Source organism: Eschscholzia californica, unplaced genomic scaffold (assembly GCF_041429995.1).
Source record: "Eschscholzia californica isolate CP2 unplaced genomic scaffold, dmEscCali1.0.p SCAF_1, whole genome shotgun sequence".
NCBI lineage: Eukaryota > Viridiplantae > Streptophyta > Magnoliopsida > Ranunculales > Papaveraceae > Eschscholzia > Eschscholzia californica.
In genome coordinates, this window is record NW_028238198.1 from 50,163,347 (window position 1) to 50,219,058 (window position 55,712).

The window sequence follows — 55,712 nt, forward strand, 5'->3', positions numbered from 1 at the left end:
TCGAAGAATTCGACCAACGGTGCGTTCCAGTTTTATCTTTTATGATTTCTAAAATCAACTTGAAGAAAAACTCCATTTTTTGGTTTATAAAGCCCGGGTCTATTTCGGAAAAATATTGGTTCGATTCATAATGATTTCATAAATCAATATAAAGAGAAATCCGTTTTTGGCCTTCTGGATGGCCCCAATTTATTTTGGAATTATTTGGTTGGAATCGGAAGAAAATTTGGCAAAAACTCCCACTCGAATGATGGTCCCTATTCGTGGTCCGAAAAGCCTCGAAAAAAGCCCGGGACAAGTCCTAGACAAGTCCCGGCCCAAGCCCACAAAAGGGCTCGGACAAGGTCCGGACATAGCACGACCCATAGGGCCGGCATGTCTTGGCCGAGGCCTATCAAGGCCTGGTCTCGTCCTGGCCGGAGCCAGGACGCTAGTCCATGTACCAGACGCGTCTGGTGCTGGACCGGACCAGCACTAGGTGTCTCGGACCTAGTCCGAGATACCCAGAACCTCCCAGACGCATCTCCAAGACGCGTCTGGTCGAGAGCTCTGGACGCGTCCTAGACGCGTCCAGGAAGCTACCAGTGCAGCTTCTGGTCGAGTCCTAGACGCGTCCAGATGCTTCATCACAGCTGGTGGTCGAGTCCTAGACTCGACCTGGACGCGTCTCCAAGACGCGTCCCAGCTGCTCTAAGACGCGTCCAGTAGCATTCTGGTCGCAGTTGCTGGACGCGTCTCAGCAACTGCTCTGGACGCGACCAGCAGCTTCTGTCCGGCCAGGAAGCTTCCTGATCGGACACTAGGGTTTCCAAAACCCTAGTTTCCATTTTCCTTTTTTTTTTTTTTGCAAATCTCTATTTGCTAACTTCCAAATTTTAAACTCTTTCTAAATTTTGAAATCCTTTTAGAACACTTCCAAAAATTTTCAAAACTTTTAGAAATTTTTAAAATTTCCAAACTTTGTTTTTGGGAGTTTCTTAAAACTCAAAAACAATTCTTTTAGAATACTTCTAAATTCCAAATTTTTGTTTTTGGGAGTTTCCTAAAACTCAAAAACAGCTCTTTTAATCAAACAATTCTGGATTAAAATTCTAGGTTTTTGAAACTTTTTCAAGAACAATTTTGAAAACCAATTCAAAATCAATGAAATTCAATGTTTTGAAATACTTTCAATCATCAATTTTGATTTTAATTTGAAAAACTAGTTGAATCATATTCATTGTAATCAAATTATGAGTTTGAAGTACTTTTAAAACACTTTTAAAATACTTTATAAACTCAATCTATCAAACTATCAAGCATATCAAATATCAATTAGTTCGATTCTTAGCAAAAACTAGTTAATTGCAAGAGGCTCTGATACCACTGTAAGGAATTATACCCTTATACTAGTGTTTATAGCGGATAACGACATCTAATGTCTAACACTAGTATCCCCAAGATCATCATGCAAAACTAGTAATTAACCAATAAGAAGATAGTAGATTACCTTAATCGCTATTTCCCTCGAACTAGTTGTATAGATTAAAGAAGACCAAGAGCTTCAAACGTAGTTCCTCTACTTTGGACACCGAATAGTGTATTTAATCTCCCTCCTTGAAAGCTCGCTAGCACTCCAATGGTGGTTTGATAATAAGAAGACCTTCTTCTTGCTTGACTAGAAGATAGCTTGGGAATTAGCTCACTTTCTCCTCTCTACTTGATGTGGTAGAGTAAGAAAGCTTAGAGAGAAATTCCACACCTTATTCTCTGCCCTAAGAGTGTTTATATATAGGCCTGTAAACGGTAGCTTATCGGATCGGATATAGGCATATCCGTATCCGATAAGCTATCTGAATATCCGAATCCGATAATTATCCGACGGATATTAGAAATCAATATCCGAATCCGATAATATTAACGGATATCGGATATCCGATATCCGAAACTTTAACAAAATGTCAAAAATATTAACCATTAGATCTAAATAATAAATCTCATCCATACATTATATATATTATTATGAATAAATTTAAATTTTTATTAATTTTTTATATTTTTATCGGATACGGATATTTATCGGATCGAATATGAGTGTATCCGTATCCGATATCCGATAAGCAGATATCCGATAAGAAATATCCGAATCCGAATCCGAAATTTCTGATATTTTTTTTAAATTCGAATACGGATGCGAATCGGATGTCGAATATTCGGATATCCATTGACAGGCTGATTTATATAGAACCCTAATAAGAATCCACCTAATTTTAGGTTTCCTAAAACACCCTTTAGAATAAGATTTAGGAAAATAGTCGAAAATAACAACTAGTTGATATTTTCTCAATCCCCTAAGGAGATGACGTCCAAACCCAGCCAAAATTGGCAGATTTAATGTTCATAACATAAAGAAAAGTCCCTCCAAAAATCAGCCCAATCCGAGCCCTAAAAGTGCCCGAATCGGCCTAGGCCCAAAACCCTTATTTCGGGCCTTAGAACAAGTACAATGCTCGATTCTCATGTCACTTAGTATCCCATCTGATACGTCACGTCATCCTGACTTTCTTGATCTCGAGTACAATTGGCAAAACAAATGATTAACTTTAATCCATTTGAGCACGACCATGCATTTTCAGTTGTTGCTCGTCAAGTGGCCCGAGGACACTGCATCCTAACATGGTTAGGAGGATATAATCCATTCTTGCGCTCCCACTCAACTTCATGTCTATCATGTCCTTCCCAATATCCTTTTTTATAACCTCCTTTTACGGCGCGGCGTTTAACGCAACCAAAGTCGGACATTCCTGACATAAGATGAGCTGAGCACTCATGTTTTGAGGAATCTCTTCAATCTTGTCTTTATGAGAAGTTTGATGATTAATCATTCTTTGGATGAACTTCTCATGTTGAGGGTTATTCCAGCGTATAATCCCTATTATGCACTCACGTAGTCGAATCGAATACACTATTCCTATAGCCCATGAAACTGCGCTATCCCATCGACTCCCGTACTAGTCTTCGTGAGTCATTGTTGTCCATGCAATGACCTGGACTAGGGAATTGATAATGAATCACTCCAAGTTCACTTAGTAGGGTTTCATTCATCAGATCACGTATCTGACAAACCTACTCGGAGTGCTTTCTTTATCGTGTGGACTGTCGTTTAAATACTAAACCAAATTTAGACGACTTGCAAAATAATTCTATTATTTCTGATAACGAGAGTTGTAAATCTGAGCCTCTTCCGTAAAACTCTTTTTACCCACTCAGTTTTACTTGTCGAGGTTTATTCCAAATTTACCTCATGCCTTAGACTGTGTATGAATCTCATACTATGTCTTAGGTGACAGTTTAGTTTGACTACCGTGGTAGTCAGTTTTTACTTTGACTATTATCAATTAATTTGAAGATTGCTATCTTCAATCTTGATAATTTCTAGTAATCTTTACTAGAGTTAAGGCTTTTAATTTCTTATGTAGAATTTGCAACAGTTACGGCTTAAACACTTTTAAGCCTACTTTCCTTCCATGTCTGGTAGTTTGCTATGATGACTTGTTCAACTATTTGTACTACTTTCATCCTTTAGCCTTCTAGGATGTTTGAGTAGTGTCTCGGGTTTTCAAACCGAATTGGATGTCTAAATGCTAATCATGTCCGACATGATTGACTTTATGTTTACTAACATAGATGTCTCTCTCACACGTGCTTGCTCATCAGTGTCTTTCAAACTCCAAGTGTTGCAACGCTCTTCGTCATGAGTTTTTGGGTCAAAATTCTTTTAGACTTTTCCGAGTCTTAGATTTTCGGTTTCGGATCTCAAGCATCTCAGCGTACTGAGTCTCTCTAATCCTATCATCTTCTTGATTTATGCTTATAGATCTTCAGATGCCCAAAATGGCATTTTATCCTTGTGTGTGGTCCTTTTATTGATTCAGTTTGTTACTGTTATATAACATCCTATGTCGCACTCAATATTTTGTATGTACTCTGCATACGGACCCGGAAGGTTTGTTTCTCTCACTTACCTTCTTGAAACTCGTGATTCAAGATTTTCTTCATTCCTCAGGAATCAAACTTCTTTGATTGCCTTTATGAATCGAAGGTTCTAACTCTTGCGTGCTTTTAATCCGTCGATGTATTTCTGAAGCATGCTAACGGAAGCAACTGGACTAGAGGAATCTTATTCGTCTTGTCTGGTTTTGGGAAACATGAATGTTTCCATCCTTCTCAGTTTTCAATTCCGGAAAGCTAATTTAGGTCTTCTGTTGACTTAAATTATCAAGCTACATGTCTTGATGAGATATGGATTCCATGATGATTTTTGGTTTCTAGCCAAAATCTAGAGTCAGTTTCCGTCTCTGCGCAGGTTTTTTATCTCTTCAGAAATAACCTTTATCTTCTGAATCATTGAGATTTTTCTTTTGACCTTAAGGGCTTTTGAACAACAATTTGGAATGTTCTCAACAGCTTTGAGATATTCCTTTAGAGACACTTTCAACTACTTTGAGAGTTCTCCTGCGAATTGCATTCGCTTTTGTGCGGTAGATTTTTAAGATCCAATCTTTACCTTTTCCTTTTCCGAGGAAACGCGGTTTTGCTATCTTTCAAAAGTTTTGTTGCTCTTGGTCGAACTTAATCGGCTTGTACATTTTTCATGATTGTTCTTCATGACCCTTCATGATTTTTCTCATGGTCGAATTAATTCGACTTGTACTTTTCTCCCACTTATTCTTGTAATAATTAGTACTTTTCTCCCAGATTACTAGGTGTGCTAATTATTATAAGAATACTATCATGAGCAGCAAACACTTTGTTCTCTTGATTGCTTGTAGAAAAAGCTCAAATTTCTTCTAAAGAAATTGTGTCAGACTTTTAAGCTAATTTTGTATCCCTGTAGATGTTTTTACACGAGATTTTAGCTTTCAGACGGATGTTGGTAAATGTGTGAAACAATTGTTTATAGAATATGTCCCAAAATATTCGGAAGACTGGCTTAAACCCATCATTGATCGAATCATGCATAACATTGTTCGATTTCTCCCACTGAATCCACCATCCCTCAGATGTGTTCCATGGAGTGAGTTGGGAAACGGTTTCTCAACTCCTTTGATGGTTATCAAGTGTTTGACTCAAGTTTTCACCAGTCCAATCTAACCGGATGGCTTAAACTCTCTTGTCAAAGTGATTCTTTACTTTGGTTTGTACTTTGTTTGAACCTTTCAAACATTCCGACTTCACACTTGATGACTTGCACGTTTCCGTACTTCATTTAAGTTTGCCAGTGTACGTATTGAAGTTTCTCACGTTAGCTTCTGCAAGTAAACTTATAGGTCTGCATAACACCGTATGAGTCCTAATAGATTACTAGTCTCTATGCCCTTTTAAAAGGGGTGACTTTGTCAATTAATCCTTAAGACTTAATCGACAATGCTGAAGTTAATGAGTTTGAATCTCTTGATATCAGCCATTATCAATGTTAACCTTTATTTATTTACCACTAGTTTAAAACATCAAATGTTTCTAGAAGAACAAAATAATTACTATTAAGTTCTAAGCTAGATCAGTGTCTAAAAGAAGTCTTTGATCCCTTTCAGCATCCCTAGCATTACTGCTTCTGCTCCCTCTTGGATCTTTACTTCTTTTAGTCAAGTATGTGATTTCCTTGAGCTTTACCGAGCCGCACATCTGGTTTAAAATACCTGATGAAGGAATTTTACGATACTTGTTTTTAACTTTGTTAACAAGGATACGGAACCGAAATTCATAATTCCATTCCATTTGTCCTCCAGGTGATAAAGGTAGTTTCCTTTTAAATGGTCTTGCCATTGTTTGGAAACATTCACAGTAATGAGGAATACTCTTTATCATGTACTCGACAACTGCTTTTCTTTGATCATATATTGGTCTCACTTGACTGATCCTTTGCCCTTTTGAATCTCAAGAACTCTTTCTTAGATTCCTTGTACCAAATCTCAAGAACCTTTCTTAGACTGGATATTCCCGTATGTTCTGCTCAGTTTGTTCGTAACAACCTGAGTGACTCATCTAAGGTCTTATCTATCTTTGTCCAATCGATATTGAATTGGGTGATAGATGTATTCTGTTGTCTTCCCTTAGGATGACTTTCAGATTGCCTTGGAGGTCTCGTACCTCCCCATTTATGACTTCTGTAGGAATTTCTTCCTAAGTTTATCTTAATGGTTATTGATGAGACATAAAAATGTCCCATCTGAATCTCTTAACTTGGGTTAGTTAGTCTATTTCGAGCAGTTACTCTGATAAATTGGTTGTTTCTCTTACTCAGGTGTCTTTTAAGGAGTTGAGCGTGAATTCGGATAAAATCGGGAGATAGACACACAAAAGGGCATTTTGGTCATTTAGAGATTCTGGTATTTGGGCCAATATTGATGATCGGGTGAAATGTAGATTCAAATACGGATCCGTGGGTGAAAACGGGAGTCAAATTGGAGTCCGAATGCGAAAAATAGACAATGCCAAAGTTTTGGTTAAAATCAAAACTTGGTTGACCAACTTACAATTTTGAGCAACACGTGGCGCACAGATATGAAATAGTTGACGGTGCAGATCGAAAGCGGGATTTATTCTGGCTGGTTGGGATAGTGCTTAGTAATCTGAATGGGACATGATTTGGTGTGTTGCTGGCCAGAGCTTCAATGCTCCTCGCAGGAATCTGTGGGTCTATCTTGTTAAAATGACACATGGCCTCATCCTGGTTCGTGTCGCAGTTTCCTTAAATACTTCCTGAAGCACGTTAACACCCTCCCATTGACAGCACGTCTATGGTTGATTGGCGTCCAAAATTTAGGGAGATTTTCTTACCCTCATTTTTTCCATCTCGTCTTTATCTTCTAAGAACAAAGATAGAAAGCATCATTGAGAGAGAAACAAAACTGGACATTGAGAAGGAAATAAAAAACCCAACCCGGAAAAATAATGCAAAAAAAACCCAAAATTTGAAATTACAAAACATTTATGAAAATTTCTGAACAAAACACAATTTGCTCTCAACAATTTTGTATTTGCTCTCAACAATTTTGTAAATGTATGAACAAATTTGTTTTTGTTCACACATAATTATATATGTTGTCACAGTTTCAAAAGTGTTGTAATAGTTTCAAAAGTGTTGCCAACAGTTTAAAAATTGGGCTTTTTTTACATTATTATTCCCGAGTGGGTTTTTTTTCGTATTTGGGCCCAAATCTTGGGCTTTTCTTACATAGTTTCCAAAATCAAACCGAGATGGAAAGAGAAAGTATTCTCTGGATTCAATGGAGATATTCAAAGAGATGAAGGTGAAACTCGATTATAACCGAGTTGGAATGTATCTTCTCTGAAGATAGAAAAATTTAGAGAGAGAGAGAGAGCACGGGAAAGAAGTGAAAGAAATTTAGAGAGAGATATGGTTCGATTGGGATGCTTATTGGTGATAGAAAATCTATAAAGAGAGAGAGAGAGATTATATTTCTTTCTATCATAACCAGAGAATGAAAATCAAGAATAAAGGAAAGATAGAAGATGAAGTTGTTGAGTTTCCTTTCTTAATATATTTAGAGAAATTCGATCATAGGAGTTGGGGTTGTTATCTTATTCTTCTACTTCTATATACAAAATGGAAATCGAGAAGGAGGACAGAGAGAGAGAGAGGTAATCTTCTCTTCTGGAAAGATTTACTCAGAGAAGGTAAGAAAGATTAATGGAAGGAAGGGATTTGGTTGGATAGTGATTAACAGAGAAGATCTCATCTTTGGGCTTTAATAAAACAGGGAGCTTTCTCCTTTAACCATTTTGGGGTCCTCTCAGAGCTTCATTGAACAAATAGAATAAAGAGAGAGAGAGAGAGAGAGATAAAGTCTGTTTTTCATATTCTTTTCTGTATTTTCTATTTTGTTCTTTTTGTGAGAGAAAGTAACTAAAAGAATAAAGAGAGAGAGAGAATTGTAACAGAGAGAAAGAGAAGGTTGTAACAGAGAGTTATATAAGAGAAAGAGTTTTGATGGTGATAATCTTCTATTCACTATGGTCTCTTAATCTTTTCGGCTACAGTAGAAAGAGAGTGTTTGAAGAAGAGAGAAACAGTAGAGAAAAAGAGAAAACAGAAAGTTAGAGAGAGAAAAAGAGTTGGGGAAGATGAGAAAATTGCTAGGAAAATAATTTTCCCAGAAAGAAAATGCTTCCGAGAAGATGAGAAAACTGCTCCTTTAGGGCGCGTTTGGTTAAATCAGTGAGAAAAACTTTATCCTTCTTCCATTTTCTCTCTTATATTTCATGTTTAGTTTAATCTTGTTTTATAGGTAGCTAAAACTCTCTGACTAGGGTTTATGATGAAGTTCTAACATATTATTTTTGATGATATCCCTTTCATGTTCTAATATTTTGAAGTGTTTTGATTTTTATAAAAGAATTCTTAGTTTCAATGGACGAATATTTCTTCATTAGCTATACTTTTAGTTTGACACATCATACTTAGGTTAGGTCCTTTGATGGTGTGTGCTTATAGATTGATAGTTAATAGTTGCGAGTTCGATATTTTGATACTTTGAGTTTTGACTTTAGGATTATTCAGCTTTAATTCGAATATTTTTCGGGGTTTGGTACATTCGGTTACCAAAACTTGAGTGATAAAAAAAGATATGAGTGATTGGGTCGTCGTTAATACTTGTTAAAACAGATTTTAAAACCATAGGTCGTCTCCCCCCATTTGAGTTCACCTTTTTAATCGTTTTAATGTTTTTATTTTATTTTAAAACCAAAACCAAAATCAAAACAAAAAAAACCGTGATACTTCTAAGTCTTAGAATAGGTTTAAATAGTCTCTGAGGAACGAACCGGTCTTACCGGAAATTATTACAACTTGACACCCGTGCACTTGCGGGTGTAGACCTATTTAGGGTAACCTTTTAGGCCCATCAAGTTTTTGGCGCCGCTGTCGGGGACTATGTTTTAAATTTATTCAAATTTTGGAAAGTTTTTATTTTTGGTAAGTTTTGAACTTTGGAAACTTTGACTTGCTTCTCTGTTTTTGGTGTGCAGAACACTAAGGAGCTGAAGAGGAGGCGCAACAAGGAGGAGAACCTCAAAAGAAGAAATTTACTGTTTTTATTTTTTTGTATTTATTTTGGTGAGAGAGAGACTTAGACTTTTTAGTACTTTCTTTTGTTTTGACCCTAAATTAGAGGGCTTTTAAATTGTAACCGAAAATCAAACGAAGCCTCGGGTTCGAATACTCGCGGGGAGAGTGGCCCGGGTCGTCTGCAAAGGTCGTCGCCCGTCTCGAACGGGAGGTAACTTTCTCTAATCACCCACGAATCCCCTGTTAGTGGGTACTTTTCATAAGATCTTCGTAGTGCTTCCTCGATTTTCGTGTTAAAAAAATTACCAAAAGAAAGGAGTCAAGTTTAGTTACATAAGTGTCAATTCTCGTCTCGTGATCGTGCCTGACCATCATGGCACATTTTTCTAATGGTTGGACGTACCCTGTTGATGATGATGACCTTGATCTAAAGGGACCCGTCATCAACCGAACTGATATAACCTTAAAAGAATACCAACAGTTGCGTAAAGACTGGCTTAACCGACCTGGTACGACTCTAAGAGATTATCAACGAATTAACGAGGGGAATAGGCTAGTTGAGCCTAACCGAACTGGTATGACCCTAGGAGAGTACCAACAAATGTGTAGAAACGAGCCTAACCGACCTGGTATCACATTTGAAGATTATCAACAAATGTCTAGAAACGGTCCGACTAGTGAGTGGAGTAGACCAGAACTTGATCGATCTCGTATGGCATTAGGAGAACACCGACAAATGTATAGAGATGGTCCGATTAGTGATGGATATGGTCCAACATCAAATATATATGAGAGACCTTATAGTCCACACTATTCTGAGACCAACGGCTTTAGAGGCAGGTATGATCCTAATATATACGGTGGGAGTTATGATCAAGAGTCTTCGTTTAATTACAATAGTTATGAGGAGACTCTTGAAGATAGATCAAAGTCCGAGAGTCGTCTTATTAAGATGATGTCACAATTTGCGACTCAAACGACGCAGGAGATTGAGTCCTTGACTCAACAGGTAAAAATGCTTAAGTCACAGTTGTTCGCCGACGAGGAAGGGGTTTCACCACCCCAAACTCAGGAAGGTACTAGGTACGATGACGAGGTTAATACGTCTAACCCTAGTACTAAGTTAAATGTCGATGAATTTACTGATAATATCCTAGAGCCTGAAAGGTCTGATGACCTTGTTGTCTTGCTTCCTCCACCTATATCATCTCACCATGATAGGACTGCATTAGACGTTGATATCCAGGATGATGGCTCAATGAGCAAGTTTGAGGATGACACAATTCTGAACTTTCCGACATTTGAGATTTGTAAGGAGTCAGTCTTAGATGAAAAGCTAAGAAGGCATGATATTATGAATAACTGCGAGGCCGCAGATGTCTTTGAGGACATTGATGACGCTAGAGACATGTTGGATAGTTTGTCAGACTGTTTACCTAAGGAAACCATGGACCTTGACGTGGTCCCCGAGCATATTGCCTTACCCTTAGAGTCTAGTTTGACCTTGCACATGGCCTCAGACTCGGTTGTTGATCCCTTTTGGGACACTTCAGATGTCTCCTCGAGAACGTCTATGGAAATAGTGGATATTCTATCCACTAAGCTTGCAGATGACTTTCTGCCTTCGACAGATATATTGGCCCTTCATTATTATGTCGATCCTTTCGATAACTTTCTAGACATTGGTCCTAGTATTTATAGTTACTTAGTGGACTGTGCATCCACTAAGTTTGGGGATTGCCCTTCTTCTCTGATAGTCTCACATGCACTCTCTGCAATTCACAAAAATGTGAGACTATCGTTCACTGAAAACTTTGTGTTTTGGGTGGACCCACAGATGTATCGAATATTGGTTTACAGTTAATCACGTATCTGTAATCCAGTAGGTATAATTCTTCTATTTTTTTCGAATCATCTGTTTCGTCTGGCTGAAGACATTAAACTTAGCGCTTTCTGGGAGGCAACCCATGCAGAGGACTTCCGAATCAGGTAATATCTTTCCCTTCACCCTGTTATTTTTTGCATAGTCTTCAGAACATTGAGGACAATGTTCGGTTTAAGTTTGGGGATAGGGGAATGAATTTTTTTGCTAACTCCTTATTTCAAAAGTTCAAAAGGGTCAAAAGTTTTCAAAATTTTAAATTTTCGGATGGAAAGTGTGAGTCTAGTTATTTTTGCTTGTTAATAGTTATAGAGTCTAGTTGGTTGTACTACACTTTTGCTAAAGGTTTTTTCACAAATTTCTAGTCTTGAGGTTGTCTGTGCACTAGCCATGTGAGTATTAGATAGGTGAAGAGTTGACTTTTCTGAGAGAACTTAATCGATCATTAGTGGAGACTTAACCTATGTGAGATTCTGAGCATTTCTTGTTGCTTTGAATGATCTCTTCTGAGCTAATTCTGAGTAGAATGAAGAGCTACTCAACCTCGTAATATTAAACGAACTCATTTGATCTCCTGAGTTCAAATTTTACAACCACTAGGAATGCCATCAGGAAGTGAACCTTTCTCTTGTAGTCTGGAAACTTGAAAACAGTGTCAACCAGAGGAAGATAGAAATCCATTTGTTAGAACCCTGAGAATAAGGCATGAAGCAAAATGAAGAGAATATTACCAAGGAAAGAATAATATCAAGAAAGTAGTATTTGTATTTCGAGTATAGTACCAGTGTACTAAAAAAAAAAAAAAAAAAATCAAAGAAGAAGGAAGAAATAGAAAAAAAAATGTTTGTTTGTGTTTAAGTGTTTATCCCAAAGTAGTTCTTGAAGATTTGAAGACGTCGAGTTCTCAGGAATTCTAGTTCATCCTTAGTCTATCGACCTCTAGGAAGCATTGTTAGAAAGTAGATCAGGTGAGAAGAGTTGGTTAGCTTCCCCATTCCGTATTAGTGGTTGTTTCCTTCTTTGAGATCAGTCGTTTACCAAAAATTTAGTCTGTCTTTTTCATGTGTTGAGTTTTCCTTCATATTCATACTAACACATAGAGTGAACCATTCTTGAGTGACTTTAATTTTTGAGTGTATGACCGTGAGGCAGTAGTCGAGGCGAAATGTATCGAGACGGTAATTAAGGTCTTGTCTTTTCAGAACCAAGATGATACTCATATTGGCTGGTCACGTGCACTTCGGATCTTGATTACTAGTGAAGGGATTTTTAGCGTCTGTATGGTTTGGTCGACTTGGATTTCATTTCTATTAACTTTCGGAAGTAAACCGCATGAACATTTTCAGTCCATGTCTTATTTAGACCCTTCGAGATTTTTGAGATTTTCGAATTTTGTGGGTATATTCACTGGAAACCCTCACGAGACAAAACTCGTCCTCTAGGGCAACCTAGAGGTTTAACGGCTTGTTGCACGTGCTAAGTGCAATCGTGATTCCCTACGAAAGTGGTGAAAGTGGTTTAGTTCTATTTTTCTGTTTTGCTCGAGGACTAGCAAAATCTAAATTTGGGGATGTTTGATGAGACATAAAAATGTCCCATCTGAATCTCTTAACTTGGGTTAGTTAGTCTATTTCGAGCAGTTACTCTGATAAATTGGTTGTTTCTCTTACTCAGGTGTCTTTTAAGGAGTTGAGCGTGAATTCAGATAAAATCGGGAGATAGACACACAAAAGGGCATTTTGGTCATTTAGAGATTCTGGTATTTGGGCCAATATTGATGATCGGGTGAAATGTAGATTCAAATACGGATCCGTGGGTGAAAATGGGAGTCAAATTGGAGTCCGGATGCGAAAAATAGACAATGCCAAAGTTTTGGTTAAAATCAAAACTTGGTTGACCAACTTACAATTTTGAGCAACACGTGGCGCATAGATATGAAATAGTTGACGGTGCAGATCGAAAGCGGGATTTATTCTGGCTGGTCGGGATAGTGCTTAGTAATCTGAATGGGATATGATTTGGTGTGTTGCTGGCCAGAGCTTCAATGCTCCTCGCAGGAATCTGTGGGTCTATCTTGTTAAAATGACACATGGCCTCATCCTGGTTCGTGTCGTAGTTTCCTTAAATACTTCCTGAAGCACGTTAACACCCTCCCATTGACAGCACGTCTATGGTTGATTGGCGTCCAAAATTTAGGGAGATTTTCTTACCCTCATTTTTTCCATCTCGTCTTTATCTTCTAAGAACAAAGATAGAAAGCATCATTGAGAGAGAAACAAAACTGGAGATTGAGAAGGAAATAAAATCGCTAATGGAAGGTTGAAGACAAAATCAAACCGAGATGGAAAGAGAAAGTATTCTCTGGATTCAATGGAGATATTCAAAGAGATGAAGGTGAAACTCGATTATAACCGAGTTGGAATGTATCTTCTCTGAAGATAGAAAAATATAGAGAGAGAGAGAGCACGGGAAAGAAGTGAAAGAAATTTAGAGAGAGATATGGTTCGGTTGGGATGCTTATTGGTGATAGAAAATCTATAAAGAGAGAGAGAGAGAGATTATATTTCTTTCTCTCATAACCAGAGAATGAAAATCAAGATTAAAGGAAAGATAGAAGATGATGTTGTTGAGTTTCCATTCTTAATATATTTAGAGAAATTCGATCATAGGAGTTGGGGTTGTTATCTTATTATTCTACTTCTATATACACAGGGGCGTGTTTGAGGGGGTGCGACCGGTGCCGTCGCACCGGGCCCCCCTCAAACCACATAATTTTCTTATAGAGATAGGGGCCCCTAAATTCCGATTAGTTATATTAATTTAGCAGTACACAATGAAACAAGATGGTGATGTAGCTGAATTGGTAAACCTCTTGAGTGTTAACAAAGAGGTCTCAAGTTCAATCCACCCAACAGTCACTTTTTTTGTTTATTTTATGAACTCGTTATTATCTCTAACTGTTTCTAACAACAACTATTTTCTTCACAAAAAAATAACAACTATTAGTTATGGTATTAAGTTATGGATAAAGTGATAAACTATTAGTTTAGTTTGTATGTTTATGAAGTCGAATACTTATTGTTCTATCTTTTCGTGGAAGGAGTGTTGTCAAATGTGTATGGTTTTTGCATAGAAGTATTTGGGATAAAAAAATACACAACTTAGAATAAGTATTCAACTTCACGGAAGGAGTTAAACTTTTTTTCTTATCGAACTTAGTTTCTTAAGAGATAATTACTAAACGTATAATGTGTGAAAAGAGTTTACGTTTTGATATCAGTGGAGAAAGGGCCCCAAATATTTTTTTCGCACCGGGCCCCCAAATTCTCGGCCACGCCACTGTATATACAAAATGGAAACCGAGAAGGAGGACAGAGAGAGAGAGGTAATCTTCTCTTCTGGAAAGATTTACTCAGAGAAGGTAAGAAAGATTAATGGAAGGAAGGGATTTGGTTGGATAGTGATTAACAGAGAAGATCTCATCTTTGGGCTTTAATAAAACAGGGAGCTTTCTACTTGAACCATTTTTGGGTCCTCTCAGAACTTCCTTGAACAAATAGAATAAAGAGAGAGAGAGAAAGTCTGTTTTTCATATTCTTTTCTGTATTTTCTATTTTGTTCTTTTTGTGAGAGAAAGTAACTAAAAGAATAAAGAGAGAGAGAGAATTGTAACAGAGAGAAAGAAAAGGTTGTAACAGAGAGTTATATAAGAGAAAGAGTTTTGATGGTGATAATCTTCTATTCACTATGGTCTCTTAATCTTTTCGGCTACAGTAGAGAGAGAGTGTTTGAAGAAGAGAGAAACAGTAGAGAAAAGGAGAAAATAGAAAGTTAGAGAGAGAAAAAGAGTTGGGGAAGATGAGAAAATTGCTAGGAAAATAATTTTCCCAGAAAGAAAATGCTTCCGAGAATATGAGAAAACTGCTCCTTTAGGGCGCGTTTGGTTAAATCAGTGAGAAAAACTTTATCCTTCTTCCATTTTCTCTCTTATATTTCATGTTTAGTTTAATCTTGTTTTATAGGTAGCGAAAACTCTCTGACTAGGGTTTATGATGAAGTTCTAACATATTATTTTTGATGATATCCCTTTCATGTTCTAATATTTTGAAGTGTTTTGATTTTTATAAAAGAATTCTTAGTTTCAATGGACGAATATTTCTTCATTAGCTATACTTTTAGTTTGACACATCATACTTAGGTTAGGTCCTTTGATGGTGTGTGCTTATAGATTGATAGTTAATAGTTGCGAGTTCGATATTTTGATACTTTGAGTTTTGACTTTAGGATTATTCAGCTTTAATTCGAATATTTTCCGGGGTTTGGTACATTCGGTTACCAAAACTTGAGTGATAAAAAAAGATATGAGTGATTGGGTCGTCGTTAATACTTGTTAAAACAGATTTTAAAACCATAGGTCGTCTCCCCCCATTTGAGTTCACCTTTTTAATCGTTTTAATGTTTTTATTTTATTTTAAAACCAAAACCAAAATCAAAACCAAAAAAACCGTGATACTTCTAAGTCTTAGAATAGGTTTAACTAGTCTCTGAGGAACTAACCGGTCTTACCGGAAATTATTACAACTTGACACCCGTGCACTTGCGGGTGTAGACCTATTTAGGGTAACCTTTTAGGCCCATCAAGTTTTTGGCGCCGCTGCCAAGGACTATGTTTTAAATTTATTCCAATTTTGGAAAGTTTTTATTTTTGGTAAGTTTTGAATTTTGGAAACTTTGACTTGCTTCTCTATTTTTGGTGTGCAGAACACTAAGGAGCTGAAGAAGATGCGCAACAAGGAGGAGAACCTCAAAAGAAGAAATTTACTGTTTTTATTTTTATTTTTTTGTATTTATTTTGGTGAGAGAGAGACTTAGACTTTTTAGTACTTTCTTTTGTTTTGACCCTAAATTAGAGGGCTTTTAAATTGTAACCGAAAATCAAACGAAGCCTCGGGTTCGAACACTCGCGGGGAGAGTGGCCAGGGTCGTCTGCAAAGGTCGTCGCCCGTCTCGAACGGGAGGTAACTTTCTCTAATCACCCACGAATCCCCTGTTAGTGGGTACTTTTCATAAGATCTTCGTAGTGCTTCCTCGATTTTCGTGTTAAAAAAAAAAATTACCAAAAGAAAGGAGTCAAGTTTAGTTACATAAGTGTCAATTCTCATCTCGTGATCGTGCCTGACCATCATGGCACATTTTTCTAATGGTTGGACGTACCCTGTTGATGATGATGACCTTGTTCTAAAGGGACCCGTCATCAACCGAACTGATATAACCTTAAGAGAATACCAACAGTTGCGTAAAGACTGGCTTAACCGACCTGGTACGACTCTAAGAGATTATCAACGAATTAACGAGGGGAATAGGCTAGTTGAGCCTAACCGAACTGGTATGACCCTAGGAGAATACCAACAAATGTGTAGAAACGAGCCTAACCGACCTGGTATCACATTTGAAGATTATCAACAAATGTCTAGAAACAGTCCGACTAGTGAGTGGAGTAGACCAGAACCTGATCGATCTCGTATGACATTAGGAGAACACCGACAAATGTATATAGATGGTCCGATTAGTGATGGATATGGTCCAACATCAAATATATATGGGAGACCTTATAGTCCACACTATTCTGAGACCAACGGCTTTAGAGGCAGGTATGATCCTAATATGTACGGTGGGAGTTATGATCAAGAGTCTTCGTTTAATTACAATAGTTATGAGGAGACTCTTGAAGATAGATCAAAGTCCGAGAGTCGTCTTATTAAGATGATGTCACAATTTGCGACTCAAACGACGCAGGAGATTGACTCCTTGACTGAACAGGTAAAAATGCTTAAGTCACAGTTGTTTGCCAACGAGGAAGGGGTTTCACCACCCCAAACTCAGGAAGGTACTAGGTACGATGACGAGGTTAATACGTCTAACCCTAGTACTAAGTTAAATGTCGATGAATTTACTGATAATATCCTAGAGCCTGAAAGGTCTGATGACCTTGTTGTCTTGCTTCCTCCACCTATATCATCTCACCATGATAGGACTGCATTAGACGTTGATATCCAGGATGATGGCTCAATGAGCAAGTTTGAGGATGACACAATTCTGAACTTTCCGACATTTGAGATTTGTAAGGAGTCAGTCTTAGATGAAAAGCTAAGAAGGCATGATATTATGAATAACTGCGAGGCCGCAGATGTCTTTGAGGACATTGATGACGCTAGAGACATGTTGGATAGTTTGTCAGACTGTTTACCTAAGGAAACCATGGACCTTGACGTGGTCCCCGAGCATATTGCCTTACCCTTAGAGTCTAGTTTGACCTTTCACATGGCCTCAGACTCGGTTGTTGATCCCTTTTGGGACACTTCAGATGTCTCCTCGAGAACGTCTATGGAAATAGTGGATATTCTATCCACTAAGCTTGCAGATGACTTTCTGCCTTCGACAGATATATTGGCCCTTCATTATTATGTCGATCCCTTCGATAACATTCTAGACATTGGTCCTAGTATTTATAGTTACTTAGTGGACTGTGCATCCACTAAGTTTGGGGATTGCCCTTCTTCTCTGATAGTCTTACATGCACTCTCTGCAATTCACAAAAATGTGAGACTATCGTTCACTGAAAACTTTGTGTTTTGGGTGGACCCACAGATGTATCGAATATTGGTTTACAGTTAATCACGTATCTGTAATCCAGTAGGTATAATTCTTCTATTTTTTTCGAATCATCTATTTCGTCTGCCTGAAGACGTTAAACTTAGCGCTTTCTGGGAGGCAACCCATGCAGAGGACTTCCGAATCAGGTAATATCTTTCCCTTCACCTTGTTATTTTTTGCATAGTCTTCAGAACATTGAGGACAATGTTCGGTTTAAGTTTGGGGATAAGGGAATGAATTTTTTTGCTAACTCCTTATTTCAAAAGTTCAAAAGGGTCAAAAGTTTTCAAAATTTTAAATTTTCGGATGGAAAGTGTGAGTCTAGTTATTTTTGCTTGTTAATACTTATAGAGTCTAGTTGGTGTTACTACACTTTTGCTAAAGGTTTTTTCACGAATTTCTAGTCTTGAGGTTGTCTGTGCACTAGCCATGTGAGTATTAGATAGGTGAAGAGTTGACTTTTCTGAGAGAACTTAATCGATCATTAGTGGAGACTTAACCTATGTGAGATTCTGAGCGTTTCTTGTTGCTTTGAGTGATCTCTTCTGAGCTAATTCTGAGTAGAATGAAGAGCTACTCAACCTCGTAATATTAAACGAACTCATTTGATATCCTGAGTTCAAATTTTACAACCACTAGGGATGTCATCAGGAAGTGAACCTTTCTCTTGTAGTCTGGAAACTTGAAAACAGTGTCAACCAGAGGAAGATAGAAATCCATTTGTTAGAACCCTGAGAATAAGGCATGAAGCAAAATGAAGAGAAATGGCAAAGTTTTAAAACTCGTTATCGTTTTTGAAAAACTTTAGTTTTCCCACATTATTCAATAAAATCGTCCCCGATTGAATAAGTGATTCCAAGACCCCAGTTCTTCGGAGTAGAACCATTTAGACGTGTAGGCCTCTTCTATAGACCTACCCGCATTGTCCCAAGGTAGAGGAGGTACTCTGCGAAGGCCGACCCATCTTACTCGAACAAGGGCGCAACGAGTGTCTTAATCTGGATAGGCGATTACCCAAGATTACGTTTTGGAGACTTTTACGCTAGTCTAGCGTTTGTTATAGTGAACTATTTAGCCTAACTAATATCCACGACATGAAGCGAAAATAAGTAAGTAAATACGCGCGAGAAAGTAAATCAAGCAGACATGGATCCTAGTATGACCCCTAACCTAGAAGATCTAATCTCCTTTGGTTTGCTTCTTGTTTCGCCTTTTGGTTCGTCTAGATCTCCATCTTTGAACCTCCAATGATTTCTTACACTCGCCTTTGGATTCCATCCTTGAGTTTCTTCAATGGACTCATAGACCCTAAACTCTAATTACAAGACTCTAACGATTCGCAGATTGTATAACTTGAAATTAAAATTAATTACAAATATGCACCCATCTGTGCGTAAAACAAGAATATAGAAACAAATCTATGGTCATACTAGTTTCCCGCATTTACATCACATCCAATCATATAATATATCAAGGCTAAGAATTACATATGCATGTTAATCCGGGAGATACTTTTGTCGACATCCCATGTCACATTACGGACCTTAAGTCTAAATTCGAAGATTTCGACTAATGGTGCGTTCTCGTTTTATATCTTATGATTTCTAAAATCAACTTTAAGAAAAACTCCGTTTTGGGCTCGAGAAAGCCTGGGTCAATTTCGGAAAAAAACTTGGTTCGATTCTTAATGATTTCATAAATCAATTTAAAGAGAAATCCGTTTTGGCCTTCCGGATGGCCCGGATTAACTTTGGATTTATTTGGTTGGAATCAGAAGAAAATTTCCCTTTTCGTGGTCCGAAAAGCCTCGAAAAAGCCCGGGACAAGTCCTAGACAAGTCCCGGCCCAAACCCACAAAAGGGCTCGGAATGGTCCGGACATGGCACGGCCCATAGGGCCGGCATGTCCTGGCCGAGGCCTACCAAGGCCAGGTCTCGTTCTGGCCGGAGCCAAGACGCTAGTCCATGCACCGGACGCGTCCTAGACGCATCTGGTGCTGGACTTGGACCAGCACTAGGTGTCTCGGACCTAGTCCGAGACACCTAGAACCTCCCAGACGCGTCTGATCGAGTGCTCTGGACGCGTCTCAGACGCGTCCAGGAAGCCCCCTTGCAGCTGTTACAACTGCTGGTCGCGTCCAGGAGCTTCTGGTCCGGCCTGGAAGCTTCCTGGCTGGACACTAGGGATTTCCAAAAACCTTAGTTTCCAAAATTTTTTTTCCTTTTGCAACTCTAAGTTGCTAAATTTCCAATTTTAAAACTCTTTCTAAATTTTTGAAATCTTTTTAGAATACTTCTAAAATTTTTCAAAACTTTTAGAAACTTTTAAAATTTTCCAAAACTTTTAGAAACTTTTAAAATTTTCCAAAACTTTTAGAAACTTTTAAAATTTTCCAAATTTTGTTTCTGGGAGTTTCCTAAACTCAAAACAACTCCTTTTAGGACACTTCTAAAATTCCAAATTTTTTGTTTTTGAGAGTTTCTTAAACTCAAAACAACTCCTTTTAGAATACTTCTAAATTTCCAAACTTTGTTTTTCAAAAGTTTCCAAAAACATAAAACAACTCTTTTAATCAAACCAATTTGGATCAAAATTTTAGGTTTTGAAACTCTTTCAAGAACAAAATTTGAAATCTTTTGACAAATACTTGAATCCTATTCAAAATTAATCAGAATTTTGTGTTCAAAACACTTTTAAACACAATAACCTATCTAGAAAAACATGGAATTGGTCCAAAACTTGGATAAGATAGGCTAATTGAAAGAGGCTCTGATACCACTGTTGGGTTTTACACCCTTCTACTAGTGTTTATAGCGGAAATAAGACATCTAATGTCTACACTAGTATTCCCAGGATCACATGCATAAGCCTATAATAGTACTAAGTAAAACTAGAAAGATAATTACCTTATTCGCTAGTTTTCCCTCGAACCTTTCCAATTGCTTATGAGGAGACCAAGAGCTTCAAGCGTAGCTCCTCTACTTGGGACACGAGCAATCAACTTGATCTCCCACCTTGTTGTTTAGCTAGCACACCAATAGTGGTTGGAAGATGAACTCCTTTCTTCTTGACTAGATAGATAGTTAATGGGAATTAACTCACTTTCTCCTCTCTACTTGATATGGTAGAGTAAGAAAGCTTAGAGAGAAATTATACACCTTATTCTCTGCCCAAGAGTGTTTATATAGAACTCTAATGAGAATACACCTCCTCAAAGGTTTCCTAAAACACCCTTTGTAATAAGATTTAGGGAAATAGTCGAAAATAACAACTATTGATATTTTCTCAATTGCCTAAGGAGATGACGTCCAAACCCAGCCAAAATTGATAGATTTAATGTTCATAACATAAGAAAACGTCCCTCCAAAAATCAGCCCAATCCGAGCCCTAAAGTGCCCAAATCGGCCTAGGCCCAAAAACCCTGTTTTTGGCCTTTTTATACTATCTTTGCCTAATTCCTTTTTAGGCCTATGAGATATGTTTATAGGACATTCCCATTGTTATATCTCACTCCCACTAGTCATATCCTAGATCAATTTGACACTCTTGTGTGTAACCTGTTGTAGGATCCGATCGAAGTTAGCCGCGAATTACTTCGTAATTCGACGATGGTCTCTAGCTACAACTCTACGATCCCTAAATCAATCGGACTTGATGATCTTCCACATCAATTGTCCTATCCGAAAAATTGTTCGCATTGTCACCTTGGTCGAAGGACATCTCCTTCAACTCCTTCAAAAGAGATTGAAGAAGAGAGAAACAGATTGATATGAGAGATAGAGAGAAAGAGACAGATTCGGGTTTACCAATCAAATCAAAAGTGAAACTGAATCAGAGCAACAAAAAGTATTTTGAGCCGCTTCAACTACGACCTCAGAACTGGAGAAATTATGGAAAATAGAAATTGTTAGAACGATAACAACAAAAGAAATATAATGAACACAACGAAATAAGATTGAACATCAAGATTTTCATTCACAACTAGGGGTGGGAATCGGTTCGGACGGGCGGGAAACGGACACTAAGTCAACCGGTCCGGGCGGAACGAGCATAAGTCTTAAGTGTCCATTCGGACATCCGGACAAAACGGGCTGGCATTTCAGATTTTTCTCTAACAAATTGCCCGTCCGTGACCGTTTTGATAGTCGGGCAAACCGGGTATCCGTCGGTCGGTCACCGGTTACTAATGAACACATAAAAAAAAAATTATTCAAGATTAAAATTGTTTAGTAACTAAACACAACTTTCTAAACTCCCACTTTACAATTCCAAAAAGTACATGAATACAAAATTAAAAGATAATCATTGAGATTTCTCATAGATTACGATCGGTTCTATTCTTCTTCACATGGATTACGGTCGGTGTATTGTTGGTTCTACGGTGTATTGTGGGTTCAAGGGTTACTGGTGAGATATTGAGATTTTTGAGGAGAGAGACTAGAGAAGTAGAGAGGTGAAGATAAGATTAAGAAAAGTGATTTCTAGGGTTATATATTTTTACTCTTGAAATCTAACGGTTGTAGCTAACCCTACAAATCTAAAGGCTTAAAACCAATCATATAGGCGGGCGGGTATAACTGGTAGGATAAATGAACGGGTATGGACGGATTCGGTCGGGCAGACAATATAAGCGGGCGGATTCGGTCGGACCACCGGGTAAGGACCTATGCCCGCGTCCGTCCGCTTAAACTCTTTCGGTCGGGCGGGTACGGACCGATTCGGACAACGGACGGTCACGAACGCTTCGGACTTGAGCGGTCGTGGGCGGATTCCGGGTTTTCGGACCAAAATCTCACCCCTATTCACAACAAAAGAAGTAGAGTTATAAACTCGGTTAAAACAAAATTAATTACCCAGGAAGCAAACCAAACTAAGAAACTACAGACAAAAATTGAGAACCTAGGGCAAATGAAAAATACTCTTCAGACACCTTAAACACTATTCTCTGCCATAAAACTAAAACAAAGCAAAAAAATCAATCAGACATTTCTTCAAACACCTTAAACAGAATTTAAAAGACAGCAAGAAGAAAAATTAACCTAAAGAGAAAGAAGTCAGAGATTACTTCTTTCTGTCTCAGCTCTATAGACTTAAGAAGATAAAACTACAATAAGCAAAAAAACTGAACTGAAATAGACTTGAATTTAGTTTCAGCAGACAAAAGCTATACTGTAGAAGTTAAAACTATTTAAGTAAATGATAAAACAATTTAGTGAGGAATTTAATACTAAACATAAGTTACTTAAAAGATGAAAGTGCAGACCTATAAAATCCAAAACATTTACTCAAAAGTCAACCCTAAATTGATTTGGTACAAAATGAGTTAGGGGGAAATCTGATAGAAGCCCTAAATAGTACCAGATATCCAAGCCTTGAGACATCCTGAAATAAGCTCAACATATCTCGATTTATCTAATGTTCCAACGATTCTTGTCATTGCATAGTAAAAGTTCAGCCAAATTCATTATCGCAATCTTAAAATCAACAACAAAGAAAAATCAAAATAGACTTGGTAAAGCAACCTATATCCAAAACCATATCAATTTTAACAGACATTTCAACAGAAAAACCATATCAATCTCCATAATGAGAAAAGAGATAAAGAGAATGCTTACAGTTTTGGAGGGCTTAAGGATGGAAGCCAGTGGAAGAAGATGCACCCGGAAGCCAATCGAAGAAATGCAGTTCAGACTTGATTCGCAGTTCAGAGATACCCTAAGTTTCTTTTTTTGTTGCAAGAAGAAACCCTAAGTTTCTTTTTTTGTTGCAAAGAGAAACCCTAAGTTTCTTTTTCTGTTGCAAGGAGAAACCCTAAGAAAAAAAAACACTTGTTACAAAACCATTGTGATAGAAACTCAGAAAAAGAAAAGAAGAAAAATTACCTTAAAGCTATCTAAGAGAGGAGGGGGAGTGAGAGGGAATAGATTGAGCGTGAAGATGAGATGGTGAGAGGGGGGAGTGCGTGAGAGAGAAAGGCACGGAGAAGAGCGGGAGGGAGATGAGAACAGATTTGGGGGAAAGAGTAATGTTTAAAATGTATCTTCCAAAAAGATTCTTTTCACTTTCCATCTTCATTTTTGTCCCTTGGATGGTTTCTTCTTTAAATCTCTATCGTTAAACTTTCAGATAGTAAATCTAAACCGCCTGATATAAATTTTTGAGGGTAAATCTAGGTCGTTGGGAGGAGAGAAAAAGATACCCTCCTCCCTTATTATATAGATAATAGATCTCATTTTCCTCATCCTTTATTAGTGCAATATGTATATGTTAGTAATTACCTGTATAAAAAAAATAAAGAGAGAAAACCAATTAGTTTTTTGAGATCATCGTTTCCTCCGGCGAAGGGTTGTCCCTTCGCCGGAATCCCTTGCAACCAGTTAATTTAATTTTTTTTGGTCTTTAGGGCCTGTTTTTATTGATCTATAGGATCTATTTTTTTTAACGAGGATCTATTTTTGTTGCTTTCGTGTTTCTTCAGATTCGAGTGTTTGGTTATGGACAACGATGTGGAGTTTCTTCAACAACTCACAACTCTCACAACCGATGAACCGGAATCAGTCATAGCCCAAAGTTCATTCCAAGAAGTTTAATCGGTAAACTATATACATAGTTGTGTGGTCAAAATCCTAAGTTACAAACAATTCAAGGTGGAGCTCCTTCACAAGAAATTGAAGGGCGTGTGGAATCTCCCATATCCATATACATTTACAGAAGTCGCTTATCATCAATTACTTGCAAAATTAAAAACCTCAGGAGAAGTGGACTTAGTCACCCGCAAAGCCCCATGGATCACAAGGGAGGATAATCTTGATCGAAAGATGCGAAGCAGACAAATATCCAATCTTGAGAGAAGGATTCCTACCGACGGCCGATGGAAGTTCTCCGATCACTTCAGTTCGTGGTGGGGAAACAGTTACAATCTTAGACTCTCGTGCACGTGGGGAGGAACCCCCACTCAAAGTTAGTTACTCTACCCACTTCCCAATTAAGATTGCCTTCAGAGACTCAACAAATGGTGGATATGGGTCATGTTAGTGGGGGACCCACTAAAGACACAAAGAAATTAATGTTTTTTTTCTTCAGAGGCAGTGGCCATAATAGTGGAATATACCACTTGAAGCTAATGGTGAAGTCCACAATTTGGCCCACGAAATACTGGGTAGTAGTGCCACGATTGTCCGTCTATAGGCAGCCTATTGTTACTTCTTTGTGCTTTATTTTTGTTTTAACTTCTTATTGTAATCCATCTTGGCTTTGCCTAATCAATGAAGTTATCAGATTCCAAAAAAAAAGGAATTACCTGTTTAAGGATGTATGTGTAACTTGTAATCCTTCTATTTCATTACAACAATATCCTACTCTTGAGGGTATCAAGAGCAACCCTCTAGATATATTATACTTAGTTTTTTGTGTCTCACTCTCCTTTTTTCCCTTCAAACCCCGAATCCCTTTTCTCCAACTATTATTACCTCTACCTTTTTTTAATGAAAGACGTGATATTTTCACTGTGCTTTACATGACATCCCAACTAAGTTACACCTCATGAAACATCTATCATTAGATATCATCACCTGATATTATTAATAAATCAAAAATAATTACAAATATAAAAGAGGGGCTCAAAGCCTGGCCCTAACATCAAGAGATCTCTTTACGAATTCAAAAATCAAAGTCATCTGAACCTATATGAAGACATGTCATTTACATCTTTATGAACATAAGGTAAAATAAGTTAGGTTCGATGTTCCACCAAATACAATTTGTTAATGAGCATCCTTCCTTTGTCAGCCGATCAGCAACAACGTTTCCTTCTCTGTAAATATTTGAGATTCGAACCATTGACGAACCTATATATATATATATATATATATATATTATATATATATATATTATAAATACAATATCATAATCATGACTTGTTGAAGCATCCTTTTTTGTCATTTCTGTATTTTTACGAGACTACTCTTTGTCATATCCTGTAAAACATATGGTACAAGTGTTCTAGATGGGAAGATAGTTTACATTAACTTGAAGCTAAAAGGAGAAGCTCACATGTTATATCAATTAAGGAACCTAGGTTACCTAGGTACTACTACTGTGACCATCTATGTCCAAGACTCGTATCACATAAGATCTTTAAAAAGGGTCTAATAGGCAGTGGTTGTGCGCCTAACTTTTGATTGATGTGCACTAATCAAGAAGGTGAAACATGAGAAATCTAATTAGAATTATTGGGTTACGGTATGAGGGGCAACATATAGTGTATAGTACAACTTTAAGTTGTCTAGGTTATCTGTTTCAGACATTTTTGTCAAAACTACTAAGGACATTTTTGACATGTGATAATAAAACCATATATAAACAAAGTCAATCTTTACTAATCATATTCCCGATCAAATTAAACAATAAAGTAAGGTGGAATCTATACTAGGATGTAAGAGATTGTTAGTTTCCAATACTATTGCCATTGTAAGAGTGGATTTAACATCTGGGGTAGCTGGGGAGTTCTTAAGACTCATTAACATGTTAACATGGGGTGTCGTACTGGTACATCTTTGGTCCAGATTTATATGAGTTCTAATTTGTGCAAGATGATAGTGGGAATTAGGAAATAGAATGATCTATGTATCAGAAAATCAATGTAGACAGTAGCCCGAAAGGTAACCTTGTCTTGCAATACCACTTGTTGAGCAATTCTACATTTTGCTTGGTCTCATAAAATCAATAGGAATCAACTTCTAGTTTTTACGTTATTTTTTTTCAACTTGGTGAATCAACAACATTTAGGCCATTACAAAACAAAGAAAGAAGAGTTCGGAAAGAATTTCTATTATGTTTATGTCGTTTCTATTATACATTAATTTGGATGAAATTATATGTAATAGCAATGCCAGGTTACCACGAAAGGACTAAGGGGGTACTTAATATTAGTTAAAGAACCATGAACTAAAACACAAACCTTCCACCACAGAAGATACATGTAAATAGAATTATAGAAATCTCAATATATAAAACCCAAGAAGCAACTACAATGCATTGAGAGATACCATACGTTCTTACCAAATAATGACGCGCTGAGAGATATCATACGTTCTTCCAATTCCTCCTGATAGCTTTCTTTTTTACTTTTCTTGCTCAAAGGAATCTAATTATCAAAACAAACCCCAATTAGATGAAACTATAAAAAGAAAATAAGGTGTTGAAAAGAAGTTCTAACCCTTCACAAATTAGTCAAAATAGTAAACTTTGAATATATATTACAAGCTACTAAAGGTAAAGCTCGCTCAAAGTCTAATAATTTAGAAAAGAAGTTCTATAATTATGTCATTATGTGATTCTTGGCTTCCGCTTACTTTACATATCATCATTTTAAGAAAGGTTCCCGAATAAGGTTATCAGAGGCGAATGGCGCCACGCCCAATCTGAGCAATTATATTTAGTAGTGCTTTAGTCATGTACACAACCACTTAATTTAATTATTAATCAACCATTGGATAATGAAGAAAGTTAATTGAAGTGACACCAAATTGATTATCATGTCAATGCAAAAAAAATTGATTATCATATAAAAAATGATGACTTTTGGTCTAATGAAACAATATGAACAAAGTCATCATTCTGGAAAAGCTATTACTCAAACTAAACATACAATGCGACAAAATGTATTGTGGTTAATTGGAGATGGGACTTCTGTTAAGATTAAGTCTGATCCCTAGATTCCGGATATTACTAATCATGTTCCTAACATAATAGGTGAACTTCCACCAAACATTTTTTGGGTTTCTGATCTAATTTTACAGGAAACAAGAAGCTGGAATGTTGATCTTATATCCACTTATTTCGATGAAAACACCAAACAAGCGATCTATAACATTCCTATACCTCACTGCAATCAGAAGGACAAATTGGTGTGGAAGCCAACACCAACAGGAAGATTTACCACTAAATCACATTACAAGGAAATTAAATCAGACCAAGCTCTAACAGATCAAGCGTATAACTTTCCTTGGACAAAATTTTGGAAGAAAACACATATGATACCTCAGGTTCAGAATTTTTAATGGAAAATGATTCATGATGGCATACCAACATTAGGAAAAATAGGATCTATTCTACCACATTTACCTCAGAACTGTATAATGTGTGATGATGGAGAGATAGAGACAACAGTCCACCTATTTTCGAGCTGCAAAAATTCAAAGAGTTGGTTAGCCTCACTGATCCACAACACCTAACCATAGAACCTATAAATTATTTGAAGCAAATCCTTACACAGGAGGTAAATAATGACAAGATATGGTATAGTGTTACTCAACTTTTCTGGGAATGGTGACGATCATCATTTCCATAACAAAATGTTGGATCTACCAAGATGTTGGTGGACAACAAAACATAACTTAAGGTATGCTACTATTCCTTCAATTAACTTGGATTCTAACGAAGCTTTTCAGGTAGAACAATGACGTCCATCACCAAGGGGTTCGGTGAAAATTAACTTTGATGGCGTCTTCAAGCTAGACAAGGCAGCATGCGCAGCCATTGCAAGAGACTCAGAAGTAGGGGTGGGAATTGGTCTGGATGGCGGAAAACGGACACTAACTCAACCGGTCCGAGGCGGAACGGGCACAAGTCATAAGTGTCCACTCGGACATCCGGACAAAACGTGCGGATATTTCGGATTTTTCTCTAATAAAGTGCCCGTCCGTGACCGTTTTGATAGTCAGACAAACCGGGTATCGGTCGGGCGGACGTTGGTCACTAGTGAACAAATAAAGCAAATTTTATTCAAAATTAAATATTTTTAGTAGATAAATATATACAACTTTTTAAACTCCCACTTTACAATTCCAAAAAGTAATGAATACAAAAGGGTTATTTCCCAAATGGCCCCCAACTTTGTGACCAGCTTCCTGCCAGGCCCCCTAGATTAGCAATAATTCCCGTATGGCCCCCTTTTTCAGTTATCTTTAACATTTCGTTACTCTCTCTCCTCCATCTCATTTTCTCTCTCTGCCACATCATTTCAGCACGTGACATCATCATCTTCACCGGCAAGGATCGACGGCCGGCGACCTTCCATTTTTTTTCTCTCTCTCTAAATAATTTTTTTTTTATAATTCTCTCTCTCTAAACTCCGACGAAGGGGGTTTCCCTTCGCCGGAGTAGGTCGAAGTCGACCTTGAACAGAGTTGTTCAAGGTCTGTTTGAGACCTTGAACAGATCTGTTCAAGGTCGACTTCGACCTACTCTGGCGAAGGGAAACTCCCTTCGCCGGAGTTTAGAGAGAGAGGAGAGAATTTAAAAAAAAATGTTTTTTTTAGAGAAAGAAAAAAAAATTTGGAGGTCGCCGGCTGAAAATTTGGCCGGCCAGCGACCCCTGTCGGAGAAGATGATGATATGGCGTGATAGGTGACTTGGCAGAGAGAGAAAATGAGATGGAGGAGAGAGAGTAACGGAATGTTAAACATAACGGAAAAAGTGGGTCATAAGGGAATTATTGCTAATCTAGGGGGCCTGGCAGGAAGCTGGTCACAAAGTTGGGGGCCATTTGGGAAATAACCCAATACAAAATCAAAAGATAATCATTGAGATTACTTATGGATTATGATCAGTTTTGTTCTTTTTTCTTATGGATTACAGACGGTTTATTGTGAATTTTAGGATTACGGGTAGGATAAACAGACAGGTATGGAAGGGTTCGGTCGAGCGGACTATATAAGCGGGCGGACTCGGTCGGATCACCGGTTAAGGACCTATGCCCGCGTCCGTCCGCTTAAGCTCTTTCGGTCGGGCGGGTACGGACCGCTTCGGACATCGGACGGTCACGTACCCTTCGGACTCGGGCGATCATGGGCGGGTTCCGGGTTTCCAGGCCAAAATCCCACCCCTACTCAGAAGGCAACATTTTGGGTTCAAGAAGTAAAAGAATAAACCCTAAGTCGGCTATTCACAGTGAACTGATGGGATTTAGAGAAGGAATGGAGCTAGCGGCTCAGTTAGGGTTTCATTCCTATTATATAGAGGGTGATGCAAAGGTAGCCCTAGATCTCATCTCCACCGTCGATTTGGAGGTCCCCTGGAGAATCTCCACTGAAATCAACGAGCTACGACGTCTCACGTGTCACGCTAATATCGTCCTCTATTTCTGTCCGAGAGAATGCAACTTCGAGGCTCATAACCTCGCGGCGTTGGCATTAATCCCTGAGTAAATTGGCTTTAGTTGTTGCCTCCTTAATCTGTTAACTTTGGTTACAATTTAGTCCTTTCTTTGTATTCTAGTCTTTCTGGGTACTAAAAGTGCTAAAACATTGTAACCTTTTTTTTTTTTTTGTTGAATAAAAACATTGTAACCTTATTGTTTTAATGTTATGCTTTTCTCCAGAAAAAAAAAAAAAGCAGATGTGAACCCCAGACCTCACTGGCGCAAGGGATATGATTGAACCAGTCAGAGTGATGATAAATTGGTCTGAAAATATTAGGACTAACCCAGACTACCACAATTAACAAGTTAGTTAGTCCCTAAATCTGTTATTATAACAGATTTAGTTGAGAAATCTGCTTAGTATAAGAGCATCTCCAATGGGACACTCAATCTCTGACACTAAGAGTGTCACATAGACTTTTTGGAGTTTTTGTTAAAAAATCATCTCCAATGGAACACTTTATTAGACACTCTAATATGAGGTGGACACATTTATTATAGAGTGTCTAGAGAGAGAAACTCTAAAATGAGAGTGTCTACTTGAGACTCTCTAAGTGTTACTTTTAAATTTCAACCAATAGATTTCAACTACTTTTTATCTATTGAAGAAGGACAAGTGTATTAAGTACATACACTTTAGAGACTTCCATTGGAGACCAACAAAAATCCATTGGAGACCAACAAAAATTAGAGTGTCTCTACATTGACATTTAGGAAAGAGAATCTCTATTGACCCTTGTTAGACTGTCCCATTGGAGATGCTCTGAATACAAAGTTGAGAAATTCTTACAATACCAGCTCCTTCTCTCTTAGGCATTAAAATTTTACTTTCTCTGCTAAGTATTCATTCTTTTTAGTTTCAGACGATAGGTTAGTAGATTTGTATGCCATTAGATTAATTTTAAACCATATTTTATTATTACATTTTCATCGTTCTTGGCAAATCTTTTGATAAAAATTCTAAAACCCTAAAATAGTTTATGTTTTTTGCTTCTCATGGCGACTTATGTGCTTTCTCAGATCTTGAAGCCAGTCAATCTTCATATGTTTTTGATGTTTATGTTCTTCTCTCTTCATTACATAGTTCTAATCCCTCATGATTTATTAGATCTTCTTAGACAATACATGGTAATCTGAGCTGGTGCTTTGATTTGAACTTTCTGTATTTTAGGGTTTTCATTTTGTTTGATATATTGCCTCAAATGTGATTATCTATTGTCTGATTCCATTTTTGGACGTTTTATATTTGGTGGTTTATGATATGTGTCTTTCAAAATGTATGGTGATTCTCTGTTTTGAACTTGGGAATTGTGATACCGGATGGTGGTTTTCTGAATAAGCTAAGATGGTGTATGTTAATTTTTATTAGATTGCTTCTGTCAGAGAGTTGCATTATTCATTTTGTTATTCCTGAGTAGTTTGGTTACATTGTCCCAACTTGATTCTGTTAATTCTTGCTTAAGATGGTGGTCTTCTGAATAAGCTAAGATGTTGTATCTTTTTTACCCTCAGTTTGTTATATCTTTTCTCTGAATTAATCTGATTATTTTCTAGGGTTTTCTATTCGAACAATTTCTGTTAATTCTTGCTTAAGATCATCCTCATCCGTTAGTGTTCGATAAGAGTTCTGCCTAAATTTCTATCTTATATTGTGGTCAACTACTTCGTTTTCCATTTTTTTGTTAATATCTATCTCATGGGCGTCTTCAAGTGCCTTTGTAGTCAATAGTACACTCGCACTCTCTAAGTCCAAGAGTAGAAAGAATAAAAGGTTTTAATGGGAAAAACCTGTCGTGGTCATATAAATAAGGCAATGGTAATTTTGTAGGGTCGATTTCCGGTTGACTAAGTACGCTAAGCAACTGACCTGGTTTACTTCTTTTGTGGTTAAAGGCATCACAGTAGATTAGTCAAATGAGATATCCATGAATTCTCATGGACTCATGCAACATTTCGCCTTTCTGGCTAAACAAGTTTTGCCAATAAACTAATTTTGAGTCTTGACATGCACCTGATTCATAACTCATAAGAGAACCACAACAGTTATTCAGCATGATCTGTCCATAACTTGTAAGGTAGAATAATAAATGAACCACTTGGAAGGCTTGGCTTGTATTTCCCTGGATGTGGAAATTTGCTTTTGAGGTTATGCTGTGTGTGAAGTGTATCATTACTGTCAAGGGCGGAGCCACAAGCAGACTACCCCTGGCTGGTAGTTCCGTTATATTTCCAAAGAGGTAGGGTTATTTTGTATTTGTAGCCAGGGTTTTTTTTTTTTTACCAGAGGAAAAAGGCTTGGAAGGAAAACCGATTAGAGAAAGAGAGCCTTGATCGACAGGAAGATTCAAAGTGAAGATTCAAACTATTATTTCTGTATCATCTCGTTCTTTATCTCTCTCTAATCTCTAATTTCTGTATCATCTCGTTCTTCTATCTCACTTTCTCAGCTTCTCTAACCCTTATTAGGGTTTAAAGTGAAGATTCAAACTAAAATTTATGGTTCTTCAAGTGATTCAAAACTTTGTTATTTAGGTAAGTGATATTTCTCCCCTCTTCTTTTTGATTCTTTCTAAAGCTTCTAAAACTTCTATATTGTTTATTTTGGGCATTTGGGTACTGATTTTGATGTTAGGGTTTCCCTTTTTCTATTCATTAAGAGTCCAAATACTTCTAAAATCCTTTTTCTCTTTAGGGTTTATTATGCTTGGGAAATTGCTGAGCATGTATGATGTCAGCTATTGGGGTTGATTTTTCTTAAAACTGGTTTGGGTAGAAACTAGTTTTAAACCCTAATATTGTAGATTCAAACAGAAAGAACGAGAATAAACTCTATTTGTTTAGTGCATTTTATATAGTGTTTATTGTTCCCCTTTTCTTTATTTTTTTTTCTTTTTTGCTGTAATCTTGCTTTAACTAGTTGATTAATTTGGTAATCTTGATGTTTTTGTGTAAATCCCTTTCTCAATTTCAATTTAGCATACCATTTTTATATCTAGATGGAAGTTCATATAGTCAAATAACTTCTCTTATGATCTTTGAAATGGAGAAAATACGGAAGAATTGTTGGTTTACACTTTTACTTCGCCATCTCTAAATTACAGTTTCGTGATTACATATAGATTGTATAGTAATTTTGGCTAGCCAGGTATAGATACAAATCTTGGCTCCGCCCTTGATTACTGTCTCAGATTCCTTTGTTAGTTATTGAAATTTCAGTGTTTGTCTGTTCTTTTGATCATGGTACAACGTCAAATGTTTACTTAATTTCACTGTTTGTCTGCTGTTGTGATCATGGTACAATGTCAAATGTTTACTTGATTGTGTTTGTTAGTAGAAAGAATAAAAGGTTTTAGCCTTGAAGCACCGATTGGTAGTTGCTGTTAAATGGATAAGTGGGAAAGCCTTCTCCCAGGTTTCACAGATTCAAAATGGAAGGTAGTTTTTTTTAAAAGTTTATTCATTATTGTATTTCTCTTTAACCTAGACATTGTTCCATCAACGCACTAATTTGTTTCTATTTATGGAGATAATTTGCTGCCCCAGGAGTACATTTATTGCTGGAAGGTCTGGGTCAGGCAAAACAGATCTAGTAATTGTCAAACTCCTTGAAAAGGAGCAGCTGTGCTTGTCTCAAGCTAGCAATGATGAAGAACTCGAAGAGGTTAAAATAAAGCAGTTGTTCGTAACCAGCAGTCCAGAATCGGTAAAAAATAAAATTTCGTACTTCAAAAGGTAAGTGGTTTAGTTACTTCAATGATTTGAAGACTACATTGATTCGTTTAGTTATGTAGCACCTTAATTACCAAATCTGAAGCTAGATGCCTAAAATCCATGATTTGAGACATTGAATTAGATCACGCACAACACCTACCACAGATGAACGTACCCAACCTAATATAGCCACTGATCAAGTAAACCCCACCATTAATAATGAAACAAACATCTAATATTAGCTTATGCTATTTTCCTAGTTCTTTGTTGTGACAAGTTATGACTTGATTGCTTTTATTATCTTTTGCAGTCTACTTGAGGGAAACTCTTCTATTCCAATCAATTCGGTTGTGATGCATGATGATGTAACTGAATCTGGTGATATACCTGACCGTTTTAGAGACATCCCACCCAGTAACTTCCCAATGGTTATAAACTTTCAAAAATTCTTAGAGATGCTCGATAGAAGTGTCGAAGATTCTTTCTTCGACAGATTTATCAGGACCAAGGAGGTGACCTATGATAGGTTTTGTTCCTATTATTGGCATCGTTTCAATAAAAAATGGACGAGGAAGGTTAGTTGTTGGACAACATTCACTCAAATAACTTCTCATATTAAAGGTGGATTATTGAAAGGTCAAATTCCTGACGATAAGCTCTCTCGAGAGGAATATACATCAGCACATGAGAAAAAGGGATCCAGCTTAGACAACCCAAAAAGAATTATAATATCTTCCTTGAGTATGAGGCGATGAAGCAAGAATCTAATGAATTTGATCAGGGAGATATAGTCATCGATCTTCAACGTAGGTTGAGACATCAACCCCTTGCACGTGATGAAATGGATTTTGTGTATATTGGCGATATACAGGATTTAACAATGAGAGAGATTTCCCTGTTTAAATACGTATGCCGAAACGTTCAACAAGGGTTTGTTTTCTCGGGTGATACTGCCCAAACCATTGCTAAGGGAGTTGATTTTTTATTTCAAGACGTAAAATCTCTGTTTAACAGTGAATTCATCTTGGGATTAGACCCTCAGGGTAGGACAGTAAAAGATCAGTGTCCTGTATCTGAATTTTTCAACCTAGAACATAATTTCCGCACGCATAGCGGTGTTCTCAATCTGTCTCAGAGTGTGATTGACCTTATGCACCACTTCTTTCCACAATCCATTGAAAATGTAAGTCCAGAGAGAAGCCTTGTGCACGGAGAGGCTCCAGTTTTACTCGAATGCGGAGAAAAAACTGAGGATGCAATAATGGCTATCTTTGGCAATATTGGAAGTAAGGGTAAGTCTAAAGTTGGGTTTGGAGCGGAGCAGGTCGTTTTAGTCCGCGATGATATAGTTAAGAAAGAGCTTGTTGATCAAATAGGAACGCAAGTCCTTGTCTTGACGATTCTTGAGTGCAAGGGCCTAGAATTTCAGGTGACTGATTCGCTTTTACTCTTAACCTTTCCTTTCTTTAATTAGTAGTGATATATTTGGAAACTTAACACTAGAAGCAGTTCACATATTACCCGATATCAATTTCTTAATACTTGACAGCTAACTATCGTCACATATAAGATTTAGTTTAAATTTGAGATAGTTTCTTTTAGTGTTTACATTCTTACTTTGATGCTGCATATGCAGGATGTTCTTTTATATAATTTTTTCGGGACATCCCCGTTAAAAAGCCAGTGGAGAGTTATTTATTCATATATGGAGGGAAAAGGCATGACCGATTCAACTCATCAAAAGTTTGGAAAGAAGTGGATTTTGTGAAAAACGGGAGAGTTATTTATTGCATCCTTAGTTTTCTCTCCGCATTCGAGTAAAACTGGAGCCTCTCCGTGCACAAGGCTTCTCTCTGGACTTACATTTTCAATGGATTGTGGAAAGAAGTGGTGCATAAGGTCAATCACACTCTGAGACAGATTGAGAACACCGCTATGCGTGCGGAAATTATGTTCTAGGTTGAAAAATTCAGATACAGGACACTGATCTTTTACTGTCCCACCCTGAGGGTCTAATCCCAAGATGAATTCACTGTTAAACAGAGATTTTACGTCTTGAAATAAAAAATCAACTCCCTTAGCAATGGTTTGGGCAGTATCACCCGAGAAAACAAACCCTTGTTGAACGTTTCGGCATACGTATTTAAACAGGCAAATCTCTCTCATTGTTAAATCCTGTATATCGTCAATATACACAAAATCCATTTCATCACGTGCAAGGGGTTGATGTCTCAACCTACGTTGAAGATCGATGACTATATCTCCCTGATCAAATTCTTTGGAGAGGCATTATAGATGAGAAATATGGTAGTAGTAAGGGACGGTGGAAACAGCATCGGATCAAAGTAGCGTATGGCTGTGGAGTTTGGAAAGGGATAGTGGCTAGAGCTAAAATTTTGATTCTATTACTAAGTGGAAGTTAGGAGATGGAGCTCTTACTAGCTTTTGGGAGGATGTTTGGTGTTGTCAGACTCCCCTAAAGGATAGATTCCCGGTAATATACTCCATTTCCTTGTTCAGAGACGGGTCGGTTTTTGATCATTTCAACTGGATCCTCGGTGTGTGGAACGTTAGGCTCCGGAGAAACCTTAACGACTGGGAGGTGGGTGTATTTTCGGACCTCCTTCTGATTTTGGAAAAGTATAAACCAGTTCAAGGTGTTGAAGATATGAAGATATGGTCCAGAAGAGAGGAGGAGGCTTTCTCGGTGAAGAATTGTTACTCTAGAATTCACCTGCAAGCAGATCGCCCAAGCTTTCAGTTCGAATTCAGAGCTTTATGGTCGAAGTTTATACCTCCCAGGGTCAGCTTTGTGGTGTGGGCTGCTGTGTTGGGAAAATTGCCTACCACGGATAATCTTCGGAAGAGAGGGATGATGATTCCCAACAGATGTAGTAGATGTAATCAAAGTGAGGAGTCGATCAGCCACCTATTCATTCACTGTGGGAAAGCGTCTATATTGTGGAATTTCTTTACCGGAGAACGAGGGCTCTCTTGGTGCGCTCCAAGATCCATCGACCTAGTCCTAGAGCAATGGGGCACGGTTCCTATTAAGAAAGAGAAGAGGGAACTTTGGCACCTCGTCCCATACGCTGTGTGCTGGTCTATATGGAAGGCTAGAAACGATGGGATTTTTAAGGACTCGATTAAGAGTATGGAAGTGGAGAAGGAAGACGTCCTAGGAATTCTATTTTCCTGGAGTAGACATATTGGATGGGCTAAACCCTACTCCTATTTTGATTTTGTTTCGAATTTGGGGGGTATAGTTAGCTAATATGCTACGTTAATACTCCCCCGGTCTGTTGTTTTGTTTTTTTTATCATTCTTTTTTCCTGTTCTTTCCCTTGTATATTTTTTCCTCCATGAATTCAATCAAGTTTCAAAAAAAAAAAAAAAAAATTCAACTCATCAAAATGGTCCAGATTTTAGTTTGGAGAAACATAACAAACTTTGCGCTGAGCTCAAACACTTGTACGTGGCAATAACACGTACAAGACAAAAACTATGGATATCTGAGAATACAGATGACTTTTGTAGCCTATGTTCAGCTACTGGGAGAAGTTGGGCTTGGTAAATGTCATAAAACTGGACAAATCATTTCTGCATGGGATGAATGCCGATAGTAGCAAGGAAGAGTGGCTTGGTTGGGGAATAAAGGTCAGTTAGTGGGTTCTTTCAATTGTTTTAGCATGAAACTTATCCTTGATATTTTACCTAGACCTAACCATTATTTGGCAATTTGCTTGCAGTTACTTGGTGAAGAAAACTTTGACATCGCATCACTTTGCTTAGAAAGGGCTGGAGACTCGTCCAACGAGAAATTGGCAAAGGCTGGCGCACTGCAAGCTAAAACGAATTGAATGAAAAATCCAGATTCAGACCGTAAACATTTGACAGAGGCGGCACAGATTTATGAAGAAATTGGGGAAGTTGAGAGTGCTGTCGAATGTTATATTTGCACTAAAGGAATTCGAAACAGCAGGTGTGGACTATTTCCCCCTTTCAAGCTATAGAAAAGCTTTCCATTGTAGTTGTTTAATTGCAGTGTTTTCTCTTTTGTATCTTTATTACAGGTATTCTGTATATGAACAAATGTCAAGGGTCGAGGCTAAAGGATGCTGGTGACTGTTTTTCACTAGCTCAACGTTGGAAAACTGCTGCTGAAGTATATTCCGATGCCAACTGTTACTCAGAGTCCTTGAGTGCTTGCGCTAAAGGCAATCTCTTTGATATGGGGCTTCAATTATTAGATTCTTGGAAAGAACGCTGGGACAATTATGTTGATACAGCCAAAGGTCAAGAACTGGAAACTTTGAAAGAAGAGTTTGTTGAAAAAGGTGCAAGTTACTATTCGGAAATGAAAGACACTGATAATATGATTAAGTTCGTCCGACTGTTCAAAACTGTGGACCTGAGATATTTGTTCTTGAGGTCTTGTGATCACCTTGTCGAGCTTATGCACCTAGAAGCAGAGTGTCGAAACTTCCATGTTGCTGCCTATGCGGCACTGCTCACGGGAGATCTCCTTTTTGAGGCGGATATGCTCGAGAAAGACGAAAATTTCCGAGAATCGTCCCGGGTTATTCTGCATTATATTCTTGTCAGCTCTTTGTGGTCAAAAGGAAGCGGAGGTTGGCCACTAAAGAATTTTCCAGACAAGGAAAAGCTTTTGGTGAAAGTGAAACTGATGGCGAAGAAATAAGGAGATGATTTCTATGACTCTGTCTGCGTTCAGTGTGATGCACTATCAGAAGGTAGGAGCTTCCTAGAGATGAGAGAGTGTTTTCTTGTTTCTCGGAGGAAAGGAATTAATCAAGCTGAGATAATCTCTTGTAGAAAAAATTTGGATTTACATATTGATGGAGCTCTACCTGATTATAAATGGGATGATGGTGAAATCGTGCGATCTTTAAAACAAGATTGTCCCATTTCCCGAGAGATTTCTATTGAAGCATTATTGTATTATTGGCGTTTTTCGACAGTGGACATTCAAATAATTTTGGATTCCTTAGATGTTACTAAAACAGAAAGTCAAAAAGCTTGCTGGAATTTCTGCATGGCCTACTTAGGTGCGAATCCAGTAATAGATGAGACTCGCCGACTGCGGCTGGTAATTCCTAACTTTTGGCAGAGAAAGTTTCTGTCCAAGCAACAAGATTTGATCGTGGAAGAGAAGGAATTTGTTACTGCTGCACGCAGGTATTGGGTTCCGGAAGTTATGAATCAAAGTTTGAAAGTGTTGTGGAAGTTGGAATCCCTCTACGAATTCTCCACTAAGAAGCAGCTCTCGATGGTTTCTCAAGTTAAATGTCTGTTCTGCATCTTTGAAGTCGTGTGTTGGATATCGAAGTTCCAGAGACGAGAAAAACTTCCTGCAACATTGCAGACGAAGGGGGTCTCTTGGATGAAGCAGTTATTGAGTATGATGTTTCATATCGATTGGGAAGTGATGATGATGGAAGAGATGATGTCTCTGAGATCATCTGAGATCTTCAAAGAGCTACTCCAAGGAGTTATTGGATTAACTTTAGAGTCAACTGATAAGAGAACGCCAACTCAAGTTAGACTTGTAGTGATGAGTATATTCATCGCTGGAAGTCTGTCGGGTGCATTATATTGGCAGATTGTGAGTGATTGGGCTCCTGGCCAAGAATGGGAGACATTCATCAAGGAATTTAAAGAGAACATGGATTCTCCGAAGTTTCTAGTAGACTGTTTTTGGGTTAATTTGAAAGTTGTGTTCGACTGCAAATGGATGACAGAATATGCGATTATTACACCAGGCTGCCTGGTGTATCTTCTAGAGCGCCTGCTGTTACTAGTATCTTTCAGTCAGGGGTTTGTTTTTACAACAAAGGCTTATCTCGCTGAATCAAGGCCGACTGCGGAGTTGAAGTTTGACTCGGGGACCCTCCCATTATCTAACTTCAAAAAGTTCTTGGAAGAATTTTATGAGGTTGTCGTAACACGCATCATCTCCCAGTTTCTTTTAAAAAAAGCAAGCCAGTCGTGATTGGGTTGGAGAAGATGGTGCTTCACAAAAAAAGGCTATGCTGGTACAAAGGTTAATCGTGCTGAATAGTGTGATTTGTGTTAACTCCGGCCGAAACACCGATGACTTGATCGAATTTCTAACTAGACCAGATGTATCATCATCGATACACTCTGGGTTTAGAGAAACTCTTATCATGGACAGGCAGCCAGATTCACCTGGATTCGCCAATCTGCTTGCAAAAGCGCTGAAGTTAATTGGAAACCCCTTGGTTATCCTGACTGCGGGGAAGGATGAACGAAGCGGTAGCTGCCCCGACGCAGACGTCATTCATATGGGTTCGATCAAAAAAGAAGTTGGTAGGTCTACATAGGTTTCTGTTTTTTTTTAACCCTACTAGTATGAGTAGCCTTCTAAACTTCAGTACTAGTAGCCTTTTAAACTTGATATACTACTGGTCTAGGCTCTGCGTTTTGGCACATTGTTTTTATGTTTTAGTCACTCTTCTTGGGAAACACTTAAAAGGAATATTTTGTTTGGTACAACTCATAATGTTGTTTTAATTTTTTTTTTTAATAACCAACTAACTTTCACAATTTTAACAAAACAAAAAAAAACTTTCACAAGTGACCTACCTCCCTTCAACAAAAAAAAAATGTGACCTACCTCTAAGAGCATCTCCAATGCAAAAATTAGTTGAATAACCAACTAATTTCTCTTCCAATTTTTTTGAATAATTTTTTTTCAACTTTTTTTCAAGATCAAGATCGTCAATTCTCTCTTCTTCTTGTTTTCTTCTTGTTCTTCTCTCTCCAACATGTTGTTTTACTGGTATTATGAAAAACCAAGAATCTGGTCTTCCTGTTTTAATAAAAACAGGGATACACTTTAGAGTGTCTTTCTGAAATAAATTCAGAGATAACTTTAATTCCAAATTATTACTGTATTCTAAAAGATTAAACAGGAAAAAACTAATATAATTTAAAACAATGACAAATTAAAAAGTTAGAGAGAGAAAGCCGAGTCGAGTTGTCTCTTTCCTTAAGACAGTGAACACCCTGGTATTAGTACTAAAACCAGTAAGGTGTTTGTCTCCCAGGATACAACGGCTGTACCTTTCAGTGTGACGACTAAGAGTACTTCGTTTTTCTGAAAGCGTGCGAACTTAGAACAAGCAGTAAGAACGACAGATGAATTGACTTCTTAAACTCTAAATGCTCTTGTAACTTTGAATGCTAAAACTTTTGTGTTTTGTTTGCTGAAATCTGTTTGGTATTTATAGAAGTATTGGTGACACTTCAGACAGGTGCCTATAGACGAATGGATGCTTCTCAACAGTCATATTTGTCTATTGGTTTTCGGGTGCCATCTTGACCGCCAGATCTCAACGGATTTATGAAGATCTCGCGCCTTGAACGCCCACCGTTAGATCATCAACGGATCTATCTTAAGAGCGCCAAATATCCTGACCGTCAGATCACATATGATCGTAAAATCCAAGGCTCCCCTCGCTCCTCGCGAAGTGCAAAGTGCGTGCGGGCGCCTCTAAAGCGCCCAATGCGCCCTAAACGCCCATTCGCCCACGCCGCGCGTGCGCGTGCGTGGTTAGCGTGGTGCAAACCACGTGAGTCACCTTTCTATTTTAAAGAACATACCATAAATATATGGAAGATTCTATATAAGGAAATAAAATGTTTCCTCCTTCATAAATGTGGTACTAACTCAAAATCCCGGTTTTGAGTTAATGGTACCCAAGCCAAACGAATTTTGTAATAACTCACTCATACGGAATCGGATTTGGACGAAATTTGAGTCTAAATTCAAGAGCTCGACGAGACGAATCCAACTAGACGTCTTGATCGAGATTCCGATGATTATAGGTACCTCAAATTAAGGAAAAACCAGTCCAGCTCTTTTTGAGCTAAGTACCGATTCCAACAATCCCCCACATGAGTGATTATTACATGTTCGAAAATCACAGCAAACTGACTGACCTTACTATGCTAAAATGCTGACAGACAGTGGTTCTTACGCGGAATGTCGCTGCATCGGATGAAGGTGGCTTTAAAGCTTTGAACCTTTCCTAGTGATAACTATCAGGTTTACAAGGACAACAGTGAACTGTTAGTCTTAAACTGAATCCTGGTAATTGTAAGCCAAATATAATTAACACACAGCTAATTCCTTACTTGTTTTAAGTTCTCGGTTGTGTTCTTTGCGGTCATGAACGTTCCTAGTTTCGTGTGTGCATTAGGGAAGTCAGCCTAATACGACCTTTTCATAGAACCGACACCAATTCCCACACATATAGGTGTTTCCTACTTACGTATACTGCTATACCTTCCTTATAGACAAATTTCTAAACTTTTCGGATACATTAAAAGTTGTAAGCTTAACCTCTGCATTGCAGACAACACTGATTTCATCCTAGGAATGGGAAAGAGAGAAATTTTCTTTCAGTGTTATGTTCGAGTCAGGATATGACTTCAGTTTCCCTTTGAACCTAGATCGTGGGATCTCCAGTCTTCTAGGTAGGGTTTCATCATGCCTTTACTCATTTACTTTAGGCAGTAACCCCATTCCTCTTGATGAAGCAATTACAAGATCTCTAGGCAGTCCCTTAGTGAAAGGATCAGCTAGGTTTTCTTTAGATTTTACATAATCTATTGTAATAACTCCTTCAGAGAGTAATTGCTTCACGGTATTATGTCTTCGACGGATGTGTCGAGACTTACCATTATACATTTTACTATGTGCCTGAGCAATCGCAGCTTGATTATCACAATGAATCTTGATTGCAGGCACATGCTTAGGCCATATTGGTATATCTTCTAAAAACTGTCTAAGCCACTCGGCTTCTTCTGCAACTTTATCCAAAGCAATGAATTCTGAATCCATCGTTGATCTAGCAATACAAGTTTGCTTAGAAGATTTCCAAGATATGGCAGCCCCTCCCAGTGTAAATACATAACCACTGGTTGATCTTGTATCATCGGTATCGGATATCCAATTTGCATCACAATATCCTTCAAGTACTTCTGGGTACTTGGTATAATGGAGTTCATAATCCTTTGTATACCTTAAATACCGTAACAACCTTGTTATGGCATCCCAGTGAGTAGTACTTGGATTACTAGTAAATCTGCTTAGTTTACTAACCGAAAGAGCTCTGGTCTAGTACAATTCATTAAATACATAAGGCTTCCTATAATCCTTGAGTATTCTAACTGTCTTACTCCATTCCCAGTATTCTTCATAAGATGAATACTTGGGTCTAATGGAGTTACTACAGTCTTGAGATCATTTTTACTAAATTTTTCTAATATTTTTTCCACATAGTGAGTTTGAGATAAACTTATCCCTTCACTAGTCTTAGTAAGTTTGATCCCCAAGATTACTTCTGCTTTTCCTAAATCTTTCATATCGAAATTCTTAGAAAGCATTTTCTTAGTAGTGTTGATGACATCTAAGTTATTTCCCATAATTAGCATGTCATCTACATATAGACACAGAATAACACACCCTTTATTTGTGTTCTTAATATAGACACATTTGTCACATTCATTTATTTGGAATCCATTTGATAATAATGTATTATCAAATTTAACATGCCATTGTTTTGGGGCCTGCTTCAACCCATATAGTGATTTCACTAATCTACAAACTTTCTTTTCTTGGCCAGGAACCACAAACCCTTCAGGCTGGTTCATACAGATTTCTTCTTCTAATTGCCCATTTAAAAAAGTTGTTTTCACATCCATCTGGTGAATTTCCAAAGCTGTTTTCACATCCAGCTGATTTCACTAAGGATACTAACATTCTTATAGAGGTTATTCGACTCACCGGAGAGTAGGTATCGAAATAGTCCAATCCTTCTCGTTGTCGAAAACCTTTTGCCACAAGTCTTGCCTTGTATTTGTCAATGGATCCATCTGTTTTTAATTTCTTTTTAAAAATCCATTTGGAACCTAAAGGCTTACATCCAGGTGGAAGATCTACAATTTCCCATGTATGATTTTGCATAATGGAATCTATTTCACTATTTACAGCTTCTTTCCAGAATGGAGCTTCTGGGGTAGCCATTGCTTCCTTGAATGTCTGAGGCTCATTCTCAACCATATAGGTGAGAAAATCAGGACCAAAAGTCTTAGCTACCTTTATCCTTTTACTTTTTCGAGGTTCAACCTCATTTTCTTTTTCATCCATTCTATCTCTTTGAGATGTTTCTGGAATTTGGGTATCTTGTTCCCTATCACGTTTTCTGGTTTCAGAATATTTATCCAAATTTTGTTTATAAGGAAAGATGTGTTCAAAGAACTCAGCATCCCTTGATTCTAAAATAGTATTTGGATGAATGTCTGATATTTCTGATTTGTGTACTAAAAACCTATAAGCACCACTATTCATAGCAGGTCCTATATATACACAATCTATTGTCTTTGGTCCTATCTTGACTCTTTTAGGAAGAGGGACTAATACCTTTGCAAGGCACCCCCACACTTTTGTGAATTTAAAAGAAGGTTTCCTTTCTTTCCATATTTCATATGGTATTTTTCCTGTTTTTCTATGGGGCAATCTATTTAGTAGATGGTTTGCTGTGAGTAAAGCCTCCCCCCACAAGTTCTGTGGTAAACCAGAACTTAGTAACAAAGCATTCATCATCTCTTTTAAGGTTCTGTTTTTACGCTCGGCTACACCATTTTGTTGAGGTGTGTATGGAGCTGTCGTTTGATGAATAATGCCACTTTTGGCACATAATTCTTTAAAGGGAGATTCATATTCTCCTCCTCTGTCACTTCTTAGTGCTTTTATCTTTTTGTTAAGTTGATTTTCTACTTCATTTTTATAAAGTTCAAACTTCTCTACTGCTTCATCTTTACTTCTAAGTAAGTAAACATAACAGTAACGAGTAGAATCGTCAATGAAAGTAATAAAGTATTTCTTTCCACCTCTAGTTTGAACCAATTTTAAATCACATATGTCACTATGTATAAATCTAATGGTTCTGTATTTCTTTCTATGGAATGAAATGAAGTTTTTGTTGATTTAGACTCGACACATGTTTGACACTTTTCTTTAGTGTCAACTTCGAATCTTGGGATTAAATCCATATTCATTAACTTCTTTAATGAATGGTTATTTACATGGCCAAGTCTTTTATGCCAAATACTACAAGAATCAACAACAACATAAGCAACATTATCTTTATTAATAATTTTTGGAGATACAGTTATTACATTCATCTTGAATAACCCCCCACATAGATAACCCTTACCCACATACATACCACTCTTGCTTAATACAAAATTATTAGACTCAAATACTAGCTTGAACCCATTTTTTGAAAGCAAGGAACCAGATACCAAATTCTTACGAATATCTGGTGCATGAATTACATCGTTGAGGGTAACTTCTTTTCCTGATGTGAATTTCAGGACTACCTTCCCTTTTCCAGCAACTTGAGTAGTAGAAGCATTTCCCATAAAGAGGGTTTCTCCTTCTGGAATTTTAGTATATGTAGAAAACAAGTTTTTGTCTCCACAAATATGTTTAGTGGCTCCTGTATCAACCCACCAATCACTTGGATTTCCACCAACCAAGTTGACTTCAGAAACTACATTACATATATTAAGGTTCTGAAGGTCTTCTGTTACTTCTTCTATTTCTTCCTCCATTCCAGTAACCAAAGCACATAGGTTCTGGAGTTCTTCATCTTCCACAAGAGAGGCCTGATTTTTAGCCTTCTTGTTCTTATTGAATTTGCCGTTTTTAGTATGACAATCTCTAGCAAAATGACCCTTTTTGCCACAATTGTGACAAGTACCATCAAAGCGGTCATTATTTTTCTTTGATGGCTTACCTGGTCTCATTCTTTTTCTTTTCTGTTTGGGGTTTGGTTCACCCTCAACCATGTTGACTTTTGCAGAAGAAGACCCAGTCTTATCTATCTTCTTTTCAGCATTATGACTATCCTCTTCAATTCTTAACTTGAGGATAATTTCTTCAAGAGACATTTCTTTGTTCTTATGTCTCAAGTAGTTCTTAAAATCCTTCCAAGATGGAGGTAGTTTTTCAATCATAGCCCTCACTTGGAATGATTCATTTGCAACCATATTCTCATATTTTAATTCTTGTAAGAGAAGTTGAAATTCCTGGACTTGAACCATTACTGGTTTAATATCAGTCATTTTAAAATCCAGAAATCTACCCACTATAAATTTCTTAACTCCTGCTGTTTCAGTTTTATATTTATTAGCCAAGGTCTCCCAGAGTTCCTTAGCCGTGTCTATACCATAATAGACATTGTATAAACCATTTTCCAGTGAGTTAAGAATGTAATTCTTACATAGAAAGTCTGAGTGCTTCCATGCTTCAATGACAGATACATGCTGAACATCTCCATCCCTTTCAAGAGTCGGCTTCGGTTCAGATAGGTACTTGACTAACCCTAAAGTAGTCAAATAGAACAACATCTTTTGTTGCCAACGCTTAAAGTCAACTCCAGAAAACTTCTCTGGTTTCTCAGCGTGAGTTGGACCAACTTGCTTAACAACGGATTATGTGGTTGTTGCCATTTTCTGATAATCAAAATAACAGAACAAATTAATTTTTTGTTTCAACCAGAAAAACAAAAAGATATTGACTTCACTGTCTTAAGATTGTTGTTTTACTGGTATTATGAAAAACCAAGAATCTGGTCTTCCTGTTTTAATAAAAACAGGGATACACTTTAGAGTGTCTTTCTGAAATAAATTCAGAGATAACTTTAATTCCAAATTATTACTGTATTCTAAAAGATTAAACAGGAAAAAACTAATATAATTTAAAACAATGACAAATTAAAAAGTTAGAGAGAGAAAGCCGAGTCGAGTTGTCTCTTTCCTTAAGACAGTGAACACCCTGGTATTAGTACTAAAACCAGTAAGGTGTTTGTCTCCCAGGATACAACGGCTGTACCTTTCAGTGTGACGACTAAGAGTACTTCGTTTTTCTGAAAGCGTGCGAACTTAGAACAAGCAGTAAGAACGACAGATGAATTAACTTCTTAAACTCTAAATGCTCTTGTAACTTTGAATGCTAAAACTTTTGTGTTTTGTTTGCTGAAATCTGTTTGGTATTTATAGAAGTATTGGTTACACTTCAGACAGGTGCCTATAGACGAATGGATGCTTCTCAACAGTCATATTTGTCTATTGGTTTTCGGGTGCCATCTTGACCGTCAGATCTCAACGGATTTATTAAGATCTCGCTGAAGGAGTTGAAGGAGATGTCCTTCGACCAAGGTGACAATGCGAACAATTTGTCGGATAGGACAATTGATGTGGAAGATCATCAAGTCCGATTGATTTAGGGATCGTAGAGTTGTAGCTAGAGACCAACTACGATCGTCGAATTACGAAGTAATTCGCGGCTAACTTCGATCGGATCCTACAACGGGTTACACATAAGAGTGACAAATTGATCTAGGATATGACTAGTGGGAGTGAGATATAATCATGGGAGTGTCCCATAAACATATCTCATAGGCCTAAAAAGGAATTAGGCAAAGATAGTACAAAAAGGCCAAAAACAGGGTTTTTGGGCCTAGACCGGTTCGGGTACTTCTAGGACTCGGATTGGGCTGAATTTTGGAGGGTTAGTTGCTGATATAATAAAAATTATATCTGCCAATTTTCGTGGTGTTTTGACACCTCCTCCTTGGGGAATTGAGAAAATATCAATAGTTGCTATTTTCGACTATTTCCCTAAATCTTATTCTAAAGGGTGTTTTAGGAAACCTAAAAGGAGGTGGATTCTTATTAGGGTTCTATATAAACACTCTTAGGGCAGAAAATAAGGTGTGGAATTTCTCTCTAAGCTTTCTTACTCTACCACATCAAGTAGAGAGGAGAAAGTGAGCTAATTCCCATTACTATCAATCTAGTCAAAGAAGAAGGTGTTCTTCTTTTCCAACCACCATTGGTGTGCTAGCTATACAACAAGGTGGGAGATCAAATTGATTGCTCGTGTCCCAAGTAGAGGAGCTACACTTGAAGCTCTTGGTCTTCTTCAATCAATTCAACTAGTTCGAGGGAAAAGCGATTAAGGTAATCTACTATCTCCATTAGATTAATTACTAGTTTTGCATGTGATCCTGGGAATACTAGTGTAGACATTAGATGTCATATTTCCGCTATAAACACTAGTAGAAGGGTGTAAATCCCTACAGTGGCGTCAGAGCCTCTTGCTATTAACTAGTTTTTGCTAAGAATCGAACTAATTTATATGCTTGATAGTTTGAAAATTGAGTTTATAAAAGTATTTTAAAAGGTGTTTTTTAAAAAGGTATTTTTAACTCATAATTTGATAGGATTCAATAAATTTTCAAATTGAGAATCACATTGATGATTAAAAGTGTTTTAAAAGTCTCAATTTGATTGAATTTCAAACTAATCCATGCTTGATTAAATTGATAGTTATGTTTAAAAAGATTTTAAAACATAAAATTTGATTAATTTTGAATTGGATTCAAAGATTTTTCAAAATTGATTTCAAAATTGTTCTTTGAAAAATTTCAAAAACCTAGATTTTGATCCAAAATTGGTTTGATTAAGAGTTGTTTTTTAAGTTTTGGAAACTTTTGAAAAAAAATTTCTTTTTGGAAACTAGGGTTTTGAAAAACCCTAGTGTCCGGCCAGGAAGCTTCCTGGCCGGACCAGAAGCTCCTGGATGCGTCCTCTGGACGCGTCCAGAGCAGCTGCGGAGACGCGTCTTGAAGACGCGACCAGCAGCTGCGACAGAAGCTTCTGGACGCGTCTTTGAGACGCGTCCAGAGCAGCTACTAAGGACGCGTCTTGAAGAAGCGTCCAGGTCGCGTCTAAGACGCGACCAGCAGCTGCGAAGGAGCTTCCTGGACGCGTCTTGGAGACGCGTCTGGGAGGTTCTGGGTGTCTCGGACTAGTCCGAGACACCTAGTGCTGGTCCGGTCCAGTACCAGACACGTCTAGGACGCGTCTGGTACATGGACTAGCGTCCTGGCTCCGGCCAGGACGAGACCAGGCCTTGATAGGCCTCGGCCAGGACATGCCGGCCCTATGGGCCGTGCTATGTCCGGACCTTGTCCGAGCCCTTTTTGGGCTTGGGCCGGGACTTGTCTATGACTTGTCCCGGGCTTTTTCGAGGTTTTTCGGACCACGAAAAGGGACCATCATTCGAGTGGGAGTTTTTGCCAAAATTTTTTCCGTTTCCAACCAAATAATTCCAAAATCAATCCGGGCCATCCAATAGCCCAAAACGGATTTCTCTTTAAATTGATTTATGAAATCATTAAGAATCGAACCAATATTTTTTCCGAAATTGACCCGGGCTTTCTCGAGCCTAAAACGGAGTTTTTCTTAAAGATGAGTTTAGAAATCATAAAAGATAAAACCGGAAAGCACAATTAGTAGAATTCTTCGAATTTAGACTTAAGGTCCGTAATGTGACATGTGATGTCAACCTTATATAATTCTTAGCCTTGATATATTATATGATTGCATGTGATGTGAATGCGGGAAACTAGTATGGCCATAGATTTATTTCTTTATTCTTGTTTTAAGCACGGATGGGTGCATGCTTTGTAATTAATTTTAATTTCAAGTTTATACGATCTGCGAATCGTTAGAGTCTTGTAATTAGAGTTTAGGGTCTATGAGTCCATTGAAGAAACTCGAGGATGAAATCCAAAGGCGAGTGGGAGAAATCAATGGAGGTTCAAAGATGGCGATCTAAGACGAACCAAAAGGCGAAACAAGAAAAAAACCAAGGGTGATTAGATCTTCTAGGTTAGGGGCCATACTAGGATCCATGTCTGCTTGATTTACTTTCTCGCGCGCATTTACTTACTTATTTACGCTTTATGTCGTGGATGTTAGTTAGGCTAAATAGTTCACTATAACAAACGCCAGACTAGCGTAAAAGTCCCCAAAAGTAATCTTGAGTAATCGCCTATCCAGATTAAGACCCTTGTTCGAGGAAGGTGGGTCGGCCTTCGCAGAGTACCTCCTCTACCTTGGGACAATGCGGGTAGGTCTATAGAAGAGGCCTACACGTCTAAATGGTTCTACTCAACGAGATCAGCAAGAGAGTCTTGGATACTCGAGGCAAAAGGATAGATTAGTCATTCATTAATGAAATCTATCAACCAAGAGTCATAAGGTATGATCAGTGAAGTAGTTCGCTCACCCGGAACGACGGAGTCAAAGGGTAGGGCCTTCGTCCGCTTTACTTCGAAGAACTGGGGTCTTGGAATCACTTATTCAATCGGGGACGATTTTATATTGAATAATGTGGGAAAACTAATGTTTTTCAAAAACGATAACGAGTTTTAAAACTTTGCCATTTCTTTTATGTAGTTCAAAGATGACAAAAGATATTTTCAACTTCCGCTCACTTCTCGACAAGGAGAAGCTGAATGAGCACAACTTCCTTGACTGGGAAAGGAACCTAGGAATAGTTCTCAGGATGGAAGGAAAGCAACATGTACTAGAAATTCCAATTCCTGTATTGGATGATAATTCGACTAAAGAAGAGATAGATGAAGAAAGGAGTGTGCGGAAAAAGGCAGAGCCCGTAACTTGCTTAATGCTAGCAACCATGGAACCGACTCTGCAAGAGCAGTTCATAGACATGGATGCTTACTCCATGATGCGACAACTTCGGGAAATGTTCCAGAAACAGTCGAGATTGGAGAGGTTTGAAACCTCTAAAGCGATTATGGACATGCGCCTTGAAAAGGGAAAACCAGTTGGGCCTCATGTTCGTCAAATGATCAGGCTCATAGGCAAACTGGCTAAACTAGGTTTTCCTTATAGCCAACAGACAGCTACCGACACTATCCTTCACTCCCTCCATAGTGGTTTTAATCAGTTTAAGATGAACTACAACATGAATGGATGGGATAAAACGTTGGAGGAACTTCATTCTATGCTTCTAACAGCCGAAAAGGACGTCGCTATAGTGGAAACTAAGAAGGACGTTCTTATGGTACAAAAGGACAAAGGGTTCAAGAAAGGTGGAAAACAGAAGAAGAAAACCACGTCAAAAGGTAAAAGCAAACGAGTTGCCAAACCTAAAGACAAAGGTCCTCCTCCTGACACCAAATGTTTCTACTGTGATGGCAAGGGCCACTGGAAAAGAAACTGCCCTAAGTTCTTGGAGGACAAAAAGAATGGAACAGTGGCTTCCAATTCAGGTATAAACAGTTAACTTATCAAATACTGAAAAATTCCCAAACCTTGGTATATGATACCTAAAATTGCCCTTTCATTGTGAATGTACAGGCGCAGTTGGGAACTGAGTATTTGGCTAAGGAAGACAAGATCCAAGAGGGAGCAGAAGCCTCGACTGCTAAGGATGCTGAAAGGGATCGAAGTCTACTTTAGGCACTATTCTAGATTAATCGTTTTCTAGTTTTTTAACATCATCTCTGTACTAAGTATTATGGAGAATCAATAAAGAACTTTATTTCTAAATTGAGATGTTAATAAGTGCTAAATTTAACAAACTATACCAAAAGATTCTAAAATTGGTCAAAAACCTATAAGATAGGTTCATCCCAATCGGAAAGGGATGAGGACAACAAGTCCACTATAACCAAAACATGAATCAAACTGACAAGAAAGAAAGCCTTGAGTCAAAAAACAGAGATTGATCTTCAAACGTACTTCTAACCTATCCATATTTGGAGTGTCCAAAAGGATTAAGATGAAGAACACGAATCAAACTCTATCCTCCAAAATCCATTTAGTCTAGACATAGCTTCTCACAAAACTACCAAAATTCCGCCTAACAGCTAAGCTTGTAAAAGCATTACAAAAACTAGCTAATATCTGACGCAATTTCTTTTGAAAGAAATTTGGGCTTCTTCCACAACCAATCAAGAGAACAAAGTGTTTGTTGCTCATGATAGTATTCTTCTAATAATTAGCACACCTGGTCGTCTGGGAGAAAAACACTAATTATTACAAGAATAAGTGGGAGAAAAGTACAAGTCGATTTAATTCGATCATGAGAAAAATCATGAAGGGTCATGAAGAACAATCATGAAACTTGTACAAGACGATTAAAGTCGACCAAGAGCAACAAACTGCGGCTCCTCGGAAAAGGAAAGGTTAAAGACATGATCTTATAAACCCACCGCACAAAAGCGAATGTCATTCGCCGGAGAACTCTCAAAACAAGTGAAAGTGTCTCTAAAGGAATATCTTAAAGTAATTGAGAAAATTCCAAATTGTTGTTCAAAAGCCCTAAAAGGTCAAATCTCAAAGACACAGAAAATAAAGGTTATTTCTGAAGAGATAAAAGACCTGCGTAGAAACGGAAACTGACTCTAGATTTTGGCTAGAACCCAAAATCATCGTGGAATCCATATCTCGTCAAGACATGAAGCTTGATAATTTAAGTCAACAAAAGACCTAAATTGGTTTTCCAAAATAGAAAACTGAGAAGGATGGAAACATTCGTGTTTCCCGAAACGAGACAAGAAGAATAAAGATTCTTCCAATCAAGTTATGTCCACAAGCATGCTTCAGAAATCTATCGACGGATTAAAAGCACGCAAGAGTTAGAATCTTCGATTCAAAAGGCAATCAGAGAAATTTGATTCCTGGAGAATGAAGAAAATCTTGAATCACGAGTTTCAAGAAGGTAAGTGGGAGTAAACAAACCTTCCGGGTCCGTATGCAGAGTACATACAAAAGATTGAGTACGACATAAGGTGTTGTATAACCGTAACGAACTGACTCAATAAAGGACCACACACAAAAGGATAAAATGCCATTTTGGGCATCTGAAGATCTATAAGCATAGATCAAAAGGATGATAGGATTAGAGAGACTCAGTACGCTGAGATGCTTGAGATCCGAAACAGAAAATCTAAGACTCGGAAAGTCTAAAAGAATTTCGACCCAAAAACTCATGACAGAGGGCGTTGCAAAACTCGGAGTCTAAAAGACACCGATGAGCTAGCACGCATGAGAGAGACATTTATGTTCGAAAACATAAAGTCAATCATGTTGGACATGATTAGCATTTAAACATCCGAATTCGGATTGGAACTCCGAAACACTACTTAGTACATCCTAGAAGGCTAAAGGATGAAGTAGTACAAAGTTGAACATGTCATCGTAGCAAACTTCCAGACATGGAAGGAAAGTAGGCTAAAAGTGTTTTAAGCCGGGAACTGTTGCAAATACTACACAAAGAATAAAAGGCCTTAACTCTAGTAAAGATTACTAGATATTATCAAGGTTGAAGATAGTAATCTTCAAATTAATTGATAATAAGCAAAGTTTAAAACCGACTACCACGGTAGTCAAACTAAACTGTCACCTAAGACATAGTATGAGATTCATACACAGTCTAAGGCATGAGGTGTAATTTTAAACCTCGACAAGTAAAACTGAGTGGGTAAAAGGAGTTTTACGGAAGAGGCTCAGATTTACAACTCTCGTTATCAGAAATAATAAGAATTATTTCACCAGTCGTCTAAACTTGGTTTAGTGTTTAAACGACAGTCCATAGATAATAAAACGTTCCGAATAGGTTTGTCAGATACGTGATCTGATGAATGAAACCCTATTAAGTGAACTTGGAATATTTATTATCAAAAATCCCTGGTCCAGGTCATTGCATGGACAACAATGACTCACGAAGACTAGCACGGGAGTCGATGGGTTAGCGCAGTTTCATGGGCTATAGGAATAGTATATTCTATTCGACTACGTGGGTGTATAAAATGTTTATACACTGGATAACCCTCAAATGAGAAGTACATCATTCATGATGAACGTCAATACTTCTCATAAAGACAATTGGAGAGATTCCTCAAAACATGAGTGCTCCACTCATCTTATGTAAGGAATGCCCGACTTTGGTTCCGTTAAACGCCGCGCCGTAAAAGGAGGTTATAAAGACGGATACTGGGAAGGACAGGATAGACATGAAGTTAAGTGGGAGCGCAAGAATGGATTGTGTCACCCTAATCACATTAGGTACAAAGTGTCTCTAGGCCACTTGATGAGTAGCAACTGAAAATGCGTGGTCGCGCTCAAACGGATTAAAAGTTAATCGTTTGTCTTTTACAGTTGTACTCGGATATCAAGAAAGTCTGAATGATGTAACGTATCAGATGGGATACTAAATTGACACGGGAATCGAGGCATTGCACTTGTTCTAAGTCCAAGTGGGAGTCTGAAGGAGTTGAAGGAGATGTCCTTCGACCAAGGTGACAATGCGAACAATTTGTCGGATAGGACAATTGATGTGGAAGATCATCAAGTCCGATTGATTTAGGGATCGTAGAGTTGTAGCTAGAGACCAACTACGATCGTCGAATTACGAAGTAATTCGCGGCTAACTTCGATCGGATCCTACAACGGGTTACACATAAGAGTGACAAATTGATCTAGGATATGACTAGTGGGAGTGAGATATAATCATGGGAGTGTCCCATAAACATATCTCATAGGCCTAAAAAGGAATTAGGCAAAGATAGTACAAAAAGGCCAAAAACAGGGTTTTTGGGCCTAGACCGGTTCGCGTACTTCTAGGACTCGGATTGGGCTGAATTTTGGAGGGTTAGTTGCTGATATAATAAACATTATATCTGCCAATTTTCGTGGTGTTTGGACACCTCCTCCTTGGGGAATTGAGAAAATATCAATAGTTGCTATTTTCGACTATTTCCCTAAATCTTATTCTAAAGGGTGTTTTAGGAAACCTAAAAGGAGGTGGATTCTTATTAGGGTTCTATATAAACACTCTTAGGGCAGAGAATAAGGTGTGGAATTTCTCTCTAAGCTTTCTTACTCTACCACATCAAGTAAAGAGGAGAAAGTGAGCTAATTCCCATTACTATCAATCTAGTCAAAGAAGAAGGTGTTCTTCTTTTCCAACCACCATTGGTGTGCTAGCTATACAACAAGGTGGGAGATCAAATTGATTGCTCGTGTCCCAAGTAGAGGAGCTACACTTGAAGCTCTTGGTCTTCTTCAATCAATTCAACTAGTTCGAGGGAAAAGCGATTAAGGTAATCTACTATCTCCATTAGATTAATTACTAGTTTTGCATGTGATCCTGGGAATACTAGTGTAGACATTAGATGTCATATTTCCGCTATAAACACTAGTAGAAGGGTGTAAATCCCTACACTCGCGCCTTTGAACGCCCACCGTTAGATCATCAACGGATCTATCTTAAGAGCGCCAAATATCCTGACCGTCAGATCACATATGATCGTAAAATCCAAGGCTCCCCTCGCTCCTCGCGAAGTGCAAAGTGCGTGCGGGCGCCTCTAATGCGCCCTAAACGCCCATTCGCCCACGCCGCGCGTGCGCGTGCGTGGTTTGCGTGGTGCAAACCACGTCAGTCACCTTTCTATTTTAAAGAACATACCATAAATATATGGAAGATTCTATATAAGGAAATGAAATGTTTCCTCCTTCATAAATGTGGTACTAACTCAAAATCCCGGTTTTGAGTTAATGGTACCCAAGCCCCAAACGAATTTTGTAATAACTCACTCATACGGAATCGGATTTGGACGAAATTTGAGTCTAAATTCAAGAGCTCGACGAGACGAATCCAACTAGACGTCTTGATCGAGATTCCGATGATTATAGGTACCTCAAATTAAGGAAAAACCAGTCCAGCTCTTTTTGAGCTAAGTACCGATTCCAACACAACATGGATCGCCTTACGACAATTAAATTTGGATGAAGAATATAATCAATTTTTTGGTGATTTATATGGTTATAGAATGGAAGAATGGATATTGAGGTCATGAGAAAAGAAGAGTTAATGTTGCCTATTTCTATGATGATCATCTCAAGAAGATTGAAGATAAATTACAAAACAAGAGAAATACTAATCAAGATTTCACTTTTATTAGTTTTTATTATTGATGTAATTTTATTTGTTTTGGTTATTTTCATTTTTGTTGACCTTTAGGGTCTTTTCATCCGTGATCTTTAGGATCCTTTCATCTTTCTTCTTTCTTCTTTCTTTTTCGGTCTTGTCAATTTCTCTCACCTCATGAGGTACTTTACATTCGAAGTTCTAAGAATTTACTTATGTAACTCTAATGTTGCTGAACCGAGAGGAATAATCAATTTATCCATGTAAATCAGTGATTTAATCACTTATGAATGAATATGGTTTCTATGGTTTCAAAAAAAAAAAT

General features: G+C 37.8%; 2 protein-coding genes across 3 annotated transcripts; both read left to right on the forward strand.

Moving 5' to 3' along the window:
* Window positions 1–33,151: 33,151 nt before the first annotated feature.
* LOC147567400 (uncharacterized) lies at window positions 33,152–34,569 on the forward strand. Its single transcript, XM_086654062.1, has 3 exons — window positions 33,152–33,243; window positions 33,352–33,540; window positions 33,830–34,569. Exon 3 carries the CDS (start codon window positions 33,873–33,875, stop codon window positions 34,272–34,274), a length of 402 nt encoding a protein of 133 aa, XP_086510188.1. The 5' UTR covers window positions 33,152–33,243; window positions 33,352–33,540; window positions 33,830–33,872; the 3' UTR covers window positions 34,275–34,569.
* Window positions 34,570–34,765: 196 nt separating this feature from the next.
* Window positions 34,766–40,056, forward strand: LOC147567401 (uncharacterized). 2 transcript variants are annotated; one of them, XM_086654056.1, is made up of 4 exons: window positions 34,766–34,948; window positions 35,156–37,176; window positions 37,269–37,501; window positions 37,593–40,056. In XM_086654056.1, exon 4 carries the CDS (start codon window positions 38,291–38,293, stop codon window positions 39,530–39,532), a length of 1,242 nt encoding a protein of 413 aa, XP_086510182.1. In that variant the 5' UTR covers window positions 34,766–34,948; window positions 35,156–37,176; window positions 37,269–37,501; window positions 37,593–38,290; the 3' UTR covers window positions 39,533–40,056. Both variants share the same exon structure in this region, with proteins under 2 accessions (XP_086510182.1, XP_086510183.1).
* Window positions 40,057–55,712: the final 15,656 nt, after the last annotated feature.

What these genes read in the sequence shown, in the direction of transcription:
- LOC147567400 (XM_086654062.1), top strand. Translation starts at nt 33,873, where the DNA reads ATGCATGATGATGTAACTGAATCTGGTGATATACCTGACCGTTTTAGA.
- LOC147567401 (XM_086654056.1), top strand. Translation starts at nt 38,291, where the DNA reads ATGAGAGAGTGTTTTCTTGTTTCTCGGAGGAAAGGAATTAATCAAGCT.